Here is a 72,089-nt window from a genome sequence, read left to right as displayed (position 1 = left end):
AAAAGAGTGTGTGCGTTTTTCTTTTTAGAAATATTATATCTGTGTTGGATGAACCTGGTAAGCATTGTATTACCTGTTTCACCAACATATTGCATTCCGCACTGTTTATGTAACCAATAAGTGGATTTACCAGGGTTATGGTAGCAGTATACTACCTATCCAGTTTATTCACAACTATTAATTTCTGGACTGAAATGCATCAACTTCATCTTCACAACACTTCATCAACACACAACCACAACTGCATGACCTTAACTCTTTATCACTAGATTGAAATAAAAATAAAAACACAAAATATAGTTCCCTCTTTCTTTCTTTGTGGAAACAAATGATTGTTTACATTTCTGAACAATTCAACACCGGACGGTCTTCAACTCAAAATGAAAGGAATCATCAGTATTTTCATGATCCGCTTCCAAGATTGTAGGTAAGAACCCACAGGGAAGGAGCATGTCACGATGCAGGACCCGTTCTCTGCCCTCTCCATCCTCAGGCTTGACCACATAGACAGGGATACTCTCATCTGGCTGTTTGACAACAACATGAACAGTGGACTCCCACTTGTCTGAGATTTTGTGCTTCTTTCTGAGACTCAGGGTCCTTACAAGGACCCTGTCCCCCACTTCCAAAGGCAGAGCGGTCACTTTAGCATCCCAGTGCCATTTGTTCAACAGCTGCCTTTTCTCAGCATTTCTTGAAGCTAGCTCATATGCATGTCTCAGTCTTTTCTTCAGGTCACGCACATATTGTGAGTGCGTTTTGGGGTTGTGGCCTTGAGGGCTGATGCCCAAACATAGGTCAATGGGAAGACGCGGCTCTCTGCCGAACATGAGAAGAAAAGGAGCTTCCCCAGTCACATCATTTCTTGTACAATTATACGCGTGTACTAGGGGCCTAACATATTTCCTCCATTCCCCCTTCTTTTTCCCATCCAGAGTTCCAAAGAGATCAATCGTTCTGTTGAATCGTTCTACCGGATTCCCTCTTGGGTGGTAGGGTGTTGTGCGAGACTTGGAGATTCCAGCATGCCTACAAAGTTTTGCTACAACTTCTGACTCAAAACAGGCTCCTTGATCACTATGTAGTCTGCAGGGAAAACCATAGTGACTGATGAAGTTCTCCCATAACACTGTGGCAACAGTTTTGGATGTCTGGTCTCTTGTTGGATATGCCTGTGCATATTTTGTATAGTGATCAGTTATGACCAGTACATTTCTAGTGTCTCTTGAGTCAGGTTCTATTGACAGAAAATCTATACAAATCAACTCGAGGGGACCACTGACTTTGATGTTAACCAGTTTTGATGCCTTTTGCACTAGCTTTCCGTCTAACACATCTTTCACAGCTTTTACATTTTGTCTCAATGTACCTAGCCATTATCGGCCAATAGAATCTAGCTCTGGCTAGTTCCAAAGTTCTTTCAATGCCCATATGCCCCACTTCATCATGAACACCTTGTGACTGCTAGGTATGACAAGTTGATGAAAAGCTTCACCTCTTTGGTTGAGAACCCTGCGGCACAACACGCCATCCATCAAGGGTAGTTTTGATCGCTCTCGTAAGAGTAGGGCTACCTCCGGCCTCTCAGTTCTCATATCCATTGTCTCAGTGTCGATCCCACTTTCAAACATGTGAATAATTTGTGCTAAGGCAGCATCCTCTCTGCAAACAATGAGTGAGTGCAATCAAAGTAAGACACTAAGCATTTTTTACAGACAGCATACAGTACCTGTACCAAAGACAATGCCGGTGCCTACCTGAGACATGTAGCACACGCTGTTCAAGTTGCATACACCTCCACTTGAAATAAAATGGGGAGGGCTCCGGTTGTTAAGGGGAAGTATTTGATGAAAGCTTCCCATTGGTCCTTAGGTGGGACTTTCACAGATGGAGAACTGCAAGAAAAGAAAAGCACGTGTCGCCATCAGGTAGTTGTGATGTCGGACTGGCACCAATGAATGTCTTTAATATGGAACCATCCAAAGGATATGTGTCGAATCACAAACATGGCATTTTGGCTGAAGAGCTGCCTGATGTTGCATGCAAGGCCACTATTACTATTCCAGCTGATTTATATAACCCTACTGCAGCAGTCTTCATCCATCACAATATTTAAACATTCCACCAAAGAATCACGTATATAAATTCTTGATAGGAATGGCAGTGTTAGCTCTCTGAACAAGTTGGAAACTCTGTTGAAGGTGCCCAGCATAGTCATATCCATCAACGGGCAATACTGGATAATGGGTGACAGGACGCGCAAAGGCAAATTAGGGCTAGCAATGAAGGGAGTGTCAGGGTCAGCATGAAAGATATGTTTTGGCACTGTAGGACATGCAGAAGGAACAATATCAGGGTCAGTGTGACGGACGGTGTTGGGGTCACCATGTGGGACATCACTGGGGTCACCATAAGGGACATCACATGAGTCACCATGAAAGACATCACTGGAATCACCATGAGGGTCATTGTTGGGGTCAGAGTGATGGTCAGAGTCAGGGTTTGAATGGTGGTCAGAGTCAGGGATAGCATCAGAGCCAGTATTATAAAGAAGCACCCTCTGCTTCAAAGGTCCTTGATGTACCTCTAAGTGTTGCTGGTTGATGGCAGATGGCAAACTGAAAAGGTAGAGCAGAGAAAACTTGCTTCATGATAAGGTGTATGCCCACCATTGGCCCCGACCAATCCGCCTATCCCAGACTTTTGGCTCTTTATACTACAAAAATGGCTGAAAACATTTTGTGTTGACACACGAAAAATATAAATAATATAGGTGATGGAGCTTAGCCGCTAGCTAAAACATACAACATTATCCCAACAAACATCTTAATACACAGAATATTTAAACAGATAAGGTGGATGGCTTGGTTTAACAAAGATATTAATTGAACTTTAAAGGTCACAAATAGTGCTGCTTACCTGCAATAGTCACAGTAGAAGTGAGCACGGCATTCTCAAAGGCCCAAAATAACTCTCATGGGTGCCACCTAGTGGCTCAACTTTATACATCAATAAAATGTCAGAATGCAATTACTATTAAATACTTGGTTTCACTAATTTAGTTTACTAATGCACTGAAGCCCATGCCTTTTGCTTTACTTGCAGCTTTATTTGAGAGGTAAAATGATGATAATGCAACACTTTTCTCACTATATGAGCTATTATTACAGTATGAGCTGTTATTACATTATGAGCGGTATCAATAAGGCTCTTAATGTAATAAGTTATTACATTATTACATTATGCGCAAAGCCCTTATTACGTTATACGGGTTAGGGTTAGGGTTTCATTACATTATGAGCCGATTATTACATTATGAACTTTTATTACATTTAAATTATTACATTATGAGCCGTTATTACATTATGAGTTGCTACAGCACCGAAACTGGCAATGTTTACCTTTGGTCTCTGGAGGACGTCCCCGCGGCCTGGCATGTACCAGACGGCAGATTTCGGCCCGCTTACTCCCTGATTTTCTTACAGCTGTGTCGTAGAAGAGAGGGGGAAAAGGAAAACAGAGAGAGAGGGAGAGAAAAGGAAGTTTTAAGTCAGAGTTGTTCATGTTCAATGGTTGCAATATGCCTTGTCTGACGTGTAAGAACAAGTTAACTAACAATACTAGGACTAATAATTACCAGTTACAGGTTACATAAGCAACCTGCTAGTTCCGGTCACTTAATGAGTGAAATTGCCTCAACCCGGTTTAAGAAATGTACACTCACTGATTCCAGAGGTGGTCCAAGTTGGACCTGGCATTGGCCACGGGACCTCCCTTCTTACCAATGAAAAAGCAGCCCTTGTCACCCTGCGCTTGAGCTTGCCTCTTCAGGCAGAGTGGCCTGATGCCCGTGAAGTAGGCATCAAACCACTGTTGGTGGGAAAGGAAATGCCAAGCTGGTTTTTCAAGTCTGCCATCTTGTGGAAATGTTTTTTTGACTCTAATGTTAAAATAAAAACGCTCAACTCACCCTATCCTCTTCTGCACTGATTACCACTGTGTCTTTCCTTGAACTGGAGCAACACCCCGGCACCGACGCCCACCTGCCTGTCGTTCCAGTCAGTCACCTGTGATGGGGGATTATTTTTGTAGGCACACAAACAACTTTCAATGTACGGGAGTCAAAGGTGCAGGGAAACTGAGCCAACATTAGAATAAGCGCACGCTTACCTTGAAATCCACAACTGTGTGTTCCGATTTCCGGTGCGTAATCATCAGGGTCGCCATGCAAAAGTACCGGTAAATCGTCATGCGCTTCTCCGATAACTGCTCGCTACTTTGCAGCTTACGGCAAGCTTCCTCGATCCATTCTTTGGCCTCCTCCAGCAGACCCTGGTGCTCAGACCAGGACTCCTCCTTCCTCTGAGAGCTGACATGCATCACAGGTTCATATAGGAAATGTAGATTTAACACATCAAAAAAGAGTCAGCTTAAATGTCAAATAAATCATAAGCATAACCACCTCCCCTCTGCACCCTGCGGTGTCTCCTCTTCTTCACTGAGCACAAAGAGTCCTTTGCTCCTCATTCATTGCAATCAAGCCTATTCAACACACCTGACTTGGCAGAAACTCACTTGATAGCTACTTCACTTCAATGGTCTCACAACAACTAACACAAAAAGTATCTAGACAAGATTAAATATTTCAACTAACTTTCTTCACAGAATGCCTAAACACCAAGGCTGTGTCCAAATTCAGGGGCTGCATCCTTCAAGGACGCAGCCTTTGCGGCCCACGAAGGCCGGGTCCTTCGGAGAGACCTTGAAGGCCGCGTCCACCATTGTTAAATGGGACGGTCTAGCCTTCGGAGTATTTCCTGGTTGCATCACCAGGTGTTCATGCATTAAAGTCTGTTTTGGTTCAAATCTATCAAACGTGTACATTTATTTGTGTGTGTACAATGTGTCAAATCTAAATTGAATTATCAACATTACAAAATAAACATTAACCCATTGGTGAATAACAACTATATTTACCTTAGCATTACCAGTGTCACGTATTTTAACTGAAAGTTGAAATTTGGAGGTTTTATAGTCCCTTGAAGTTTAACATATCTGGCGTTGGATGTTCAAATGACTAAAAGCCGAGTATAAACCCATTACTTAAATTTGAATGTCATGTCTGCGCCACTTGATGTCGCCATTTTCTCTTGCTTCCTCTTCTGTTTCGGGACTGAGCAGCGGTGCACAAAGGATCTTGGGATATAGCAGGCCGCGAAGGATAGTAGCGGTGCGTCCTCCAAAAAGAGGGAAGGGCAGGCTGCATTTGTGGGCCGCATTTGAAGGAGCCTTCGAATTTGGACAGCCTTCACGCAGCGTTGTGACGTAATTGGCCTTCAAACAGGGCCGCCCCTGGCCAAATTGGGGCCCTAAGCAGAATTTTATTTTGAGTCCCCCCCCCCCATTACAAAATGACTGTATCATGAAAGGCCATTTAGGTTTACAACCTTTATTAGTAGGAACAAATCAAATGAACAGCCTCTTTCAACAATGGAACAAGCCTTTTACAGATGCAGGCTGCTTCAGTAGACATGGTGCTTGATGGCCCTTGTGACGTACTGGGGGATGGCTCCGTGTCACCCTTAGTAACAAACTTAAGCATTGACCCTGTTATGACAAGAAATCCATCATACAAGCAGATTATTAAGATTTGTTTTGGTCTTAATGGTAAATTACACAATGAAATTAATGTAAACACTAGCCTCACAAAGATTAAAATTAATGCAAATAATAATTATATTCATTATGATTTTATTTTATTATACTATTTTAATCCCACAAGGCGGCGCCCAATGAGCATTGTTAGGGGTCGGTGCCTTGCTCAAGGGTACCTCGGCAATGCCCAGGATGTGAACTAGTATTCTCCATTACTAGTTCACATCATACTTTTTTTTTTTTTTGTCTGAGCGGGACTTGAACCGGCCACATCTGAGCCCCCAAGCCAAGTCCCTACGGACTGAGCTATTGCCGCTATTTGATACCTCTATATTTAAATATTTTTATATACTTATTTTTACATTTTGTACTTAGGTTCTATATTCCTATACTGCTGTTTGCTGCTGCAACGCTTTAAATTTCTCCATTGTGGGTCAAATAAAGGATTATCTTAAATTCACCAAGAGATGGCGACATTTTACCTCCATAAAAATAGCCCAAAACTTCTATTGATAGCATAGATTGATAGGCTATAAACCTGAGCCAACATACGACCACCAACTGGTCAATTAACCACTCCTTTTTCAACAGAGGTGAATGTATATGCAGTTAACAAGACATTCAATAAATGATAATCAGGGCCGCTGGAAAATTTAATCTCCAGTCCAGAATTATCCTCTCTTCTGTCTCATGATTAGCAGGCTAGCAGCTGGGGTGTTCCTCCTCTTGTTTTGACTTTGTCTTTCTTTTGCTTTCTCCCGATTCATATTGCCGTTTGGAGGCCATCTCTCCACCTGCATCCAACTGCCTGTCGGCGCATCTGACCGCTGATTGGTCAGATGCTGCGTGCTGTCAATCATTGCGCCAACGTGTGCGGTGTCAGATTACTCGTTTTTTTTTTTTTCTCTCCTGCCTCGGGCTGACTTGGTGCTCTACGCGCGCCTCACGGCAGCGATGCGCATCCTTTGCGCATTTGCAGAGAATGTGTCCCCTTGCGCAAAATAGGGCCCCCCATGGATCGTGGGGCCCTACGCACAGCGCGTGTTCTGCGTGTAGGGAGGGGCGGCGCTGCACACAAAGAAATAATCAGCTGGGAACTGAGTGACAGAGCCGCGGGACGGCAGACAATTGTGGACTTACTGAAAGGGACAGGCAAGCGCATCCAGGAAGGGCTTCTGGCGGAGCGATGCGTCCCCCCACAGCCGATTGCGCTACAAATAGCGGAGATCGCGTCACCAAAGTGCCCGTGTTACGCACACATGAACAATGGAAGACTAGCAGAGAGCATTACCTGAATGAAGAGGATTGTACACCCGCAACGGCCACGCCGAACCACCGCGATAGACAAGCCACAGCCACCAGAGAGAAGCGGAGGAAAAGGATGAGACAGGTGTGTCTGCACCTCTATATGTAAGGGCGCATTGTGCCGCCCCTCGATCAGGATGCCCAATAAGTTGGCACAGTGCCATATAGTGGCAGGGAGGGAGACGACCTGTCACACGTCTCAGTTATAAAGACATATGCTTTTTTATATACATATATTTTTGTGTGTAAAGTGTATTTAATTTAAAGGGAAACTATAATTTCTTCATGTTTTTTATAAGACTGTTATATGTCAGCCAATTAAAATGACCATATCAGTATAAAAAGCATATACTTTTTATATATGAATATATACAATTATATATAGCTTTTTGTATGTTAATGTTATGTAAACTATGCTTTTTTTGTTTTTTTTAAATAAGATTCTTATATGTCAGCCAATGCAAATTACCATTACAGTTTAAAAAATATATGCTTTTTATGTATTAATTTATAACGTTTAACACAAGTTTCTATAGTCAAAAACATATGAATCACATATTAAAATGACATGACTTCATTTGTTCCTATACTGATACTGTCTTGGATCAAACAAGTTTAAAACTGTCAAGACATGGTTTGCCTGGTCATCGCCCAGAACAACTAATTTCACCATACAGTGATATAAATGCAGTCTGTATAGATCTGTTATGTTGAAAACATGGCTGCAAACTTTCAAGTCAGTAGTCTTTATTAACAGTGGAACATTGCTGGGATTACAGTGCCGACAGCAGTAAACAAACAGCAGTAAACTCTAATCTTAGAGAAGATCGTGTTTTCAAAGATATCCTTTGAATGAACTAGTGGCAAGATAGGAATATGTTTCACAATTTCTTTTGATATTTTCACACACGTGTCATGCCTGGATATAGACATGAAGAGCACATGCTTATTCTACTCCTTCTCTAATATGGGAACGGCGTCACCATCAACTAATTGTTGTCATTACAAACTGGTGTACACACCTAACTGATTTGCCTCTTCACATCCAAAGAAAGGAAATTAAAGGCTTAAAGGGAAATTTTGTTGATTTTCAAACTTTCCCTCTATCTATCCGAGTTAGGGATATAATGTGAAAAACATCTGCAGTTGTTGACGATGTTCTCCGTGTCTCTGGTGCGCAGCTGCAAAATCTGTTGTTCTTCCGCCTCCAGTGACGTCAAATGACGGCGCTGGCCCCAGAGACAGAGAACATTTGCAACAACTGCAGGCATTTTTCACACTATACCCCTAACTCAGATAGATAGAGGTAAGGTTGAAAATCGGCAAAGATCTCTGAGCAAATGCTAGTACTGCCTACTGTGTAGCATGCTTCACTGATGTAATCTACCAGCACATCTACAGTACGCATTACGAGTATGGTGATTTTTTTTTTCCTGCACACTGCATATCTCACAATAAACAGGCACTAAGCAGTGCATAGTATGGTTAAAATGCTGTACATACTTCCAGCAGACAGTAGTCAGTACAAGTATTTGCTCAGGGCCAAGGACTGTGTGATACACTTGTGTAAAACTTAGAGCAAACAAAACAGTTTAATGGAGGGCTGTGGACACAGTAACGTTTTTACTTTTTGACCAGAGCTCAGTAATCTTGGCGTTGATCGTGCTTCCAATGCTGGAGAGCTGGGTCCCTGGCCACCTCTCAAGAGTTGCACCTACATATGAACAAAAATAAACAAAAAACAAAACAGAAAAACAAAAAACAAGAATGCAAAACCTTAGTACAGTAGGCTGAAATCAGGAAATACACAAAAGCGGAGACTATTGAGGAAACACCTATTGAATCCGAGGTGTATACGTGTATATGTAGATATAGGCTATATAATTAACTGTATATATTGTTTTAATTTATTTTCATTCCAAATTCAATTATCTGTATATTTGTACTATGTATGAAGGGGCTACAACTCATTTTGTTTTGCAACCCTGTGTTGTAAAATGACAAATAAATGACCTTGAAAAGCTGAAAACGTACTGTAAATGGCATCCAATTTATTTTTGTCCAGTGGTAGACGAGCATCTGTCTTACAAATACTGTGGCCAAATTTGCATTGAGGGCATAGGCCCATGCAGTTTCTCAACCATGACTCCAGTCCCAGGATGGATCTCAACCTGTTTAGACAAGGACTCAAGGTGAACATTTAAAGTTAGAATATATATGATTTGTTCAGCCCAACAGATTTTAGACATTAAAGCACATTAGATCTGCCATACTCATTAAAAGGTCTATTTTATGTGCTGTATTAAAACATTACTTTAGAAGACTGGGAGACAGTCAGTGATGGAGTGACAGATGCAGACGCGGAACTGGTCAGCGTAGATCTTGGCATGGACAGCAGTGAAGCGGCAGATGGAGAACTGGACCTGGACTGCGGACAACCTGGGAGGGCCAGCGGTGGTGTGGTACGCTCCAACCTGGATCTCTTAGGAGATGCAGCCGAATCAATTAAATTCCTCATGCTCTGTAGGAGTCCTGGCACATCTAGACATAGTATATCAAAAACAAACAACAACAAACACAAAAATTAGTTATCATCACTCTTGTTACGCCCCAGTCTAGGGGTGCCTAGAGCGCAATATGAAAACGGGTCCCCAATCTTCCCCGAGTCCCAAACAGCCACTCACAAGTTTTTATATACAACAGAATAGTTTATTTACAATAACTTAATGGATCAACAACTATAAATATAACTAAGGAAGCAACTTCGGGGTGGACCAAGGCCAAAACAATAACCAAAACACCTCTATCTGGGAAAATAAATCTCTTAGCTCAAAAACCAAAATCACAATAAACTTACCTCCCTCACTAACGAAAAAACAGGAGAAAACACGTTCAAATGAAAGGGCAGTCCACCCTTATGTAGGAACATATCTGTCCATCGCCTCTGCATTACATTGAGGCCCTGTTGTTCTTGTTAACCCTTTTCATCTGGATGAAGATTATTTACATGAAGGAGGCACCTTTCAGGCTGACATCTTATCTCCTGGCAGAGAGGATAGTGTTCTCCTGGACCATAAAGACTTCAAATGAGGACAGTTTTAATTAATTTACAACCCAAAGCCTTTGGATGAACTTTCTCTCCCATTTCTGAACTCTCTTTCCCCTCAAAACAGATAAATCCTGCCCTCACAGGTCAGTCTGAGGAAACATGAAGTTACCTACTCTCTCCACATCAGGAGGGACCGAAGCCATCTGGTTATCAGAGACTGTGTTAATACAATGTCTTTACATTTGCAGATTAAGTAACACGCCTGATCTCTTTCTACCTATTTCTCTCCCTGTCTCTATGACTTCTGATCCACAAACACTCTCCAGAGTGGACACCAGACACCTTCTGCTGAGTTGTTCTATGCTGTTACTCTGTCTTCTGTTATTTACGACCCTTATCTGTGGTCGCATTCCAACCAAATGGTCTCTGTGTTCCTCCAGATTTCAGACCATTTCTAATTAACCATTAAGTTAGGATCTCATTCTCTTAATTCCAACAGATTAAGGATCAGTAAGAGAAGCTCATAAAACTGATCTTTCTCCCGTTTCTCTGTGATGAAATTTGACTGAAATCAAATTTAATGTTTAAATGTGTCTTGTGTTTGGTGGAACCACAGTGCCCTCCAGTGGTGAGTCCTGGTACAGTTGGACGAGAAATATTCTGTTTAATATGTTCATGGTTATAACCAGTAAATGACTCTGATATGTCTTTGTTTTAACAAGTATTAAGCTGAATATGTATAATTAATGTTTAATCACGTCATAATCCTTTTCATGATAGACAAAGTACATCTATTGAGCCATGGTGAGAAACTGTGAAAGGTGAAGCATGGTTTTGAAACGTTTAAAACTATAAGTTTAGTTTAGTGAGTTTCTGTGAATCTTCACACCTCCACTAAATCTTGGAGACAAAGCCGGTAAGCCCCGCCTAGACACGCCTCGATTTGCAAATAATAAAACGGAGAGATCACGTCTCTCGAGTTCAGTTTTTCAGTTTTTAAGGTTCAGTTTTTAGTTTGAATTTTTGTTTTAGTTTAAGTTTTGTTTTAAAGTTTCTTTTGTAACTTATTTTGAAGCTCTTTACTTTACTTTGAAACACGCTCCAAGACAGCGATCTCAACAGAAGTGCTCACACGTTGATTTTTCTCACTTTATATTTTTCGCAGTATTGATTAGCTTCTTTTATTAAGTTTGTACCAGAACGAAGTTCTGTTTTAATTTGTTTTATACAGTTAAGTATCGTAACCTGCTTTTGAAGAAGTGAACTTAATTTAGATTATCTTGCATTAACTAACAACGGAAGATCCGCCTGATCAACGTATCATCCTCAGTTATTTTATTCAAGAAGTTAAATTTAGTTTACAAAGTCAGAGCCTGAAAACCACTCGAAGAAACGAAGAAGAACATCTTTATCACAATCATCATCACGACACTACAGCAACTTGCTGTGTCCGAGACCGTGCAAGCGGTTTCCAACGAAAGACTCTAACAAGCCCCCAGCGCTCGCTAGCGGTACCATCCCGCTGGGCATTGAGCCAAGATCTGCACCGGATCGGTACGGGACCAGCTGCCCTCTTCCTAAGACAAAGGACCGAGGTGCCCAACCGACTGATACCGGACGAGCTGACCCTCGGCCATTGGACCGGGACTGCCAGCTAGAGCCGCAAATCACCCGAGGGAATCCGCTGCCGCGGACTCCGCAGCTCTGCTGAGAAAGTAGGCTCTCCATCACTCACAACAGCTGGATTCACACATGATACATGAGATGGTGTATATGGCTCTGATTAATATCTTTTAGCTTAAGAGAAATTCGTTTAGGGTCTCGTTAGTATTAAAATTACTCACGTAATCTTTAAATGCTTCAACCTAAATCGTAATCTCACCATCAGCCCATATTCCACTAATAACCCATTACTTAGTTATTTCACTTTTCCTGTTACCTGTTGTTATTCATTTAAATTGCCATTTCATTTATTTAACCTGAATTATTTATTATTTAACCGTATGTCGTTGTCTGTGCAGGTTTGTTTTTAATGTGGAGAACCGATGGATATGTGTAGAATTCACTACTTCATTTATGAGATTGAATAAATTGATCTGAAATTGATTAAAATTGATACAAGTTAAACTTGTCCAGTCGAATTTGATTAATTACCTCCGGTTTATTCAAATGGACAAAATAACGGAGGTGGTGCCCCATTAACGAGTGTTTTATTAATCGCCAGTGATTAATAAATTATATTTATTATTAGTGTATCTCCTACACTTACTATTTAAACAAACAAAAGAAAAGCTTGTTGATCTCCACCCAAGGCTTTTCCAAACGGACATGTGGTTGGTTAGAAGAGGAGGAGGATGAGGAAGTGCTGTCTCTTCTTGACAGCCGCCATCTTGGCTCCTTATATATTGGGTGTCATCAGCTGCAGCCAATCACGGGTTAGGATCGGATCTCTCTACACCAATCACCTCTTGGGGATGGCACACTCCTATTTGCATATAAAATCAAAACACACACACACAGCAAAACACACAGCAAACGACACAAACTATGACCACAGTCATAACACTCTTCTTTAGGCCAAAGTAGCCTACAACACAGTCAATTCAGCCTACAGTCATTTAGACAAAAAAGTGTAATAGTTGTCTAATGGTTCAATGATTGATATAATGATACCTTGAAGAACCATCTCCTTCAATATAGCATTCTCTGCTTACGTAACCATTCAAAAAGGTTTGTTCCACCTGGTGTCAACTGTCAAAGTGTTATTATGTCACTTTCAATGTCAAATTGACAGAGGCTATGTCAAGTGACATGGTTGTCAGTTGATATACTGATATGTTAGGACACTTTCAGCAGTACACTGGTTGTAACTAAGGGATTAAGCATGTATAAGTTGTGCTTATGCATTAACTTTTAGTCAAGTTAACTTGTGTAGATGGGTGCATGTTTCTGAAACAAGGTTTCACTGCCAACTAACAACTTTCTAGCATTTGTAGTGCGGTATACATGATGAAATGGTGACAAAACTGTTAAAACAAAAGTATGAGCTCTGTTTAAACAAGTTACACTTTAAAACTAGAGTTGACTTGTTTAAATGTTTAAAGTTTCTACTTTAACAGTTTTATTGCTGTGAACACATTCCACCAAGAACATTCCAAACTATTTTATCATTTATACAACACAACAAATGCGAGAAAGTCTTTTGTCAGTTGGCAATGAAAGTTAACACATAAGCTAAAACAGGCTGAATCTCACCCTATTCATAGTTGAACAACTAACAAATTATTTTGAAATGCTGTAAATTAAAGAGGACAATCTGCAATTAAAGCCATAGTAACTCTATCTTACTACTAACAAAGATGACAGTGCCTCTGTAGTGAGGCCACCCTCCTCGTTGTTTCTTCCCATGGCGCCATTCAATAACAGCTGAGTAGTTTTTATCTCGCTGAGCTTCCCAAAATCCTCCCCTTCACTCCACTGCACCACGGCAAACTTCCTCTTCATGTGTCCTGAAGAGATCAAATAAATCAAATCTTTGCTAAGCTTAGCAATCAATAAATAGAGTAGACAGAAAATATGACTAAGCTAAACATCCTTTTTTGGACAAAAACCACTTCAGGTATCTGCAGGTTTAGGCCAGTTAGATTTAGGATTTTTTTGATGCCGCTCAGAATGAAATTTAAGACAAATGTCACATATATCGTGATATACAATTCTGTTGTCTAAATTGATAACACCAAGCACATATTAACCCAAATTTCTTCCTAAATTTGATCCGAAATATTTGAAGGAATATAATTGAAAATTGCATTTTTGGTTTTATATCACACTTTACATTACCACGCAAGTCTTGATTACAAATAGATGAGCACATATTGTGATGTACAGTATATCGCTATTGAGAAAAAGTCCTGATGATTATTGTGATTTTTACTTACAACCAACCAGAGAGGGTCAGGTGGGTCTGGTGTTTGCTATAAACAGACAGTAGAGAGATGCAGGAAGCACATCACTGGCTACAAGATGTTTTTGATCATGGTTATTTTGGCCAAAGGCTGTGCAACCAAATATAGTACATATATAATATAAATAATTATTCTATTTACTGATTTAAAGGGATACATTTAAAGTTTAGAATCAAAAACAAATATTCTGTAATATTGCAGCAAATAGAATAATATTATGTATTATATGCTCAAAACGTTAAGCCTACCCATTGTAATCTATTCATTCCCCATGTTTCTGTCTTGTAAATTGATAATTCCATGGGAAAAATGGATCTAGTTAACAGCTGTGCAGTCCTGATCACCTGCTACCTTACCCATGTTTATAAACAAACACGTGGCTATGCTTTATACATCTCACAATGCTCTAGTGACAAAACTTAACTTGCATGCAGGCTATATGACTCACCTGTAGCTAGACGAGAGACCCCCTACCAGCCGCTCTATTTTGTTTCTCATCAGATCTGCATTGATCTAAGAAATTATCATTTTCGCTCTTCAATGACGGAATTCTTTAATCCCTGTAGTCTAACGTTAATTACTAGGCTACATGAGTTAACGTATCTGTCCCTGCAAACATAATATGAGGGTTGCGGGTTCCACTTGTGTTATTGGCCTATCATAGAAATCGTATTAAAGCTAATTTATGTTAATGTTACGTTACCTTCTAAAAATGCGCCACTTTGGGTAACGTTAGCTAAAAATGACTGTTAAGCTAGCTAGCTAAGTGAACGCTGAAAATGAATTAACTTTAGCCAGACAGAAAATCAATTGTTACATGAATAAATGTATGTCAAATTTAAGCTAAAACATTGAAATACATATGTTAATTCACTTACCTCTAAATTCACCCAACTGTATGATAGCAAAATCTGGTGGCCGCCATTCGTCTTCATTGAAATTCATTCATTGATTCACGTTAGATAGCGTTGCTTCCCCAGTCGAGTTGACTTACATTAGCTACCCTACAAGACAGTAACGGTAATAGCTATGTCGAAAAGAAAACACAACGTTACTCCCAACACGAAAGAAAAAGATTGGTTGAGAGAAAATGTTCCTAGATGTACTTTGACAAGATGGAAAAAAAGGTTTGTGCTACATCTGTTTCTTAATGCAGGTTATAATTACAGTGATTCTTTCCTAGTTACTTTCGACTGTTTCCTTAGGAAAATCAACAGAACTTTGACTGACACTGAAAAACACACTGACAGCTAGCGAAAGCTGTGTTTGTCTCCAACACAGTCTCCAAACTCTTGGACACTGTTCGCATAGTCTGTCTCCAGTCTGCACGTTTCCAGACTTTTCACTGTGACAACCAAGCTCCTTCGTAATATTATTAACATTAAACTCGCTCCAAACGCTGTTGCATAGCGGACCGAAGCGGAGCTAACTAGTTAGCCAATTTCAAACTGACTTCACATTACTCTTAAGCAACTGTAAATACTATCAAAACGTGGCGACACTTACCTGTGGCTCAGGTGCAGTTGCTGGGTCCCGTATGGTTGGGACTGATACTTTTACCAGGGTCAGTGTCGAGGCAAAGCCAGCTTTGTACTGACCCTCGTTACTGAAGCAGTCCGATGTGAAGTGGTTAGCACACACAGACAAACTTACAGGAACCGTAGCTGGCACGTTGTCTTTAAAAATGAAACGCAACCACTGTCTCTTCTGTTCTGTAACATATTGTGTTCGTAAGCACCAGTGATGATAACTGCGCCTGCAGTAGCTGTGTGACGTCATGACTCATGTATGCTCGCAGCACAGAAGTAAAACAACACAGTTCAGCTCTATGTTCGTGTGCGGTTCTTTCAGCAATACATTACATGGTGTCAGAAGTCTGAAGTGCAGAAAATAAACATTTGTGATGGCGTCCTCACAGTTTGAGCACCCGAGGATCGACTGGGATGCTGCCGACTTATACCAAGTTTACCGAGTTTGAAAGATTCCGAAGTCATGTCACGTTCGTCTTTGATGGTCCGCTCTCGGAGCTAGCAGCTAAACAACAAGCCGGCTGGCTAGGTACGTGGCTTGGGGAGCAGGGCAGGGAAGTGTACAAGACATTCACCTGGGCTGTGGGTGAAAAAGAGGATCCCTCTAAAGTGCTGGATAAGTTTGCAAGCTACATCAGACCAAGAAAGAATAAAAGGATTGCAAGACATCACTTCAAGCAGAGGAAAAAAGGTCAGACTGAAAGTTTTGACAACTTTTTGAAGGATTTGAGACTCATCAGAATCAGAATCAGAAATCAGAATCAGAAACAGATTTATTGCCAAGAAGAATTTTACACCAACAAGGAATTTGTCTAGGTGAATAAGGTGCATACATTGAAGACAATAAACAATAAACAAACAGTGACTATAATAAATATAAAAAAGAAAAAATATTTTTAAAAAATTATGAAAAATAAAAGATGTACAAATTCTGCATTAATGTAATGCAAAGATTTCAAGGGCGGTGATGGGTTTGAGTGCCAGAGTGCAAGAGTCAGTGTCAGTGTCAGTGGGGGTGGGGGTCCCGGGACTTGTTGAGGATCCCAACTGCAAAGGGGAAGAAACTGTTCATATGGCGGGAGGTTTTGGTCCTGATGGACCGCAGCCTCCTGCCAGAGGGGAGGGTGTCAAAAAGGAAAAAAAAATGGACTGTGAATATCCTGATCCGGATGATATATTAATTGATGCAATCATTGCAGGTGTGAGAGAAAAAAGAGTGCAAGAAAGGCTGCTGGATAGAGGTGAGGAGCTGACACTGCCGAAAGCTATTGAAATTTCCCAGCAGTTTGAAATGTCACAAATGAAAATTTTCAAAGAAGCAAAGGTGTCTGTAGTGACTGTGAGACCCAAACATGCAACACCTAATAAGTATATGCACAAAGGACAGACAAAACCCACGCACCAGAAACAAACACCAGATAACAGGCAGAGGAGCTGCACAAGCTGTGGGAAAGATCCAGAGCATAAATGGAGCAAAGGAAAATGCCCAGCAAAGGGATCAGTGTGTTCATACTGCCACAAACCAAATCACTGGGTAGCTGTATGTCGCAAGCGTGCTGTCAGCACAGTGAATATTGAACCAGACCAGGATTCTTCAGAGGAGCAGATACTGAACAACAACCTTACACAAGATGAGAGATCTGGGGATGATAAATGGACAGTAAACTTGGATATCCTGTCACAGGAAGTATTGTTTAGGATTGACACGGGCGCCAAGTGCAACACCCTAACTCTGGACAGGTACCAGTTGCTCATGCATGAAGGTGAGCTGAAACATTCCAATACTGTCCTACGCTCATACTCAAATCACAAGCTAAAGCCTGTTGCTGCAGTTGATCTTCTGCTAAAGTACAAAAAGTGTGAAGTGAGTGCAGAGTTTGAAATCATGGACATTGCTCAGGACAATGTGCTCAGTTGTGCTACAGTGGAGGCTCTGGGCCTGATTGCTCGTCTTCATTCAGTGCAAAAGACTGTTGAAAGAGACAAAATGTACAGCGTTAATGCCTTTACTCCAACACAGAGTGTATCTACAGGTCTGAATGAGTTTCCAGAGCTGACACGCACCACCGGAACCTTGCCAGGTACATACGCCATCAAGATCGATCTGGACGCCAGGGGTGTGGTCCATCCTGTCCGCCGCCAACCCGCCGCACTTAAAGCAAAGATTATAGAGAGGCTGCGTGAGATGGTGGAAGACGGCTACATTACAAAAGTTGGTCAACCTACTGAGTGGGTGAGTTCAATGGTAGCTGTAGTACGTAATGGCAAGATAAGAATCTGCATTGATCCAAGTGACTTAAAAAAGGTCATAAAGAGAGAGCACCACCCGATGCGCACCATAGAAGAGGTTGTGTCAACAATGCCTGGTGCTAAAGTGTTTTCAGTTCTGGATGCCAAATCAGGATTTCTCCAGATAAAACTGGATGAGGCTTCATCCCACCTCATGACCTTCAACACACCAATCGGGAGGTACCGATGGCTGAGGCTCCCATTTGGACTTAAATGCGCCCCTGAAATCTTTCAACGCATCATAGATGAGTCATAAGTGTCATGGATGACATCCTAGTGGCAGCCCCCTCAGTGGAGGAGCATGACACAATATTGCGCAAAGTAGTTGAGAGCCAACCAACGGTGCCATATGTGGGTCATCTGATAACTGCTGATGGGCTCAAGCCAGACCCAGCTAAAATCAAAGCAGTGCAGCACATGTCGCAACCAACTGACAAACAAGGTGCTCGCCGTTTTCTGGGCTTCGTCACCTACCTCTCAAAGTTCATACCGAACCTCAGTGAAGTGGACGCTCCACTACGTCAACTTCTAAAGAGTGATGTGGAGTTCGCGTGGCAACCACCGCAGCAGAAAGCCTTCGCCAGACTCAAGGAGTTGTGCATGGATCCACCAGTGCTACAGTTTTTCGACCCCGCAAAACCCGTGGAAATATTCTGTGATGCCAGCAGTAATGGATTAGGAGCTGTTCTCCTGCAGAATGGGCAGCCCATAGCCTTCTCGTCCAGGTCACTGACTGATGCAGAAACGCGCTATGCGCAAATTGAAAAAGAGATGCTCTCTATTGTCCATGCCTGTGCAAAGTTTCACAACTACATATTCAGCACGCATATCACAGTTTTCAACGACCACAAACCTCTCGAAGACATCTACAAAAAAATCACTTCTGTCCACTCCAATGCGCATCCAGAGGATGCGTCTTCGTCTGCAGTGGTACGACCTGACAGTTAAGTACAGGAGAGGAAAAGACATGGAGTTGCCCGACATGCTGTCCAGAGCACAGCTTTCAGAGTGCACGCCAGAGATCGATGGAGTAGAATGTGTCTCCATGCTCAGCTTTGTCTCAGTCAGCGACCAAAAATACACAGAACTGAAGGAGTGCACATAAGAGGAGCTAAGCCTTCTCCTACAGACAATTCAAAGTGGCTGGCCTGAATGCAGATGAGATGCACCCGTGCCTGTACAGCCGTACTGGGACTCAAGAAGTCAACTGGCTTCGTCTGATGGACTCATTTACAAAGGATTACGCATTGTGGTTCCCCCCACCATGCGGGAGCGTATGCTGAAACTCATTCACCAGTCTCATCTGGGATGGTGAAAAGCAAACAGTGAGCACGTGAAGTGCTTTACTGGCCAGGCATGAGTGCAGAAATTAAGGAGGTGGTCAGAAATTGCAGCAAGTGTGCTGACTTTCAAAACAAACTGCCCAGACATCCCCTGAAACCGACAGAGCTGCCATTTGAAGAGGTGGCATCAGATCTGTTTGAGTTTGATGGAAAACAGTACATTCTGCTTTTGGATTACTACTCAAAGTTCATTGAAGTGGATGAGCTAAAGGACATGAGAAGCCACACCGTCATAGAGACTCTTAAAGCTCAGTTTTCTAGACATGGTATCCCATCCTTGCTCCGGTCAGATAATGGCCGTCAGTACTCCTTAGAGGAGCTCAAAGACTTCTGTGAAAGCTATGGAATAGCACACAAAACATCTTCACCACACACGCCGCACTCAGATGGTGAAGCAGAGCGCACAGTGCAAACAGTGAAGAAACTTTGGAGTAAAGCAACAGACAAACACCTTGCGCTGATGGACTACAGAACTACTCCACATGAGTCAGTAGGTCTGTCACCTGCACAGCTGTTAATGGGCAAGAGACCTCACAATAAGCTACCAGCTGCCATACAGTGCTCCTCAGTCCTACGTGGTGGAGTGTGGAGGCAAGCAGTACTGCCACAACAGCCAACATCTGCGCAGAAGCACAGCGGCAGCTAACAGTTCCCACCACTACGTGTGCGATGAACAATGGACTGAACCCCCAAGTCTGCCTGAGAAGGAGACACATCCTTCCTGCCCCCCTGAACTGCCCCACTCACCCCCCAAAGTGCCTGTGGGCCCCACTCAAGCTCAGCCACAGCGCACCACTAGGCTGGGTAGAGTTGTGAAGCCCCTGGATAGACTGACCCTGTAGCTGACTAAAGCTTGACAAGTTATGTTCATACTGAGAAAGTAAGAGCAAGTGAACTTTCCTCCTGGTTATGTGAAAAAAAAAAAGATACAAGAAGTAATTGTATTTCTGTTCTGTTTATTTCTTCCTTGTTATTTTTCTTAAAAGCTGATATTACTGCATATACTGAACAATGCATGTTTAATGTCCGAGTTACAGAATTTCAGGTAACAAATGAGCAGTACTGAGTTGGTTTGAAGTTGAGTGAAATGCAGTAAAGTTTGTTTAATGTGTCTATTTTTTCTAAGGAGGGGAGATGTAACATATTGTGTTCATAAGCACCAGTGTTGATAACTGTGCCTGCAGTAGCCGTGTGACGTCATGACTTATGTATGCTCGCAGCACGGAAGTACAACACAGTTCAGCTCTATGCTCCTGTGTGGTTCTTTCAGCAATACATTACATGTTATTTTGTAGCTGGGACAGAATATAAGCACTTATGTTGATTTTCACAACCAACAACAGAACACTTCTCGTTGCGCTTCGATATGGTGCTTTCGATAGCATAATGGCAGATCTCCGAGACGGTAATGCTGTACCTGGTGGGTGGACACTGTGGGTGGGAATATTCAAATGATCAGTCAATGACGTCGGTGACCGATGCCGAATTTGACTCGGTCATCTGGAAACTGCAGGCAAGACACCGTCAGAAATCTGTATCTCACTCAAAAAAGCACAGATGTTTTTTATGCATGTGGCAGCACCATAGACCCAAAATAACACCCCAAATCCCAGAAAAAGTGAGTTTTTCATAATATGGGACAGATGGATTTTTACACATTAAGTTGTATGAAATGCATGCCAGTAGTATAGTGGATGCAAAGGTGTTACGTGTTCACGTTTTCTTACCAAAAAAATAGTACAGGAGATATGAGGGGGTCACAAAACCAACAATTTCATGCTCCCCTCATGATGGGGTCACCACAGGGCCGCCCCTGGCCAAATTGGGGCCCTAAGCAGAATTTTATTTTGAGTCCCCCCCCCCCCCACCCCATTACAAAATGACTGTATCATGAAAGGCCATTTAGGTTTACAACCTTTACTAGTAGGAACAAATCAAATGAACAGCCTCTTTCAACAATGGAACAAGCCTTTTACAGATGCAGGCTGCTTCAGTAGACATGGTGCTTGATGGCCCTTGTGACGTACTGGGCGCTGGCTCCGTGTCACCCTTAGTAACAAACTTAAGCATTGACCCTGTTATGACAAGAAATCCATCATACAAGCAGATTATTAAGATTTGTTTTGGTCTTAATGGTAAATTACACAATGAAATTAATGTAAACACTAGCCTCACAAAGATTAAAATTAATGCAAATAATAATTATATTCATTATGATTTTATTTTATTTTACTATTTTAATCCCACAAGGCGGCGCCCAATGAGCATTGTTAGGGGTCGGTGCCTTGCTCAAGGGTACCTCGGCAATGCCCAGGATGTGAACTAGTATTCTCCATTACTAGTTCACATCATACTTTTTTTTTTTTTTGTCCGAGCGGGACTTGAACCGGCCACATCTGAGCCCCCAAGCCAAGTCCCTACGGACTGAGCTATTGCCGCTATTTGATACCTCTATATTTAAATATTTTTATATACTTATTTTTACATTTTGTACTTAGGTTCTATATTCCTATACTGCTGTTTGCTGCTGCAACGCTTTAAATTTCTCCATTGTGGGTCAAATAAAGGATTATCTTAAATTCACCAAGAGATGGCGACATTTTACCTCCATAAAAATAGCCCAAAACTTCTATTGATAGCATAGATTGATAGGCTATAAACCTGAGCCAACATACGACCACCAACTGGTCAATTAACCACTCCTTTTTCAACAGAGGTGAATGTATATGCAGTTAACAAGACATTCAATAAATGATAATCAGGGCCGCTGGAAAATTTAATCTCCAGTCCAGAATTATCCTCTCTTCTGTCTCATGATTAGCAGGCTAGCAGCTGGGGTGTTCCTCCTCTTGTTTTGACTTTGTCTTTCTTTTGCTTTCTCCCGATTCATATTGCCGTTTGGAGGCCATCTCTCCACCTGCATCCAACTGCCTGTCGGCGCATCTGACCGCTGATTGGTCAGATGCTGCGTGCTGTCAATCATTGCGCCAACGTGTGCGGTGTCAGATTACTCGTTTTTTTTTTTTCTCTCCTGCCTCGGGCTGACTTGGTGCTCTACGCGCGCCTCACGGCAGCGATGCGCATCCTTTGCGCATTTGCAGAGAATGTGTCCCCTTGCGCAAAATGGGGCCCCCCATGGATCGTGGGGCCCTACGCACAGCGCGTGTTCTGCGTGTAGGGAGGGGCGGCGCTGGGTCACCATACCAACAAGTTTTGCTCTACAAAGTAACATGCGTGTGTTATGTTACACTATTTTATCAACAAACATCATCGCATATGTCAGACCCTTGGTTTCATGTCCCCCTCATGTCTCCTGTGCTATTTTTCTGGTAAGAAACGGGCGATAACTCGGAGCAGGAGATTAGTTAAACAATGTGACACCTTTGCATCCACTGTCTGTATTTCATACAACTTACTGTCCAAAAATCCAAACTATCCCTTTAACATTGTGCCCATTTCACATCTTTTACTTCCACCTTCCATTGGTGTTAAAAGAACAACACGGGCAGCAACATACAATGAATTAGAGCATGACACTCGATTCTGATTGTTCAATCACCAAAATTCTGCGGTGGTTATTTCTGGACAGATGACCGATGCAAATATTAATCACTGCTGCTCCATTGCTAGGGAAGCTATAGCATAGCAACCACAGCCCAAGACTGGGGAACAATCAGTTTACATTAGTATCATTAACATTAGTTATCAATATATTATCCCATACACATACATGTTCAAACATGTGATCTACAAACCTTACTGCACTTGTGAGTGGAGCATGTGTGATTCTTATCTTTTCGGATTTATCACGTTTCTGTATTTAATCTGTTTCCTTAATTTAGGTGAATTCAGACTTCATCATGAATGCTATGTCTCCCTCATTCAGTGAGGAAGGCACGACAAGAAGGCATCGGGAGATGAAAATAATAAACTTCCTGCAGGATTTCTTTCAAAAGCTGGAAGACAGAGGTAACAAGCTGGATAGAAACATTTTCTTTGATGATATTTGTCTGTCAATAAGTATTTTTATTGTTTTCCCACTAGTTCTAGGATTATACACTTAATAATAATAGTATAATTCAGTCAGACTTCTTAAGCAGTTTGCATACTTGAGAATTTCTCAGTTTGGTAAACCTTCCTTCTTTATGATGAAGGGCACTGTGCCAATGGCAATGTTTTAATTTATATCTTTGTATTTATATATATGAGAAGAGGAGGAGAGCAAAGAAAACGATGAAGAAGAGGGGATCTCCTGCCAGGAAAGCCACCTGTCAGCTGTGCCTGGAACAACAGGCAGGGGGGAGCTTTTAACTGTGAGGAGTTTCTTACAGTGGGTGACGGGACAAGAACATCTGCCACTGATAGAAACCAAAAGTGAGACGTTCAAAATTTCAATCAGCTTTACCCATGACTGTCAAACCCACTACGGGGAACACAGCCTTTGCTTCACCACAGAAAACGTTTGTGCAACAGGGCTTACATTTCCCACACAGCACATTGAAACCTTTGAGGATTTTGAGAAAAACCTCACAACAGCCATCCATTTTGGATTTGACTTCAGTAGGCACTAAAATAGCCTATCAGCCTCTTTTACTTGAGGTGTGTTTTACCTCAGAGGAGGACACGAGTTCTCACGAGTTTTCCATCATGGCTCATTTTTTGGATTTCTTCTTCATTGAATTTTTAATCCAGATCTGCTTTCAATGTTTCACAACTGTTTTTACTAAAACCCCAAAATTTGCTAATGTTTGGTTTGTTGGCTGCAACAGCGCTGAGGACAGGAGAAGGCACTTGACAGTTAAACACTCAAAACATTCTGATTAAGACCAAAAAGGCATTTAATTCAGTTTCATTGTATCTCATTAATATCCAAATGACAAACATTTTCAACAGATTTCCAAGGTGGAGGGGGTATGGAAAACACTGCTACAGCAGTAAGGGAGCAGCATCGTAACGTTAAGCTATGGCAGTCAGCGGTCAGTTTGCAGACAAAGCAGCAACCACATACTCTCGACACAGGCGGTAAAGATTTCGGCTGTCAGTGTCTCCATTTTCATGGAGCAGCATCTGCATCTCCTCTAGCTGCCGATCATTCAGTGGACAGTCAATTTCAGGGACCACTACCGCACCATCTACATCCTCTCCGAAGTCTGTGGCTACATCCCAGTCAATGGTCTGTCGTCCGTAGTCTGGTTCCTGAATATCCTGGAAATTGTAGAAGACAGAGTAACACACCATGTCTCATTCCATATCTACAGCAACACATGCAATGAGTTATCCTAAATGTTTTGGCTTTAGTGGCAGTTTTGTATAAAGTAACAAAAAAGCATACTTGAACAAATTGAGATATCAAGTTTCTGACAGTCACATAAGCAAAAATTACTTGAGTAAACGTTTTGTAATGTTGGCTATTAAAAGTACCTAGTGCAAAACTAATTTTCTGGGAATAAACGTTATAGTTTAAGGTAAAGTTAAATGATACAAAACACTTTTGTTACTAATCTGATGGCTGATGAATGAAATTATTTTAAAGATGTGCTAGGCTGGCTAATTGATATAGAAGGTTGATGAGACTTAAAATTATGAGAATTAATAGAAAAACATAGATTCACAATCATTATTATGATTTAAATGTAAAAAAAAATAGGTCAAAGTCATACTTATAAGATAATTAAGTCCATGTTATAACTTTATTTGAACATGTACAGTAACCCCAAATTATGAGAAAAGGTTACAAATTGGAAGCAAAAACTACATATACGTATCTCACACTTTTGTCTTTTTATCTTATAACTCAATACTCATTACTTTAACTCTCAGAAATGGGCTTTAATAGATACAGCTTGTAATATGCAAACAATTTTTTTTAAATGAAACTGCATATTTTATCCCCAAAGTTGTAGTGGACTTGAAGTCATGAGGCAGAAAATTGAAATACTCCATTATAACGATGAAAAGTGCCTTGAGATGATATATGTTGTGATTTGGTGCCATATAAATAAAGCAAATGAAAATGCTGTACCCAAGTGAAGTACTTAAAGCAAATTTCTGTAACTTTTCACCTGAAAATAACGGTTAAGTAATTTAAAATAATTTGAATGGTACACTGGAGAATTGCAGTCATTTAAAAAGGAAAAGGTAACCTCAGGATTCTCCGGCTGGTCAACTGGTCTGAGCATCCTTCCTGCATGCCAGAGCTGTTCAGGAGTTTTGTTCCCTTCACTTCTGAGAGGGTGGTTGTTCCAGGCCTCGACAAAAGCCTCCAGGTCTGCCTTCAGTTTTGGAAAGAAGGTCATGTGCACAGCAAGAAGATCTTCTGTTGAGGACAGGGTAGTAGTAAATCACTACGTTTATAGGTGCACATCAAACACAGCCTATACAATTTAACATTAAGTACAGGGTTGCCTTTTGAAATTATTAATTAATCCATGATGGTTTTTCTAGTGTTTTTGTAACATTTTGATAATTCAAAAGTTAGAGATCTGCAATGAACCGTGATTCCATTAATGTTCATTACAGTAGCCCTGACATTTGTCAACCAATCTAATCCTGTTGAAACTTACCAATTTTACAAGGACTAGCATCATCTGTTTTTTACTCCAAATGACCCTTACCTTTGGAGGACACATTAAGAAGATGATCAGTTTCAAGGTTATGGAGATCACGGTAATATTTTGATGTGACACATGTCCTGACATCACGGCACAAGCGTTCAATCCTTCAAAGACAGAAATTAACATTATTTCAACCTCTTAATTGAAGCTTAAATATTACAGTGATGGGTGCGCTGTTCAGATTTAGCAGTGTGTTTTTGTTTTTTCACACCTTTTATTTACTCAGAGCTGGGATTTCCATTTTTATTGGTGCCATGTGTAATAAATTATGGCATATTTCATGTCAGAAATGACTTGTTTTTGGCTTTAGTGCAAGCATGACATTATCATCTTATTTTGCTGTATCTTGCACTTCTGCTTATACCGGGGCTCAGTCAGGTCAGATGAGTGTTGATCATCAGGTCAATTCGGTCAGCACCAACTCGAGTTTGGACAGGTAACAGCCTGAGAATCTCAGACCAATCCCAACACCAGGACAGGCGTGCAGAATTTGAAAATACCTTTCATTGTGGACACTTTTTCCAGACAGGAAACTTCTTCGGCCAGTTCCACGGATGGTGAACATGTGTCGTGCAATTTCCACATTCTCCACGCCTTGATCACTTCTTAACCTGAGGTGCAAGCACAAAGATGATTAAAATGTGTAGCAATCTGTCAGTAAGGAATAATGCACAGAACTCTAGCGCACAAAACTTGCAAAGTGCGCCTGGATAAGCTTGCACCTGGTCTACAAAATTACAGCCCAAGAAGTGACAGAGTATAAGAAATTACATTACTAAACCTTTAACACTACAATCCCAGATTCCATGTTGAAATTCTGTCTAGTAATAGCCCACAACAAACATCCTGGTTTATCTGGAAACAGGAATCAAAGGCAGTGTGGACTGGGGCAACAAAATGAATGAAATCATGTTGACTCATCTGATATCTCCCCTCATTCACTCTCTACTTTGCTATCATCGTATGTGAACATGTTCTTCATGTCTTCAGTATGAGCAACATGGAAAACACCCTTGCATTTGATTGAAATGAATTTAATTTTAATTATTCATGCTTGGTACCAGTATTTAATGCTGAAGTTGTATTACAAACTGACTTATTTTAAATAGTCAAATATTAATATGGGGAAGCAAGCATTTTCTGACATGAGCAACAATGTGTTGCAGATATTATAGGAACTGGAAAGAATCCCAAGTGAGTCTCCTCGGTGCATTGATGCAGCAACTCTCCTCCACTGCACATGTATTCCAAGTGACTTCAGCCTCCCTTTCACCATGTGGTAGCCTGCTGCTGGCATTTCAGCTTTTATTTGTTGGACTGTCTCATCCAGCTCCTGGTCTGTAAAGTCTTGACCATACTGGCTGAAACACCCAGTAATTCTGCAATGCCTGAGCAATTCCTGTAAGGGCAGTACAAGTTCTGGGGAGATATTTACATGCCTTGACAGTGCTTCAAATAGATAGAGCTATTGTCGACATGTGAACAGCAGGAAGTCCAAGTCAAGAGGTGCTCTTGAGAGAGCTGACTCTAACTTTTTTTTGAGCCTCGAAATCATCTCATGTCTTAGGATGCCCTGTTGACATGGAAAGCAGAACTTTAAAGATCGCATTAAAAATTATGATCCTTATTCACATAAAACATTTCATACATATAAAAAAGACAGAAGTTCATATCAGACAACACATGCCCTGTAAACACACATATGTAATGGGGTTTCAGGGAGTTGTTTTTCGGCCAATTCACTATATATTATCTCGCTTAGAACATGGCTTACTAGTAAATAACAATAAATAATATTAGTATTTCCGACCGCTATGTTGGTTTTATTTAATGTTACATCATTAATTGTGATGGTTAGTTACCGTATTTCCTCAATAAATGACGGAAATGAAGACGACCACCATCCTCTGCTTCAGAGAGACAGACTGCACCACCGGACTGCAGGTCTCTGCTCCGTGTCGCGGCAAACCCATGGATCTAACGCTGACTTTTAACTACTGTATGATCATTTGTATGATGTTCATTGTAAAAGACATATAAAACAGTGCATGTTTTTATTTACAATTAATTATATATTCTAATCCATATTATTATTAGTAGTAGTAGTAGTAGTATCATTATTCTATTTTGTTGTTTCGAATCTTTATCATATAACTTTGTTGTCATAACTACAGATATAATGGGAGAAAGTTAACTGTCATAGAGAGTACACGAAAAGGAAGCAAGGAGTGTGCTTTGCTACATATATTTCAATATCTTGTGAGCTCCCCGCCAAAATGGCAACAAGGTATCGTTTGTTGTGTCTTCTGATGTTTTAGTGATAGTGACTGTAAAGTTATTGTATTGTTATTGTTATTGTATTGTTATGAATTTGTATATAGCTACATTTATTGATTTGTATATATTTTGTGTTCACGTAACAGCTCTTACGGTGTTGATGTTGGCAAGGACGATGGAACGATATATTAAAAGAGCTGAAAACTAACGGCGCCTCATCAATACTTGTAAAGCAAAAAAACATGAATTGACTGGGGATTGATACATAGTTAAAAGCCAGCGTTAGATCCATGGGTTTGCCACCACTATGACAGCTACTGAAACCATCGAAACGTAAACATACAGTTCCACCTGATGATAAAAAACGGCTTCCATTGTGTGAAGTTGGGAGAAAGGTGGATAGAGAAATACCAAGAGAGAACGAATGGAACCCTTCTGACTCAACATCACTAATAAGCAAGGTTGTTACTTACCGGTAAATCTTCAGGTGTCGCCATTACTGCTCTTCTTCTTCTTCTTCTTCTTCTTCTCCTTCTTCTTCTTCCAATTTGCCTCTGCTACCACTGAGCTTCCTGTCTGTGACGGAAGCTGTCATCAGCAGAAAACTGAAAAGGCACCCACGTGGGGGGCTGGAAAATGACCAATTATAAGAGGGCCGGGGTCAGCCTTGGTCTCAACCCCCAAAGTGTCAAAAGTCCTTGCTTCCAGTGAGCAGAGCTCCACAGCAGAGCACAGGGGAGAGAGAGAGCGAGCCAGCGCACGCAAAGCAGCTGCACAGTGTTGTTGTGCATGTCGCTGTCGTTTTTTACTCGCTCGCACCTGCCTCTGCTTCACTCTGTTGCTGAATATGCGCGCAAAGATCAAACAAGTGCGCGTGGCAGTTGAAATCTGCGCGTGTGCAGATGTGTTATCGCTCGCGCGACTTTTGACTCAAATATAACGCCATAAGCCCGGTTCTTGTCCTCTGTCTTACGAGCTTAAGGTATACTGTTTAACAGTTATGTATAAGATACTATATTACTTATAGACTGCCATACCCAATATCATTCAAGTCCTGACATTTGTGGACATACTGCAACAGTTATGAATCTGAAAGGATAGCTTCACCAAAATGTGCACAGCTGGCACGGGTGTTTTTCGTGTTGTTTATTCATAACGTACCTGGTGTTTAAAGACCTTAAGGCTGATGTAACATCATGTTGAAACGATCGGTAACATTACAGCATTTACAGCAACTACTGTTAATTAGCTAACTATTCACCTTGTGAAGTGAATTCAGTTCAATTCAAAAGGCTTTACTGGCATGAACGTTTCAACAACAATGTTGCCAAAGCATCAAAATACAAGTTGTCCAAATATTTGGACAGTACACAATAACAGTAATATGAACATTAATACAACATTAAGATTGATATGTATTGTATACAGTATCCTATGCATGTATGTATATTTGAGTTGAACTTGTTAAGCTAAATGTTCTCTCCCTTTCTCTCACTAACTTTACAATATTATTGTAACAACTACTATCTCTCTGTCTCTGTCCCTACCCCATCTCTCCCCCTCTTTATCTTATGTTTTTGATGAATAATGGACTTGTGTTATTCTCAAGAAAGTAATGAAGATGCCAGCCAAAGAGAAGAGCAGAGAGCAGAACCTTTCACCTTGCCACAGGTTAGACAAAACTACAGTATACACATTTATGAAGTTAATTACATAATTTGGTACACAGTAAAATTGGTTGAGTAAATTTTACTCAAATTGAATAAAATTTTACTCTAAAAAAGACAACATTTGGTCCCAGTCTGAATGGAGTAAAATTTACTCTCATGGCAGAGTTAAACTTTCAGAGTTAAATTTACTCTATTTAGTGCAAATACTTTACATAATAATTCACTCCATTTAGTATAAAATAAAAACTCCTCTACCCTAGTATAGAACTGAATTTTACTCTTTACAGAAGTGAATTTTACTCAAAATAGAATTAAATTTTATTATAAATAGAACTGAATTTTATTCAAAATAGAATTAAATTTCTCCCACTGGTGGGTCAGGAAATTTTTATTTTTTAATTTTTTCTTGCTTACTTTATCTTTGTAGGTCGACTTATCTCCTGTCCCTTACTTCCCCTCTTTCTGTTTACTTATGTGTACAATATATATGTATATATTTTTTTTCTTTTTCTTTTCCTTTAAAGAATCTTTAATGACAGGGCGATGGCACTATGTTTGTAATATAATGTTCAAAAAAAAGTTTGTCACAAAAAAAATAGAATTAAATTTTATCATAAATAGAATTGAATTTTATTCAAAATAGAGTTAAATTTTACTATAAATAGAACTGAATTTTACTCCAAATAAAATTTATGATGAATTGAATTTGACTCTAAATAGAATTTAACTTTATTATAAATATAACTGAATTTCACTCACTATATAACTTCTTACACTCAGTCATTATACACTGCAAGGTTTTTAAAGGTAAAATAAATAGATCAGAAACCAGAGCAAAGACCGTGGATCACTTTCAAGTGCTTTGTCAGGGAATTAGCATTTGCCTGAGAGCTCTTACAAATAAAACAGAACATTTCAGATCACCTTAATTCTGTAGTGAAGCCCTCACAGAAAAAAAAGACAATCTACTCAACGCAGCATCCGAGCCCTCAACTCTGCAACTCTAGGATTCACCTTGGTTGTATCAATATCGATTTCATAAATGGTTGTCTGCAGGAAGTTGTACACATTGACCAGATCGTGGTTGAAGTACCAAAGACAAAGTGAGCTTTGAAAAGCTCATCAAAACAGGCAAGAGAGCCGGATGATTTACAAGGTATTGCATGTTTGTCAATGACAATAAAGTACTTGTGAATCACACTCCTCTGAGTTCCCACTGCAAGCAGGTATGGTTGAAGGCTTTCTGTGATGCCATCGAGATGCCCCTGGATGCTGGTCCCCGTCTGTGACACAAAGAGTTTCATTAGTCTGCTGTTAAAATGAACCATCTGAAAATAGTTGGAAAAAACATCTAAAAAAAAAAAAAAACATACAGATAACATGACATGATTAGACTTGTTAGGATTAGGGACAAAACTACTAGCTAGTTGCATTTCTAGTTGCAATAAAATGAACGTTTGGAATGACTTTTGTATCTTTTATTCACTATAATAGTTCATGATTCACAATTCATATGGAAGTGTTTAAAAATAAAGTTAATGTATTACACAAGTTTTCATTTGTAATGTTGCACATTCAGACCACAAGGTGGCATTAGTGTTGTGTCAACTTAAGTGAGAAAAGGTCAAAGTTTAGAACTGAAGAAAAAATAAGTGTTGGCTATAGGAAGAGAGAGAAATGTTGATATATGCAAATTATGACTGTTCATCCAGTAAAAAACTACAAAAATACAACATGTAGCGTGATATAGCTAGTGATGTTTCCTGTATTGCAGCCTTACCTTGATGAACTTCACAAGATTCTCACATGCTTGTCTGGCGGAGAGCTTTCCTGGTCTCTTGCGGCCATGAGGTGACGGTGGCAGCAGGTGTACAAGGATCAGGTCCCATCCTGAAAGAACAAGTAATAAAGAAAAAAACAAAAAAACACTTCCATAATAAAGTTTAATACAAAAAACAAATCACTACTTGCTGTACCGAAAATGGTAAGCAGGTGGCAGTGTTGCACTTCTTATGCTCCCATTTATACAAAATACAATGAAATTAACTACATCAAGTGCTCTTTCCTAAAACATTAAATCTTATCACAACCAAACCAGAACAACAACAATATAATGCATTTATTTTTGACTCACCACTTTCCACTTCTGCTGTGGATTCCGCATTCTGAATGAGGTACTGAAGGTCATCTGACTGTGTGAGACCACAGCTTTGCTCGAGGACTTTTTTCTTGTATGTAGTGGGCCACTTCTCCAGGAACTTTGCAGAGATGGCATCATCAAACAGCAAAGTAAAATCTTGCTCAATCTGTAGAATAGATGAGGTCAAGTTGTTAAATCTCCTTAACTCATACAATTTTAATAGTCACTTTTTTCCAACATGCAAGTCAATTTTTACAAGTTACAATGAAGGTAGTTTAAGATCAACGTACTAATACTTCTATGTCCAGGAATCTCGGGAAGGCCAGAAAGATGTCAGAGGACTTCACTGGATCATGAATGATATTTTGGCGATAGTTGAAGGTCTGCCTCATCTTAGTCATAACAATTCCTTCATCAGCTGTATGCTTCGTCAGTGCAAAGGCCTCAGAGCACAAGATGTCTGTCATTAGGTGACTGTCCTCTCTCAAGTCTCGATCAGCTGTTGGGCACCCTGTAACAGTGGATATGGACATGACAGTGTCCTAGGATTTAATAAATAAGGCTTGGGAACTCTGCCAGGTTTTTCATGTGTACAGTTTGGTTCCAGGTAACAATAACACATACCTGTTTGTGTTTTTGACAGTCTCATGGCCTTCTTTTGTCCACCAGAAGCTTCCTTTTGGACAAACTTCAGTCTCCAAGCCAGATACTCCCATCTTCTGCATTGTAATAATGCTCCTAAAAGGTGTTATTCAAAATGAAATATTTTGAATATGTTTAAATCAGCAGGAGAAAATATCTTCACACTTTTAATCTTAAAACTTCAGCAGCTGAGCTGAATTTGCTCAGGACTGGAGTACTAAACTAAAAAAGGGTTTTAAACTCAAAGTCAGGAAAGGGTTTTAAAGTAAGAGTTAGGGAAAGATGGCAGAGATGGTGGACATGCATAAATGTTAGTATCTTTAGTTTTACTCAAACCATAGCCAAGCAAAAAAATCTAGATATACATCATGCCTGAAAAATGTCTTGAGTTTAGAAGTGAAGAGTAAATGCTGAATTTATTGTTTTCTGTACTTACATAACCCAACTTGCTCCTTGGATCAGCCAGGTATGGAAACAAGCTGATGATCCCCTTTGCGTAATCCTCTTTGACACGCCTTGAAGGACTTGTCCTACACAGATAGACACTATGAGCACCGTTGGAAGTATTGGAGTTAGGGCTGGGCGATAAAACGATAATGATAATTATCAATGAAAACTTTTCCTCGATAGAGATATGAAACATGGTCGATATAATTTTCGATAGATTACATTCGTCCATATTTTGACAGACAATACGAATAGCCAATGACAACGAGAGTTGCGCCGCACTGAACCAATCACGTGGCTGGAATAGAGCCATGCCAGCAGCTAGTCGCGGCGTGTTTGTTTGTGCTGCTGCAGCAGTTTAAAAAAAAGAAAATGAGTGCTCCGACGAAGGAAATGACGGAAGCCCAAGACGTAAGGGATGACATCGTTGACAAGAAGGGCCCGAAAAGTTCGGTGGTGTGGAGGCATTTTGGTTTTTTAAAGTCCGACACGAAACAGAGCAGTGTGCACTGCAAATTATGTCAAGCACATGTTCCGACAAAGACGGGGAATACCACTAATCTTTTCCATCACCTGAAGCAGCGCCACCCGCTTGAGCACGGAGAACTTTTACAAACACAGCCCGGAACAAGTACTAGTCTTCCCCCCAAAACAACGCCTGTGCAGCAGCAACAGAAGACCATAGAGTCTCCTTTATCCAGTGTCATACCTTATGACAAAAAATCGAAGAGACACCGTGATATAACAAATGCAGTAGCTTATTGTATTGCAAAAGACATGCTACCAATAAGCACAGTGGAAAATAAGGGGTTCAAGTGGATGCTAAAAGTTGTGGACCCTCGTTACAAACTACCTGGGCGTAAACATTTCTCCCACACCACACTCCCACAGATGTATAATGAGTGTAGAGAGAGAGTCGAGAAAGAACTGCAAAATGTAGCACACTTTGCTACCACGTCAGATATGTGGTCCAGTCGCACATCTGAGCCATACATGAGCCTCACTGCCCACTTCATAGACAAAGACTGGAATCTGATAAGCAAATGCCTTCAAACGGTGTACTTTCCGGAAGACCACACAGGTGAAATAATTGCTGCAGGACTGTCAGAAGCACTTGCATCCTGGGGCTTGAGTGAAGACAAACAAGTCTGCATCACAACAGACAGTGGGACGAATATAGTCAAGGCCACATCCCTCAACAACTGGACTCGGCTGCAATGCTTTGGGCATCGACTTCACTCAGCTGTTGGTAAGCCCCCCTCTGCTGTATATATCCCTGCCTCTGCTGAAATAATTTGTAATTTCATCAATATCATATATAAAAAATAAATGTATGTACAGTGTTGCAATATGCAAACAATAACAAAATCTGGACAGGGTGATTAAATTCTGGCATGTTAACTTAGCATTTAACTTATTGTACTGTTGGATGTTTTCACATTACTGTAAGTAATCTTTTTTTTTTGATTAATTGAATATTTATGTAAATTTCAATTCCTAAATTGTTTTATTTAAGTTCCTAATTACTTTAGAAACTAGGAACTGTTAAGGAAATGTTTAGAAATGTCCAGCTCAAATAAATAAGGAGGAATGAGCTTGAAATCCCACATTAGCATACAGCAACAAAGTGATAGCAAAAATAGAGAGAATAAGGAAATAACAAATAGTAAACAAGAAGTATAAAAAAACAAGGATATGTAAAATATCAATTTAAACAAGAGACACAAAAACAGGAACAATATATACTGTAAAATAACAACAGTTTAATTTATGCTGTTTATCTTTTTTCCTCAGAGAGAGCAGGAAAAGACAAGAGGGTGGAGCGAGCTGTGGGTGTTTGTAAGAAAGTGGTGGCTTCCTTCTCTTTCTCGTGGAAGAAGAAGAGAGACTTGGCTGCTGCTCAGGAAGAGTTTCACCTACCCCAACACAAGCTGGTGACAGAGTCACCCACCAGGTGGGGCTCACGTCAGAAAATGATTGAGAGGGTGTTGGAACAACAGAAAGCCATCTCTCAGGTACTGGGTGCAGATAAGAAGACCAGGCACTTGGTTCCCTCCTGGCAAGACCTAGAAGTGCTGGAGGCTATGCATGAGGCCCTGAATTCTCTACTGGAGTTCACTGATTCACTCTCTGGTGAATGTTATGTGAGTGTGTCATACCTGAAGCCAATGCTGCATCTCTTCAAAACACAGATTCTGAAAACTTCTGACGATGAATCACAACTCACAAAGGACATGAAGATGACAGTCATGGCATACCTGGACGAAAAGTATGCTGACCAGAAAACAGATGACCTGCTTGATGTTGCAACCTTGGTGGATCCACGTTTTAAGGTACAATACACCAAGCCAGAAAAGATTGATGCCATCAAAATGAGAGCAGTGTCTGAGATGTTGGAGGGAAACCAGGACCCGTCCACTTCAGCCAGAACAGAGGGACCAGGAGAAGAAGGGGCAGAAGCTGCTGCAGTGCTACCCACCCAGAAGAAACAGCGAAAATCATTGGGCAGTTTCTTTAAGAAATCATGTCCCACCACCAGCACAGGACTTACTGACAAAGAGACAGTGGAAAGTGAGCTTGACAAGTACTTGCTGGCACCAGATGCGGACAGTGAAATGGACCCACTGCAGTGGTGGAAAATCCATGAAAAAAACTTCCCAAGAGTGAGCTGCCTGGCAAAGCGCTACTTGTGCATCCCGGCGACCAGCACCCCCTCTGAGAGGGTATTTAGCACAGGGGGTAATATTGTGACCTGCAACAGGGCAGCTTTAAAACTGGAAGCAGTGGATAGACTTGTCTTCCTCACCCGCAATCTAGTGTAGGCTTATGTCTGTCTGACCCAAAACATTGACAGCACTGAGAGACAGTACTGCACTCATTGGGATTTCTTGTGCCTTTTTTCTGAGCATCTGATAACAGTTGAGCCAATGTCTATTTTATTTATGTTGTCTTTGAAAGCTGCTTGAAATTGCACTGAGAGTATAAGACATTTTTTTGGCTATTTATTGTTCTATTTTATTGTTTGTTCTTAAAAAAACAATATTTAAAACAATGTATACAAAGGAGAGTTTCTGAAAATTTAATTATATTTTGATACTATTTTATTCATTTGACATTGACAAAATAATGTCTGTTTTGTTTATGTTCTCCTTTAAACTTGAAAGATTTAAGATGTGTGTTACATGTCATGTTCACCTTTGACAGAAAATAAATATTTAATTAAAAATTAACCTTCTGATATCTTCATATCTCAATTAAGAGTAGCAGGGAACATTTAAAATTCACAAAATAGTGAATTGTTTTATATCGTGATATATATCGATATCGTCTGATATAAAAAAAAATATTGTGATATGACTTTTTCCCATATCGCCCAGCTCTAATTGGAGTGTAAATGACACCTTCAGCAAACTAGGCGTGGATGGTGCATAAAAAAACATTTTAGTTGTGAATGAAATAAATATTTCAACATACCCATGTTCACTTGTCATATGTGCAACCAATATCTTGACCATGTCACGCCGTCTGCTATCTGTTAGGCTTTTTGTCCGAGCATACTCATTGATGATCCTCTCTCCTCCAGGTTTGTTCTTTAGAACATTTTCAATCATCTAAGTGACAGTAAAAAATACAATAATATAAAATCAATGTTAACACTTGTCTGCAAGCACACTACACTTGTATGTTGGAGATACTGTCAACAATATGCAGAGCTGTGTCTAAGGTAAGACAGCACAACCTTGTGCTTCAATGGATAATACATTAAAATTTGTGTAAATTTTCTGAAAGGATGTATAGCAATCAGCATAGCTTACTTGGGCAAGAGAGGTGTTGTCAGCTCTCCGTCTTGTGGCAGGACTGTGCTGCAATATTATTGTGTTATCAGAGTCCTCTGCAACCACAATCCCCACTGGAATGCTCCAGTGGGGATTGTGGGGAACATTTAGTTGGTGTGATTAACACCAGAGGTGTCAAAAGTATTCACATTCATTACTCAGGTAGAAGTATAGATACTAGGGTTTAAAAATACTTCTGTAGAAGTTGAAGTATCAACTCAAGCTTTTTACTCAAGTAAAAGTGTAAAAGTACTGGTTTCAAAACTACTTAAAGTATAAAAGTAAAAGTAATGTAAGGGGAACAAATGCCATTAAGGACAAAAGCTTAGGCTGCGCCACAGGGGCCTATAGTGCACTACCCCACCTCCCCAAAAAAACATTTTTCTAAAGGCCATAATGACTATAATGTTATGGGGCGATGGATCGCGTACAAACCAATAGGGTGTCGGACAGGGTTGGAATTTCGTCATTTTAGGGGCACCAAGGCCACATGACAGGGCACAAAGGCCATTGAGTAAAATTCCATGGTTTTACCTTTCAGATTGATACCATAACAACCTAATTTATAATAAGACATGGATTATGTATTAAAACATTTTTTAATGTCTATATCAAGTTAATGTTACATTAGAAAACAGTTTTTTTTAAAGTACATACAAAAAAGAGTGTAAAAGAGTGTAATTCACACAGAAAGTCGGCGCCGCAGCTCCAAAAGAGGCGTGACGGTACACGTCATGATGATGACGTGTGTGTTTTTTTCAATGTTTTTTCCCCGGTGTCCTCCTGTTAATCTAAACATGTATCCGCTGACTGTTTATAATCATATGGATGCTGTTATAATGTGCTGTGATTGGGATCCTGACCCACCAAACATCCTGGAAAATGACAAAGTTACGTTTTTCTCTTAATTACATAATCGCCATCAGTAAACGGGATGCTGTCTGACTCTATCACTTGCGGGGAGGGAGGCTGTTTATGGGGGAAAGTTCATTGAAGTCTTCACCGCAACAAACATTTGGCGAGTTAAAGTTTTTTGCCGGGGACGCTGTTTTTCGGGCAGAAATGTGACGAAGAGTCGGTCGGACTTCTCCACGAATAACTGCGGTATTTTTTTACTCATATAAGTTGCCAAAGACACAACCAGTTACTACGTTACTGTTGTATGGTCATGTAACGTTGCTTTGTATCTATATTTTGTTGAGTGAAGGATCTGTACAGTTATCAGACAGTGAACACCAGACCGACACGCCCCCGCTCCGCCGGCTTATCCGTTCACACTGATTCGGTTCGCCAATACTGTGCCTCTCCAAAGGCGCATCAGAGGTGCAGCAAAATTTCACGAGTAACTAGGCTATTTTTAAAATGTAAGGAGTAGAAAGTACAGATAATTTTGTGAAAATGTAAGGAGTAGAAGTAAAAAGTTGGCTGAAAAATAATTACTCCAGTAAAGTATAGATACCCAAAATTTCTACTTAAGTAAGGTAACAAAGTATTTGTACTTCGTTACTTGACACCTCTGGTTGTACTGTATGTCTAACCCTAACCCTAACCCTATCTTCCCTTGTTATAATTGCCTTTTTCCAGGGCTCAGGAAATTCATTACTTCTGATAGAGCAGTTGACTACATGAGTCACTGGCACTTGAACAACAGAACCGTGTTTTTTAATAAATAAAGTATCTAATCTAAAATAATCCTTAGCTTTAGATTGCCTTAACTGCATTATAACTTTACCAATTTCACTGATTAACCTTGATTAACCTCTTTAATATGAAAAGAAGTCGAGAGATCTCTCTGTATGTCTTCGAACTCAATTGGTCAGAAATTAGTCGCCAGTTCCTCAACTGATTTAATGAAAAAAGTATTAAATTCGTTTGAAATTTCCAAAACATCATTACCAACTCTTCCATTTATATTCAGTTCCACGTTAGATCTTTTCATATTTGATGCCCGATTAGTCAAAATATTTAGATGTTTCCAGAGTGCTGTGCTTTTCCCTTTTGAGTCAGCAATTAGTTGCATAAAGTAACAGCTTTTTGCCATACGCAACTCCTTTGTTACCTTATTTCTTAAGCCTTTGAAAATAAGTGTGTCTGAATTATTTCTTGTTACCAATGACTGTTTGCGAGATCTCTTTTCTTCATTATCTGGTGAATATCCTTATTTAAGCATGGTGAAGCCCTGGAACGTCATGGCTGTTTCAATTTCTGAATGTATTTCTGCATCAGATCAGTAAATGTTTTCATCATTGTATCACAAGAGGTGTTTACATTGTAAGATTGTATAACATCGTCCCAATTAATATATCGTAACTCATTTTCAAATTGTGTTGTTTTGTTCTTTGGAATACCTGCAAACTCTGGTTTACCATTGCACCAGGATTTTAGACGTTTTTTGGTAAGTTTTCTAACTATTAAAACCATATTGTGGTCAGACAGGCCTGTGATTAAATTGTATGTCTTTGTCACTCTCTCAGTTCTATTAGTGAAGACCAAGTCAATAAGGGTTTTGCTGACTTTAGTAAGTCTCGTTGGTCCTTTAATTATTTGCTGAAAATTATGGTTTGAATAAATTGTTTTTAATTTTTGCTTGCTGCCTTTGTCCAACCAGTTTATATTATAGTCTCCCAAGAATATAGTTTCACAGCTACAATTTAGTTGTTTAAGTAGTTCGTCTAGATCTTGGTAAAATGAGACACCATGTGAGGGAGGATTATATAGGGTTACAATATTAAATTTCGTTTTTGTTGACAACACTACATTAATAGCATTACACTCTAAAGGTGTGTCCAGATTAATTTCAACACATTTAAAACTCTCTCTTATATAAATCATTGCTCCACAACCGCCACCCCCCCACCTCCCCACCCCCCGCCCATCAATCTAACTTTCCTAAAGCATACATAACCTGATACTTCAGTCATATGTGTTGGGATATTACAGTTAAGCCATGTTTCAATCAAACATAAATAATCTACATTGGAGTCTGTTAGTAGGTGTTGAACCTGATCTTGTTTTGAAATAATACTTTGAATGTTTAAGTGTCCTCCTACAATACCCTTTGGTTTGGTCTTTGACTCCCATATGACCTTTGCATGATTTACAGTCTGGAAGAATCTAAATCATCTTTGTTTACCTTCAGCACTACCACTGTGTTTGCAGGATTCACTGATTGCCCATTTCACTGCATATTTTCTTCCTGTTGTTGTGTGTTGTTATGAGCAAGAAGGTTCTGACACTGTTGGCAAACTAAAGTCGACAGCATGAGGAGTGGAATCCCAAGTGTGTTGTTGTGGGTCAGGCAGCAGTTTCAAATGGAGCAGGTCTGTGGGTTCCCTCTCTCCTGTGGAAACATGCTGCACCTGCATGGCCTCAGCTGTATCTAATGTTCTGTGATTGCTCAATTCATTATGGATTTATCACTGTAATATTAAAAAAGTCCCCATTCCATGTGCGTGTGTGTGTGAATGGTAATATCTCCAAAATATTTACTGTCTGTGAGCCAACTTCCTTAAAAGACTGAGCTCTTCTTTGTTTTTCACCTTCTCTGTGACTTTGAGATGCTGCATTATATCCACGTAAGTCCACAAATAGGACACTGATGCCCAGCTGTTTTATTGCTGGGCCTTCTTCTGGGGTGAGGAGACTTTGCTGGCACAGGATTTTTCTGCGCTTCGGCCTTCTCTGGTCTCTGTGTTCAAATGGAAGAGATGGAAAAAATAACATGATGATTTACAGAAATACAATCTTAATCATGTCAAATTTTGCACTAAAATTAGGCGAATTGCTACTTTTTTTGTCCAAGAAAAATGTTTTCAAAAGTGGCATCATCTCACCTGATTGACAGTTGTTAAAATGTTTTGCTTGTCATTGTTGTTATGTTTATTACTATGCACAGAACTGAATTGCTGAGGTTTGCACAATAACTGCCCTTGTTTGGAGATAATAGTAACTCAGACCTCTATATATTCACAAGTTGTCACACCCTCTTCTCTCCCTCACTATTTTCACTAATTCTATCATTATCATATTAACTTCAAGGTTATGTTAATTCATGTGTTTCAGCTCAAGTTAATTCATTTGATTTATAAAATGTTGTATTTTACATGTATATCTACAACTGCCTATTTTCATACTAGTGTTTTACATTTAGCATTAACATGTTACATATTTCCAGAAGCATCTTTAAAACAGCTATAATAATGTGTTGAAATTGGTTCACATTGGACTCTGAGTGGATAGTGTAGTCACATGAGAGCTGATAAACAGGAAACTTAACATGTGAAGCCGCACAGTGACAGAAATACTGTCCTATAAAGTGGATCTGTCTCCCCCTGGTGTTTCTTTTTATCAAGAGTAATTGACTACTGTCTATTGAACCCTCATGTTATATTAATGCAATATAATTACAAAGCAACTATTATTTTTTTGTTATTATTATCATTAGGCTTGCTCAATAAATCCAGTTATAATCAGATAATGTCAGACCACTGCATGAAGACACGTTGTTACACATGCACCCTCTTCTCTCCCTGCAGGTTTCAGCAATGGAAATATTTTATATTTAATATTATTTCATATGTGCTGGCTTTATGGGCTAAATATCAAGTAGCAAAAGTTCATAGTAAAATAGATGTTCTTTGTCAGAATTACTATAGAAGATATAACAACAATTAAGGACAATGTAGTGGAAATAGGACTCTTTAATGTTTTAAAGTTTTAAAATTTTCATTCTGCAGTTTGAAATAATTCATGCAGAACAAACACTATCTGACACGTTCATTTTAATGGAACGACAAAGTCAGGTGAGCTATCTTACCTCTACATATGCCATTATTTTCCCTAGCTGTAGCAGAGCGCAGTGACTCAGACTTCTCCAATTTCGGAACAAATTAACCACTTAGCGCCCGCCACGGGTTTAAGTTGCTATAAACAAGCGACACTGTGCATGAAAGCATATGCAAGGAGACTGTGGGCGGCACATCCGGTTACGAGATGTAGGGTGCTTACCTGAGAGGTAGGTCCCTCCAGTTGACCAATCACCGCGAATTTGACGTTGTTCCGACGTCATTGACCCTTTTTACTTTTTTTTCGCAACTTTGACTTGCTCCCGCAACTTCATTGCAACTTTTCAGAAATATTTGCCGCAAAATCAGGTATTTTTGAATTTTAGCGCAAGGTTTTTGCCCGCTTTTTTGTTTCTTTTTTCCAAAGTTATATTTTGTGTGAAATCAAAGGTGTGTTTTCTGAATTTGATATGGTAAATCGACACCCATTTAGTCTTTAAAATCTCCTCTACTGTAAAAACACAGACGGAGTTGATTGTGCTGTTTTATATAACACAGCACTGGTATGATAATTCTGAGGGCATCATGTACTATACTATATAGTGGTGTCTTTGTATTTAGCAAGGACAAAATAAAATGTAATTTTTTAAAGAGGGGAGCATTATTTATGAACATGAAAGTAAGAGCGTGAGAGTAAGAGTGTGGTGGTAATTTGTGCCACAAGTTCAATTACTCATTATTAAATTAATTTTTCATGTTAGGAGTTTGTGCAAAGGTTGGGTCCTTTGTCAGACTTATACTGAGGGGACAAAGCAGAGAACTACGGGAAGGGAAGATATTGGAATAGCAACAGGCATCAGTGGGACATGCATGTGTACAGATGAAGAGGGAATGAAAGAAATAGAAGCTCAGTGCATCATGGGACATCCCCCAGCAGTCTAGGCCTATAGCAGCATAGCTAAGGGATGGTTCAGGGTTCAGCTGAGCCAACCCTAACTGTAAGCTTTGTCAAAAAGTCTACTCTTAAACAGAGAGAGGGTGTCTGCCTCATGGACCAAGACTGGAAGTTGGTTACACAGTAGAGGAGCCTGATAGCTGAAGGCTCTGCCTCCCATTCTACTTTTAAAGACTGTGGGAACCACAAGTAAGCCTGCATCCTGAGAGTGTAGTGCTCTGGCAGGGTAATAGCAAACAATTAAAATACAATACTTCTTGTGAAGGCTGACTCCAAGACAGGTGTACCTTACAGACATCAAGGACATTGAGGTATAGACACCTGTGAGCACACAATACTGTGCTTCCACACACACACACACACACAAAATGACTGGATAATCATTAATGCTATCAAGACATGTTTTTAATTATGCTCCTTTGTTTGTATTAACCAGCCACCTGTGTGGACCGGAAGAAAAATTTACAACGCTGTATGTGACAGGCCAAAAATGTTTCTAACGTGTGGAATTTCAGGGATTGGTTTGACGTAAACAGTTTTGTTTTTATTTAGAGTCTACACCACCATGCAACCAACCTGCGTGGAACAAATCCTCATTCCGGTGGACCACAATGATAATGGCTACCATTAGTCACCCTGTGAAAAATAGGTCTTTACTTTCTTGTGTTCATGTAGATGTGTGCTGTCTTCATTTAATGTTGAACTTGTACACTTCATACTCTACTCTTGCCAATTCATGAGCAAAACCACCGAGACTGTAATTACCCTGTATAACATACATCCTTACATGTTTCCTGGTACTCTTGTAAAAGTGAGCTATGATATAAAGTAACATAATACAATATCTAACTTATAAACTCCCTTTTCTATTCTAGCCCATTCATAATGAACACTCACCCCCCTATGAGGCTGGGCAAACATCTGATGGGACAAGTGCAAGCACCTATTATTGTGTTGAAGACAGGGGTAAGTGGCTGCACTAGAAAATGGTCATGACTACAGAATCTGAATTACAGTGGCCAGAGTGACTGACAGATTACCTTTGCCTCCTTTATAGTGCTGCTGTGGAAAGAACTCCATTACTATTTTCCTCGTGGTCTTTTTTGTCGTGGTGTTAAGTCTACTGCTCGTCTACATTGTCTACCTCACATTATTTATTTGGAAGTAAGAAGTTTGGGTGGAACCCACGTTACCTGTTTTATCATTAAAAAGTATTACACTTTGTGTTCAAAAGCAGTAATTGTGTGTCTTTCTGTTTATTACATCTTTATTTACATTTTCAGATCTTCCATCACACAGATTAAGAATTCCAATGTTTCAATTCAATTTTATTTATATAGCGTCAAAACAAAATACAGGTTAGAGAGAGGGAGGGGGAGAGAGTGGCAAAGCACATTTCCACTAGATGCAAGATGGAGGAAATAAACAATGACAATGTCAATGATACTAATGAAACAACAACAATAATGACAATATTACAGATGGTGTTGAGCAGAATCATGGGGCAGAGGGTGGTTTGTACAGGTCCAGGCCCTACAGCTCCAAATACCTACAGAGAGTAAGAGGGGAAGAGAAAGTATAAAATGGTGGGAAAGGGAAGATGTTGGGTTAGTAACAGGCATTAAGAATTTCTCAATGAACACAAAGATGGTTTCTCCAGATAATATTGCTGTATTTACACTGCAATACAAACATGCAGACAAAGGCAGATGATGTGGCTTCTCCAGCATCATTTAAATTAATATTTATGTAAGTTTTAGTTTGAATGTATGTAAAACAATGGCAGTCAGAGCCCGTCATTTTTCATCAATATCGCTGAGGTTCTTCTGCAACACAGGAATATATCTGTTATAGGGACTTCCTAACTCTGTTGTAGGCTACAATAAAATAAGTAGTAACTGGTAGAAAGAATAGAAACAAAAGTGCTACATAAATATATACATACATAGGCCAAATATTACTAAAGCAATAATTCTGATTTCATTGAATTTCACTGTATTGAGTGTGGTGTCAGAATTTTCAGAAGAGAATCTCAATCTCTCGTGCACACACTGCCTGTCACAATGCAGCACCATGAAATAAATTAATACAACCTTGGAAGAGGGCACAGTAACTAAGTTTGAAACCCAACATTTAACCCACAATGTCAGTACATTATGTCTACATGATCCCACTTCTCCTTCCAAGACACTGTTTGGTAGAGCTGCACAATATATCGTTTGAGCATCGTCATCGCGATGTACGTGTGCGCAATAGTCACATCGCAGGGCCTGCGATGTAGGAAGCAAATGAACTCATCTAATTCCAAGGGTACCTGACACACGCTGTGCATGCGGACTCTCCATGTGCAGCGATCCACCAATCACATTAGTTCTTATTCAGTGTGCCTCAGCAGACCACGCCCCTGCACATGGAGTGAGTCGCTTGTAACAACATTAAAAAATGAGCAACGAACAAGAGAAAATCACCAAAAACGAAGACTTGGTGCCAAAAAGAAAAGCGACGTCAGTTATCTGGAATTATTTCGGCTACAAGAAGGATGATATTGACCAAACACGTGTTCTGTGTCGACAGTGCCTTGCATCTGTTGCCACAACGAGAGGTAACACAACTAATTTGTTTACTTATTTTCTACTATTTACAAAACAAGGGGTTGTGGACCACTCAAGAATCTGATGTAGAGCTGCTCTTATTATTTTATATCATTTTTGATAAAAAGAAAGATGTTTAGTTTTGCTGTAAAAGATTTCAGTTGTTGAATAAAAGGTTGAATAACCCGTTTATCACTCATTGTTAGTTACTTAATGTAAGTATGAAGCTAGAATGTTCCATTTTAAGATGAAGAGCTCAAAAGGTTCAAAGGTTTGTTTATTGTCATTCAATTCACGTTTGCACATGATAGAACGAAACAAGTACTCAGGTCCCAGCACAATAAAAGCAAGCAATAAAAGATAACAATAAGAATAACCCATTGTTTCGACCCTGTCTGGGTTTTCTTCAGGCTTGCAAACAAATGCTAATTGTCTGACTGACTTGTGCAGAGATGCTTCCCTTTCAGTGGTCTGAGCAAAGGTGAGATCCTTCTCCTGAGCGTATCATTTTATACCCCTCTACTCTTGTGTTTCAATGGTCCCTCCCCTTTTCGACGTTACGGAGCAATACTATAGTTCCCCTACAGATTTAAACTTTTTGTACATGAAATAATCTGAATGTAGGTTTTTAAAGTAAGTATGAATTTATGTATTTATGAAATGATCTAATTTAAGACTAACTTTTTAAGGTAAGTATAAATTGTTGTTTTAATTGTTTAACCCTTGTTCAATCCTCCCAATTGCCATACACCTTTTGTCCTCTGGGGTCAAAAATGACCCTGTCTGGTTTGACTGTTATTAAAAGCATATAGTATAAATGTCAATCAATTCTGTGTTACACCTTTCGTCTAACTTCAGTCCAACCCATTACCACAAATTTTTCCCTTTGTTTTGGAATTTAGGGCCAATATAACTTGTTTACATAAAAGTATACCCTGTTTTTGAGTGAAATTAAAATGAAACAATTAATTATTTTGACTTTATATCATTTTGACTATTTGACTTATCACAGAGTGGTATTTGTCAAAGTTTAGTGAGAATGCCGTTTTTGAATCATTTGAATTGTTTTAATGGCAGCACATAATCACACCTGCTGTCCTATGGGGTCAAAATTGACCCCGTCTGGTTTGACTGTTATTTAAAGTATATAAAGTGGATACTTTACCCAATACTGTGTTACACCTTTAATTACAACTTCATTCAAACACATTAACACCATTTCTTTATTCCATTTGAAATTCAAGGCCTGTAAGACCTCATTTAAATGAACTTTTACCTTGTTTTTGAGTAAAAATAAATAAAATCATCAATTATTCTGACTATAGTTAACGCGTCACGTGTATTGATAGATCATCAGACTGGTATATGTCAAAGTAGAGTTAGGACGCTGTTTTTAAACCACTTCAATTTTTTTTAATGGCAGCAAATAATCACACCTGTTGTCCTCCCAGGTCAAAAATGACCGCGTCTGGTTTGACTGTTTATGAAACAAAGTATAAATTATCACCCACCTCTGTGTTTCAACTTTTTAGTCAACTTTATTCCAACTCATTACCTGACATATAAAACATGTCAACATTCATTTCCAAAATATTTAACTTTTCAAAACTAACTTTTCAGAATAGGGAGAAGGAAGAGCAACGGAAATGTAGCTTAATGCTGACCTTGCGTCGCTTGATGTGAGGTATCACCAGTTGTCGCCCGAGCTCATATTCAGGAAAGGAAGTTTTTTTTCCTACACACAAATTCAATGCATTACTCCTTTCCATATATATTATAAATATTATGAATAATAAATGTGCATTTCCTTGTCAAGGTTATCGACACCCCCTTTGTTGTGATTGTAATCTTCGATGATTTTTGGCCTTTTAACCTGGCCTTTTAACCCTCTAGGCGCCAGAGTTTATTTAGGAAAATATTCCGTTTGGATTGTAAGATTTCAAAAGGCTGTAGCTTGGAAGTGGTGAGAGATAAATTCATAGTGTAAATGAGAAAAATATTCATAATGACCTAAAGTTTGTGATGGGAGTAAATTTAATCATCTAATTTGCATATTGTGACGTCACCAGGTGACTGAAAGTAACTTTCAGTAAAACTGATTTTTGAACATATTTACACAGAAAAAAAATATTTATATTGTCATCTCATCCTCAAAATAAAGGAACAGGAGTTTGATTGGAGTAAATTTACTAATCTAATTTGTATGTCACCAGGTAAAATTCAGTAAAACGGAATTCTGAACATATTTACACAGTAGATTTTTTTTTTTTCATCCTCTCATCCTCAGAGTAAATGAACAGGAATCTGATAGGAGTAAATGTCCTAATCTAACTTGTAAAAAGAAAAGAAAACTCTCGCCGTGATCAGCGTGTGTTGCTTGTGTGACAGTGTGCGCAGCTGCAGCACCGTCAGTCACTCGTCTCTGACGAGCGATTGTCATCAGAGGGCAAATCATCCCCTTCTGAATCGCGATCTGCAAAGATCTGTGCAAGCACCTCATCCACACTGTAAAGTCTTTTGGGCATTTTGTTTTTTATTACAAAAATCGCTGTCTGTCTCTCGATCTGTCCAGCACACTTCCGCCACCGCTCCGCGGCTCTCTCCTCTCCCACTCTGCCCGCTTAGCCGCTGCCGCTCCGACAGCCGGTGTCGGGTTTCAAACTTTTTTTTCTCAGGTATTTTGCATAGAAACACACCCCCAAATGACGTCAGGATTGAAGCTGTATCTATTGGCTATCTAGTGGTAGCAAGCAGTAACAGCACAAGGCAGTAGATTTAAAGATATGGGCTGTTTTAATGAGCAATGTTGCCTGTCGCAATAATGCGACTTTGGCACCTAGAGGGTTAACCTAACCCTAACCTGGCACGGCCTGCTGCCCATATTTTTATCCCATATTTCCCTGGTTTACTCGGGATGTACTGTTTGAATGGACAGCGACATCTGAAGGGGACCAGGCGCTCATCCAGTCACATCAGTGCATGGATCGTACATCAACGGCAAGAGAGACACCCACTTGGTCCCATACGTCTCGAACGGGAGCAAGTTTGTCTCGTGCACGGCGATCTTCTCTTGTGTCTTTATCATCAAATCGAATCGCTCTTGAGATTTGATGAAAATGGTAGCACGGAAAATTTCCATGCCAGACTGGGCTTGCAATATACTAGCTGTAGCTTCTTAACTGGATCTGTACATACCAGCGAGAATCAACATACCCACATATGCCTGCAGGACCATTCGATCCATCTTTCTCCACTTGTTGCCATACACACGTTGCCCCTCCTCGTTTCTCATGTTCAATAGGCTTGGGCAGAAACATGTCAAAAGTGGACTTTATGTCATCAATACGAAACCTTGCATATGCGGTTGGACCATGGTGGTTTGTCTCTCTCTCTGCTGTCAACATGCGTCATTCGTCACTGGGAGGGATGGAAGACCAGATCAATGTTTCATCCTTTGACTGGAAATATTCTTCTATCTCAGCTTGGTCCTTTTCCTCAGATTCTTCCTCATCAGTTGATTTTCATCTTCTCTTCATCATCGTAAGTGCATTCCCCCACTTCTGACACTTCTTCCATTTCAGCTTCAGATTCTACCTCATCATCATGTTCATCATTTTCCTTCACTTCATACCCTTCTTCCATTTCTGCAGCAGGCGATGTGGGGGCTTCTTCAGAGGAAGAAGTAGCATGTGGTCCGTATGTTGGATCAATCACCTCATCATTATTTCAAGTTCAAGTTACTTTATTTGTACCCAGAGGTAGATTTTGTTTGCAGTAGAGTCCTCGTACACACATATGGAAAAAACATAGAGGCACATATCACGCATCATCCAACTTAGGACAGTGGAAATTAAAAAAATGGCAAATTAAAAAGTTCTTACAGGTCCAGATCATACTAAGATATTGAAGTGAACTACAATACTAATAGTAAAAAGAAAATAAGTAAGTAAATGAAATAAATACAGCAATGAGTAAATAAATAAAAGCAGCAATAAATAATCACCTGTGCAAAATATAGCTATGACTTATTCCTCAGTGTAATGGCTGCAGGGACAAAACTGTTTTTGCGTGTTTTTGTTCTACACCTAGGGATTGTAAACCTGCGCTCAAAGGGGAGAAGCTGAAACTCAGTGTGCAATGGATGGGAACTGTCATTTAAAATTGAACCACATATGCGCTGTAGCTGTTTTGTATGCAAGGTCTCCACGTTGAGTTGTGGCTCACCAATCAGCCTGCTAGACCACTTTACTATTTGGTTGAGTGAGCTTTTATTTTTCAAAGAGAGGTTCCCAAACCAGGCTGCTAGTGCAAATAATAAAACGGATTCAATAAAAGCATGGTAAAAGAGAGTCATGATGGATTTGTCAATGTGGAAGCGACTCAGTTTCCTCCAACAGAACAGGCACTGATGCCCTTTTTATACACACAGCTTCACAGTTAGTTTCAAATGTGAGTTTTGAGCCTATAATCGTTCCAAGGTTTCCCTCCTCCCCTCTTCTGACCCTGAATCCTTCTCATCAGTTGATTCTTCCTCCTCATTATGTTCAGCATTGTCCTCCTGGTCATTCTTTTCCACAACATGGTTAAAAATGAGCTCACAAGCCTCCTGTGCAGTATAGCGCGTGGGTCAATGACTTGACGCAATTTTTTTGTGTTCTTATGGTTCAGTTGAATTTATAAAAGGTTAAAATTAGAAAATAAACTTACATACATTCTCTTTTTGAAGACCTCATCTAAAATTTCTGGATTTAAATCAATTTTCAGAGAATATTCAGGGGATAATGGCAAAAATGTCAATGTGGTGTAACCATAAAAACTTTGTATCAAATAGTTAAACTTGTTCAAAAAAGGTGAAATTCTCAATAAAACACCCTATCAACTAGTTTGGCATAATCTTACATTTGTGTTGTTTAATAATGAATAAAATACATGGAACACCATTGTTCTGAATATTATAATTAATTTGGGGAATTGTGTCTCTAAAGTCAACTTCCTAAAGTGTCAAGGTGGTGTAACCAACATTTAAGGAGCCATTTTGTTAATTTGTGCAAGAAGACCATGTGACAGGAAATTATATCACAGAGAAGGACCCCTGATTAGCCTAACTGCTGCATGACGAGGTTAGTAACTCTCTTGGAAATCTTGATAATTTGACATTTTTAGGGTATGGTCAGGTGTGCTTAGGGTTACATGTCAAATGGTATGACCCCAGGAAAACATTTATCATTCATAATAATTGTAAAAATAAGTATTTATTTTAAAAAATGTGTTTGAAATCTTCACACCAAGGCCATGTGCTTACATAGGTGTCCATCATAATGCCTGTTAAATTTGAATTTAAATTGAAATGTCAAATGGTGTAACCGGTTTCACCATCTGACTTTTATTACATTCCTTTTGGTTAGAGGCCGATTTTGTCAAATATCAGTAGTTTATGATGCTGATTAAAGATGTAATATGAACTAACTTACTATGTGGAACTATGTTTAAGTGTTGCGTGTTATATTTCTCTTGACGAAGTGGTGATTTATCCACAACTTTATTATCAAAGCTCTGGAAGGTTAGGATAAAATCATTATTTTGCATGGCTTTGATATTTTTTTAAATGTTTAGCTTTAATATATATTTGTATTCCATTCACTTACAATTTTAAGCAATATATAGTGCAATATATGTAATTTCATAATATAGCAGAATGAAGTGGGTGAACAGTGACAATGTTGAACATGAACAGCAGCTTTAAAAAGACTTAAAACTCCAATATGAGAAATGTTAGTCAAAGATTAAAATGTAGATCTGTAAAATTACATTTATTAACTTTCTATTGTTTCATAATTATTGCAATATAATAGAGCCTCTTTTCCCCCAATAGATGCCATTAACAAGCAAAGAAAAAGTGGCTCGTCACAGAGCACGAGTCAGTGCATATCCTGCTGCAAGGGCCAATTACCTTGCCAAAAGGCGCGAAAGGTGGTTTTACACACACACACACACACACACACACACACACACACACACACACACACACACACACACACTTTAAATACTGTGAAAGAATATCAGGTTAAAGTCAGAGTAATATAGTGATTTAGGCTAATTGCTTTTATTTTTCTATTTTACCATTTAGTTATCAAAGGAGAAAAAGAGAGGGAAAGACTAAAAGTACTCCAGCAGCTGAGCTTTCCAAAACAAAGCAGGAGAAGTTGAGGGAAGAGTGGAGAAATTACCAGCGAGACTACAGAGAACAGAAAAGGGTGCTTGCTGATGTTCTCAACTTAACCCCACAATCTATGGACACGTCAGATGAGCAAATTCAGCATCTCGACAATCCAGAGCCTACGCATAATCATCTGGACGATCATGACTATGAGCAGCCAGTTGTAGAGAGACCGCAAGCATACTCAACCCCTGCAAGGAAAGGAAAGGAAAGGAAAGAAAGAACAAATATTATAGCTCAGTGCTGAAAGAGAGGGAAAAGCTGAGGTCTGAACGTCGCAAAGTTAAAAGGGAACAGAAAAAAAAGAAAATGGTCAGTGAAAAGAACAAAATGAAAAACAAAAAGAAAGCCTCACAAATGAAAAGAGAGGAAGTGGCCAGCTTTCTCTGTAAGGATGAGAATAGTCGCATGTCATCACGCAAAAAGGATACAATAACTAAAAATAAAATCAAGCAGCAAAGGAGGGTACTGCTGCACTCTCTCAAGGACCTCCATGCACTGTACAATTCAACAGCCATGAGACACCTCAGAAGTCTGCATTCATGTAGGCTCACATGGAGCCTGTATTGAAGGATGCCATAGGCAAGTGATGGACCAGTGACCCAATACAGGAACAAGAAAAACTTTTTTTTTCTCAGCACAGTGCCTTTTCTGAGTGAGTTTCAAAGGGTCACTTGGAATTTCAGTGAGAAATCGCATGGGAAAGGAGCTCCTGATGGAGTGGAAGGGGCTGTCAAGCGTACTGCAGACACAGCAGTCCAAAGAGGCACTGACTTGCAGACAGCTGAGGAACTTTACAACTTCCTGAAGGATCAGCCCTCAAGCATCAAGTACTTTTGGATATCCGAGGAAGCCATTGCCAAGTACGACGAATCAGTCCCAACAAATGTCCCAGCCGTAAAAAGGTACACTGAAAATTCACCAAGTGACCTCTGAAGAGCCAGCTGCGATTCAGTGGAGGGAAATTTCATGTTTCTGTGCAAGACCTGATATCTGCAAGCACTATGATCCAACTGCAGTAGATCTCCGCAACCTGCAATCAGAAGACCTCCCCTCAACATCTACCAACTTACAGCAGGATCTTAAAGGCAAGTTCATTCTGGACAGATATGAAAGTAAGCCTTTCGTGGGACAGGTCATCCAGGTGGTGGGTGAAGAAGTGGAAGTGAGCTGCATGCAACCCTCTGGGTGGGAAGAATGTCTTCACCTGGCCTCATCCACCTGACATCCTATTCTATTATGAGTCTAATGTGCTGCACATAATCTCTGAGCCAGAACATTTGAACTCACGTCATTCAAAACTCATGACAGAGGACTGGAAACATTTCCCAGCACACACACAGCCCTAAACACACAATTCTCCCTCTCTCTCTATCCCTTCCAGCACCACCTCACACACACAACTTTTGACATGTTTTTACACTTATTCATTGCAGTCAAAACATGAGTTCACATGATTTTTTGAAGTTTGTTTTTTAAATTAATTCATAAAATAACACAAGTTCACATGATTTTTTGATGTTTGTTTTTTAAATTAATTCATAAAATAACACAAGTTCACATGATTTTTTGATGTTTGTTTTTTAAATTAATTCATAAAATAACAAGTCCACATGATTTTTGGATGTTTAATTTGTAAAAATGAATTAATCTTGATGTTTTTTCTTCATTGAAAATAATAAACTGGTTTGTTTCAATTGGTGTAACCAGTATTTTTCATAAAAATATTATAATATTCAGGAAAATTCATGTGGAATAAGATGTAATCCTCTATTGCAATGTATTAACATGTTTTTTAACAGTTTATACATAATTTGTCAAATATTATTTAGAAAACAAAGTGTTTTCAGCATTTGTCCTGCTCTATATTACAAGTAGTACACTTGCATACACTCTAGGTGGAAATAAATATTTAATATTTCTCCTTTGTTGTGGTTACACCACTTGACATTTTCAGGAGCAATCAGTCTTACCTTTCGTAAAAAATAATTCAAATGCTATTTCAAATTGCATGAAACCAACATAAATACAAAATATATATTTTAGCAAATCTGATGCAAGCTTTTAAAACATTTTTGAATTGCTCATAATGCAAACCCTTATTTGTCACTGACCCGCCTCTGCCTCCTCATTGTGCTGCCTGTCTCTCTCAGACTAAAATGTGAAATGCTCCAACACCTGTGAGAGAAGACCTTTTTTGTTGTTGTCATAACCGTTGCTTGACCCCACACATCAAACATCCAAGATCAAAGATGTTTTGGAAAGCAGTATGGTGTGACAATTTGCTCCATCGCACCACTTTGTGCTGCAGGGTCTTATTGACCCCAGAGGACAATTGTTAAGGACAAGTAATTTTATTGAACAATAATTCAATCAAATTATTTCAAATTTATTTAAATCATGAAGAGCATAGTATCGGACAACATCCATTATTTTCAGACCATTTGATGAATAAAAAACAAATTTTGACGGGAAAAGATTTAACTTGGGGTCAGAACCCCAAGTCTACACGAGGGTTAAGGTAAGTATGAATTGTTGTTCTAAGTTTTTAAGGCAAGTATGAATTGTTGATTTTCACTTTTATGGTAAGTATGAATTGTGGTTTTAACTTTTTAAGGTAAGTGTGAATTGCTGTTTTCAACTTTTATGGTAAGTATGAATTGTTGTTCTAACTTTGTAAGGTGTTCTGTTTAAGCCGCACGTGAGTGGTCAACTACATGATGTGTGGTGGCGTCTATGTGTCCGCACTGAGCGGGGGGGAGGGGCGGGGGTTACAGACACAGCACACACAGACAGAGAGAAACAGGAGGGAGGGAGACGCGTGCGTGAGAGAGAGAACAGCCCCTACAGAGATAACACGCTGGAAAGGTGAGAAAATGAGTGACGGCAGGAGACGCAGTAAAATTGAGTGTAGAGTATGCAAGGCTAAAATCTCATATCGAGCAGGCTCTACAAATAACCTGCACAGGCACATTAGAACTGTACATTCATCGGTGCAGTTGGAAGAGAACCTTCTACTAATGAAAGTGCCAGTGTGTCTGCTGCATCTGTTGCTGCTGCTGCTGCTGCAGTTGTAACCCAGCTTTCATTTTGAATTGAAGACCGTCCGGTATTGAATTGTTCTCAGGGGTTGAGAAAGGGACTCCCAATTCAAACAGACAAGGAGCATCTTGTCCGGTGCCTTTGTAAAGAGTAAAAATAATAATTTCATTGTTTATAGAGAATGTAAACAATCATTTGTTTTCACAAAGAAAGAAAGAGGGAAATACATTTGTGTTTTATTTTTATTTTAATCTATTGATGCAGAGTTAAGGTCATACAGTTGTGGTTGTATGTTGATGGTTATGTATATTTCTATGGTTTCCACTTCCAGCATTTGTAGCATTTCAGTTCAGAAATTGAAAATTGTGAATAAAACTGGATAGGTAGTAAACTGCTACCATAACCCTGGATAAATTCCACTTATTGGTTACCCAGTGTCTACACTACACCACCACAACCCAGAGCTCTATAAAGACAGTTTGTGTAAAAGGCTATGTACTTAAAAATTAATTTTTTGTAGCACTCTGTTGAGTATAATAAGCCATATAAATAATGAATATTTGTACATTAGTAATTAAATTTACACATAATTTTACATTATTTTTTGTAATCAATTAATTGAAGCAACAAAAAATCGGAGGAGCCACTTGGGAGCTGAAAGACCCGGCTCTTTTTAGTGAGCCGAGCCATAAGAACAGGCTCTTTTAAAACAGCCGGAAGTCCCATCACTAACGGGAGGTGCACGGTCCTTCCCACTTGAAGCCTCAATCACTCTGTCCCAACTGGGTTGATGGTCGCGCTGGCGCCTCCTGCCGTAGCGTACCTCTGTCCAACCCCCATCCATTGTTTTGTTTTGGAGCTGTGTATTTATGTAATTATAGTTATTGAAATATTATTATTATTATTATTATCGTCTACGAAATGAAAATACATTTATGTATTTTTTAACTAACTAAAATGATCTATGAATTGAAAAAAATAAATTTGTGTGTAAAATGAAAAGAAATTAAATTGTTTTTAAGTATATAAATGAAAAAAGTGTGTGCCAAGGGTGACGTTTTGACCTGTAGCACTTCCTCAAGCCAAGGCGCACTAAAAAGAAAACAAGTTGGCTGTTCTTGACTGGCTGACTGAGGTGCTTCTCTTCCTGTGGTCAGAGCAGAAGTGAGCTCTCTCTCCTACAAGCCTCCTTTTATTACCTCCCGATTTTGTGTCCCTTAAGCTTTAGTGGTTTCTTCTTAGATTGTCCTTTTCACTTCATTTGTCCCTCCCCCTTTCCTCCAATGTTATAATCTCCATATGAATTTAGATAAATTTAGAGTTTTTAAGGTAATTATGAATTGTTAACTTTTTAAGGTAAGTAAGTAGAGGTGTGTAGCACTAGTGTCCGCCAGACACACTATTAAAGCACCGATTCTTGAAACTTGGCAAAAACATGCCCCACTAAGAAAAGTGCTAATTCTGTTGGAAATTAATAACATTTTCATGAATAAAAAGAATCAAGGTTATAATCAGGGGGTCCTTTGCACATATGTAAGGTTCTTTTATAGGTTTATTTTTATATGCTGGCCCATTGCCTACAAAATCAGTTGTCCTCGGATAGGAGAATCATTTCAACTTGATTAAAAAAGAATAATATCTTTACCACATGACAGAGTACATTGTAATATGTACGAACAGTGAGTTTTGAACAATATTTACTATTATTTTGTGGTTGCTCAAAATGTGTCCCACATATTCGTCACCACCGTCAGATATTTATAAAAAGCAATAAAATCAGGCAACTACAAGGTCAACTACATTCCTGAGGACCCCATTTTCAAACCTTCAGCTCTACTGCATGCTTCAAGATCAATCAAGCTCCCGTAAGTTTGCTATTTTCTCTTAAACTTGTTCATATTTTTGGACACTGCTACTGTCACAACCATAACATGTCAACACCATCTCTTTTGTATAAAAAATATTAGATTAGATTATGACATAAATGTTTACTTTTTACGAAGAGGTCTGAAGTAGCTAGCAACAGAGGGTAAACAAGATGGCTAATGTGAACAACTCATGCATATCATGTGAAAGAGTAGGTTTTTGTCACCACCGTCAGGTTTTCTGTCTGACGGTGGTGGTGACAAAAACCTCCAAATGGTCCTCAACAGAGGCTAGAATATAATTGTTGATCTGTAATGTTTCATTAACCTCTTTTATATTTTTATTTATGTAATTCCCCCTATATTTCTTCCATATCGTCCAACCCTAGGGGATGAGGTGCGCCTTCCTTCTCTCTCAATTCACTATTATGCCATATTCATTTGGCTTACGTCATTTGGGATGCACATAGTGCACCTATTACCTACGTACATAGCACATAGTATACAATATCCCTTGTAGGCTATGCATCTCCAATGACTAAAGCCAAATGAAAATGGCATGACAACATTTAACCAAATCTAACATTCACTGTAATTGTTATGTGCTTTATTTCTCACTGCGCATGTGCAAGTTACAGGTTTGTTCTGGGGGAGGAATGCGGAAGTCTGTCATTGTTATTGGTGTGCTGAGGTTGCAGTAAAGTCATGAAAACCTACAGTTGTCATCGTAGTTATTGAGCCAACATTGGTAGTAGAGGATGGCCGCTGGTAACTATAAAGTTCCGCCAGCGTTTGATGAGAAGAAATCTTATGAAAGCTGGAAAAATGAGGTTGAAATCTGGAGACTGGTTAGTGACTTGGATAAGAAGAAGCAGGCCCTGACGGTTGCCTTGTCGCTAATGGGAAGAGCGAGGGACAGCGCGCTGGAAGTAGCCGCAGAGGATTTGAACATAATGGATAATGGAATGACTACACTTCTGAAAAAACTGGACTCTGTGTTTTTGAAAGAGGAAAAGGACCGCCAATACGAGGCGTACACGGAGTTTGACCGGATAACGAAAGACAATGGCGTTTCGATAGTGGATTACATTGTTGAGTTTGAACGGAGGTACAACAGAATTCACCAGTTCAAAATGGAGCTCCCGGATGCAGTGTTAGCATTCAAGCTGCTAGACACTGCGGGACTGAATGTTAAAGATAAACAGTTGGCGCTTACCGCTTGTCCACGCCTCACGTTTGACAACATGAAGGCCACATTGAAGAGGATTTTTGGCGATACTACGCCACAGAGGGGCGCTGATGCACTGCAGGTGAGCGGAGATGCAACTGACGCTGCCTATTACACAAAGATTACCGGCAGAAGAGAAAGTAGGTCAAATATGCAACGTCAAACAGCTGTTCAAGGTACCAATCCGCTTGACAGATACGGCAGGAGAACGAGATGTGCAGTCTGCCAAAGCATATATCACTGGGCAAAGGACTGCGCCCACAAAAATGAACATGCTAAACTGACAGAAGATGAAAGACAAACAGAGTTTGAAGAATGCAACATTACTTTATTGTCTAAAGACACATTGTCTAACACAGAGATTTTCATGTTGGAGTCTTTGGGATCTGCTGTGATTGACACGAAAAATGGCTTGATCATTATGTCAGTCAACTAACACAGGATGAGTTACTTAAAATGAAGGACATAAAAAGTGCAAGACCATTCAAGTTTGGTGATGGGAGAATTGTCCATTCCACAAAGAAAGTGAAAATCCCAGCTGTGATAGCACAGACTAGATGTCAAATTGAGACAGAAGTTGTCCCAGCCGATATCCCTTTGCTTTTAAGCAAAACGTCACTGAAAAGAGCAGGTGCAGTTTTGGACATTGAGAATGACAAAGCCATTATTTTCAAGCAACCTGTGAAACTTGAACTGATATCGTCAGGACATTATTGTGTGAACTTGAGGGATGAGAGTTCCCCAGGTGGAAGTGACATCCAAAATGAAGATGACATCCTAATTGTGACAGAAAACATGACAAAACAGGAAAAACAAAAAATTCTATTGAAACTGCACAAGCAGTTTGGACATGCCTCAGTTGACAGACTGAAAAAACTACTGACCTGCTCAGGTAATACTGATGAGGAGTGCACCACAATCCTGAAGGATATTGTAAAGAACTGTGAGACATGCATTAGATACAGTAAACCAAAGCCAAAGCCAGCAGTAGGTTTACCCATGGCCTCAACCTACAATGAAACTGTAGCTATGGACTTACATGAGCTAGAGCCAGGAGTGTGGTATCTGCATGCCATTGACCACTTCACACAATTCAGTGCAGGGAGCATTATAACCACCAAGAAACCCAAAGAGATAGTGAAGCACTTTATTCACTGCTGGATAAGTGTTCATGGTCCTCCACGCAGACTGTTCACTGACAATGGGGGTGAATTTAATAATGAGGAAATGAGGGACATGGCTGAAAACTTTGAAGTGAAAACGACTGCAGCTTATAGTCCATGGAGCAACGGTCTATTAGAAAGGCATAATCAAACTCTCACTGAAATCCTGTTGAAAGTAAAGAGAGACAACGGATGTGATTGGAAGACAGCCCTAGACTGGGCCCTGATGGCAAAAAAACTATGCACAATGTACATGGCTACAGTCCCTACCAGCTAGTGTTCGGGCAGAACCCAAATTTGCCGTCAGTTCTCACTGATAAGCTCCCAGATCAGAAGGGACTAGCATGGCTACTTGGATGGCCCAACACATCTCAGCACTACATGCTACAAGGAGAGCATTCACAGAAACAGAATGCTCTGAGAGGATACGAAGAGCCCTTCGTAAACAAGTGCGACCCACTGATGACCGATATGAAATGGAGGATAAGGTTTACTACAAACGGGTGGATTCTACAGAGTGGAAAGGTCCAGGTGTGGTCATCGGCCAAGATGGTGTGGTGATGTTTGTTCGCCATGGAGGCACTTATGTTCGTGTACATCAATCCAGACTTCGAAAGGTTGATGGCTCGCAAGATATGCTGAGAGAAAGAGATAATCAGTTGATGGGAACTGAAAATGCCACATTACCAGAAACTGGACTCTATAAAAATAAGACTGACAATAAAAGTGAGGAAGAGGCACCCTCAAATGATGAAGATGCTGAGGATAACAATGAGCCCCCTCACACATCAACACACTCAAATACTACTTGTGAAAGGACTTAAGCTGAAAACTGGACAAGTAGTTACATACACAGACAGTGGAAGTGACCAAGTACACACTGGAAAAATCCTCAGCCGGGCAGGAAAGGCCACTGGAACGCACAAAAACTGGTACAATTTACAGTACACAGAGCCTGAGGAAATTGCTGGTACAACTGGATCAGTGGACTTAGGACAAGTAGACAATCTTCAACTGGGTCCATCTGAACATGTTGAGTTATGTGCAGACTGCCATAAAGAGGACGTACTGATTGTGAATGATGAAGCCTTCATACCTGCCAAACACGCTGAACTCAGCAACTGGAAACAGAACAATGTGTTTGAAGAGGTGAAAGATGAAAGTCAGAAATGCATCTTTACAAGGTGGGTGTGCACACTCAAGGAGACACCAGATGGTGTTGTCCCTAAAGCCAGACTAGTTGCAAGAGGCTTTGAGGAAATGAACACTGAGGAGCTACCAAAAGATTCACCTACGTGTGCTTCAGAGTCCCTAAAAATGATCATGGCTGTTATATGTCAAAAGAAATGGCAGCTGAACTCCATAGACATTGAAGCAGCCTTTTTGCAAGGTAAAGAGTTAACCCGAGATGTCTACATTCGGCCTCCCCGAGAAGCTCAGAGCAAAGGAACTGTGTGGAAGTTGAAGAAGTGTGTTTATGGCCTGACAGATGCTTCTCTGTACTGGTACAACAGGGTAAAGGACATTATGCAGCAGTCGGGAGGTACTGTTTCAAAAGTTGACCCAGCAGTGTTCTACTGGTTGGATGACTCCTACCATGTGATGGGAGTCCTTGCTTGTCATGTGGATGACTTTATCTGGGGAGGTTCGGAAACGTTCTCCATGACAGTCATTTCTCACTTGAAAGCTACTTTTCAAATTGGACGTGAAGAACACAACAGCTTCAGCTACATTGGGATGGAGGTACTCTCTGTAGAGGATGAAATACAGGTGCAACAATGGATGTACATAAAAAATCTCCAACCCATTCATGTGGACCCCACGAGAGCCCCCCCCTAACAGACACTGAATATGATATGCTTAAGTCAAAGATTGGCCAAATATTGCGGGTGGCGAGGCAGAGCAGACCCGACATAATGTGTGACATATCCATCCTGGCGTCAAGTACAAAGCATGCCACTGTTCAGACTCTGCACTGTGCAAATAAACTGATCAGAAAACTAAAGTCAGAGGAGGTGACTTTGAGGTTTCAGTACTTGGGAAAAGACAGCTCCCTAAAGCTGGTGGTGTTCAGTGATTCATCCATGGGAAATCTTCCAGATGGAGGCACTCAAGGTGGGCACCTGATCATGCTTATGGGAGAGGTTGGAAGATTCTCGCCTATATGCTGGCAGTCAAAAAGGATCAGGAGAGTTGTTCGGAGCACTTTAGCTGGAGAGACTTTGGCACTTGTAGATGGCATCGACAGTGCAGTCTTCCTAGCTACACTGTACTCAGAGATCACCACAGGTGACTGTACAAGCAACAATTTGCCTATAGTGTGTGTAACTGACAACCACTCTCTTTTGGATGCTGTCAAATCCACCAAATCAGTCACAGAGAAAAGACTCCGACTAGAGATCAGCAGTGTCAAGGAACTCATCCACTCTGGGACTATTCAGCAGATCATGTGGTCAGCAACTAAGGAGCAGCTCGCTGACTGTTTGACCAAGAAGGGGGCGTCTGCACTCGTTTTGCTGAGGGCTCTCAGCGAAGGTGTATGGCAGCGTAAAAGCTAAATGGACTAAACAACAAAGTTTTTTTTACTGTTCTACTTTAGTTATTAAAGCTGAAACTTTAAACCTGGCTATCTGTTAAGGACACTAAAAAGGAGAAAAATAAATATTTTCTTTGCACTGTTTTTCTTTAAAGAGAAAAGGGGAGTTTGTTATGTGCTTTATTTCTCACTGCGCATGTGCAAGTTACAGGTTTGTTCTGGGGGAGGAATGCGCAAGTCTGTCGTTGTTATTGGTGTGCTGAGGTTGCAGTAAAGTCATGAAAACCTACAGTTGTCATCGTAGTTATTGGGCCAACAGTAATTCCCCCCAATTTCATAGTCATTACACTCAACTTTGACTTTATGTATTTTAGGAAGTTATGGCTAGGCAGCAGCTATCTGTGGAGGAGAGAAGGAGAAGAAACAGGGAATATCAAAAGAAGCGTAGAGAGAAAACACACAGTGATGCAGAGTTAAAGGAGGAATACCTCAGAACGGAAAGGCAAAGATGGAAGAAGAGGGTGGAGGAAAGGAAGATAAAAAATATCAATGACTTGAATGAAAGGGAAAAGAGAAGTCAGAGAAAGGCTTGGAAACATAGTCAACAAGTATCAAGAGAACGTAAGAGTAAGGGCTCAGATCACCCAGAAACTCCCCCAGACAGTCCAGTGGATCAGGCCATACACAAGCCAGCTTGGAGTAGGCAGGCTATAGCAGGAGAAAGGGAAAGAAAGAAAACAGGAGCGAGATTCTCTAGAGAGATGAAAGCTATGAGAAATAAACTTCAAGAGGTAACAAAGGATAGGAACAGAATGAAAAAGCGTTGGGTATGAGAACAAGCTTGGAATAAAAAAACACAAGAATCCCCAAAAAATACAGAGCAGCTGCTGCGGGGAAGCCAACTCAAAAACCCCTCCATTAAGAAAACTCTGCTGTTCAACAACACACTCATTCATGAATTGAAACAAAACAAGTCTGCCCACAAGAACAAGAACTTGACTCTGTCAGGCAAGGTTCTCATATAACACACTGCGGAAGAGGAGGCCTACTGACAAAAAACACATTCAAGCAATTACTCAGAAGGTTCAGGATTTCTACCATAATGCAGCAGGAATGACAACTGACAAACAGGACACAATCACACGCAAGAAAATAAAGCATCAGAGAATGATTCTGACTGATACAGTATTGAACCTCCACAAGGAGTTCACCAAGAAGGAACCGAGAGTGAAGCTCAGTTATTCATCCTTCTGTGCCTTACATCCATTCTATGTCACAGCACCAAGACCGTCGGATCATAAGACACGCCAATGTCAGTACCATGAGAATGCTAAGCTGATGCTTGAAGTCCTAAGAGAAAATGGTGTCGTCAAGTCTAGCAAACCGGAGGATAGTTTTGAACTTGTCTGCTGTTCACAGACAAGCGAGGCATGTCTTCTGCGCTCCTGCACCCGGTGTCTCCACAAACATACACTTCCCACACCACAGCAAGACCAGACCAATGTTGAATGGCAGCAATGGGAACGAGTTCAGGATCAAACAGCAGATGGGCTCCACTTCAACACAAGACTTGCGATGCACAGTGGCACGCTGGGAGAGCTTCTCCAACGATATGAAGACAAACTGAAGACAGAAACAACAACACACGTGTGCTCAGTTCAGAACCAGACCCATGGATTAAAGCAAAAAAAAATCTTTTGACTGAAATGTTTTTTCGAGCTGTAGCCAAGTCATATTCCCAATTTGTAATTTCTGAAACATGTTACAGGGCATTTTACTTGACACGTGCTAAAAAAATAAGATAAGATTTACAGCCTCACCCCACACCATGTTCTCTAATGCAGACATCAAGCTTAAATATTTGACCAACAGTGTTTTACAGGAGGATGATCTGAACAGCTGTTCTATTCACACTTAAAATGTTTTTTGTCTTTTCAATGTAATTTTCAATCTATGAAATCAATCTGTGCCTTTTTTTTGCCAAGCTTCTCTCAAGTTTTACTCTTTCAAATAATCAACCACCTACAGAACTTTTCGGTACGCTATTTTTCTACTTCTTCTCATCATCATTATCATTAATTATTATCATTAATAATATTGTTTAAAGTGAGCCTCTTATCGTTTAACAGAAAAATACATCATACATACAGCAACTTTTGCAGCCTTGTCAGTCTGATGGCGAGTTATCACCTGTCATCACTAACATACTGTTAATAATCAAAGAAGCTCTGAGGCTTTGTTCTATATGTTATAATACAAGATTTAAGCATTGAGCTACAATCAGGCAACATTCATGATTTTGTACAGTTAAACTAACCAAAAGCTTCTTATTGATCATCATTATAAAGTTTCAGGGCGTTCCTGTAACCATGGTAACTCACGGTGCCAGAGGGGAGGGAGAGACGCTGAATGAAGCCGTTTACACAGATACACTCCAGAAAAAGTCCAGACTATAGCTGTTATTTCACACATGTAGCACACAACAGGGGACTCTCCGTGTCAGACGAGTTCTCACATGCCGACTAAACTCAATTGTTAACGTAGCAGCGCGATGAGTCCGTGTTGAGATCCCGCCCTGTGTGGGTCACAAGAACAAGAAGAACTTTTCTCTCCTCTGCAGTGTCCCTCCAACTCTAGGTTTCAAGAGAACAACCAGGAACTTCTTCCCCACCTCACATGGGAAGGGAGCCCCAGACGGCATTGGAGGAACTGTGAAAAGGACTGCAGACAGCCTTATACTGCGGGGAATGACATTGTAAATGGGAATATCTTCCATGAGATGGTTGGCAGAACCTCTGCAGCACTAAGCTCCATCATTACTGAAGCTGACATGCAGCCATACGATGCACTCCTTTCTCAATCACTAAAACCTGTACCTGCAGCAAGGAAACTCCATCAGGTCACACCAACACACCGAAACGACTCTGAGATCCATTGCAGATCACTGTCCTGTTTCTGCAGTGAGCCACAAATGTGCAAGTGTTTCAGCCCAACAATATTCCAGGTGACTGCCAACACACCAAGGGTACAGGTTGAGGATGATGGTCCTATACCAATGCAAAAGAGGAAAGGCCCTTTGGCAATGTTGAAGGAGGAAACGGAACGGGAGGAAAGTGAGCAAGAACCACTGACCAAGAGTGGTCCTGACGGGACTGCGACAGATCTATCTGCTGATGTAGTTCATTGCAGAGATTGGCTTGCGGTCATTTATGACCAGAACTGGTGGTTAGCAAAGGCTGTCACTGTGGACTCATCATCAAGATGTGGAAGTGGAGTTTTTCCACCCTCATGGGCCCAACACACAATTCTATCCAAAAGGAGGTGGAAAGGATATGTGCTTCATACCATTTGACCATATTCTGGTCAAACTTGTGGAACCGTCATCACCAGGTTGTGTAAGCAGGACGAGGGAGATATACAACCTGTCTGCTGAAGTCATGGATTTCATAGAGGAGAAACATATACACCATATACTTCCTGATGAAGCTAAATGAGTGGTGGAGTGATGTAAAACAGTCAGGGAATACTCACAGGGGTTCACAAATTATTATTATTATTTTTGTGCCAGATGTGTTTTGTGGTATTTACACAGAATGCTTTCTGTAATTTGAAACATTTCAGTTTACAGGGTCTGTACACATTTTTCAACGTCAAATTCAAGCACTTTTAAGGGTCATTTTCAAAATTTTCCAGCACCTTATCGCTGGGGTAAAATACATATCTACAGGAATATATATACTCATTTTTTTTTTTTTCACTTTATCACAATTATGTACATTGTATTACGCTGTAAACATCTAAAATTATGTTTCATAATAGCACAAAGTTTAAAAATTAAAGGAGAATACAAAGTTTTATCCAAAAAAAGAGAAGCCACTTGACGTTCTTCAGGCACACTCTCACCGAGACAAAGAGAGACCTGAGAGGACCCTGTAATTTTCTTTTTTGACATAGATTTTTATGTTTCAAAATGTGTCACCTATCTGTAAGAAGTCTTGGCTTGCCATCTAATCTGGCAGAGTCAATATATAAAATAAATAAATAACTTTATTAGAAACTTTATTAGAAGTAAGTTATGAAAAGTGGAGAAAAGTGAACATTCCCTTTTCACACTTAAAGCTCTTACAGATGTCAGTGCCTGGTGTGACGTTACAGAGACAAACTGAACAGTCCCGTTTCTGACTCTGGAACTTTCAGCTCTGGTGTTAACCAGTGTGAGTGACTCATCTGCTGACAGCCTGTCAGCAGCAGGAGAGATGCTCTGTGCTGCACAGAGCGCTGTTCGCTTATTCATCAAAGTTTATTAATATTGAACGTGTCATCAGTCCAAATTGCATCAAATTCGACCTTCTCCTCAGCCATCCTTCTCTATTGCTACCAGGCTGCATGTGTGACGATACACACACAGGCCATAGACTGCATACACAGACAGTCAGGCGCTAACTTAGCTAGGTCATGTAACGTGATTAATGGTGCGTTGATTATTCTTTAGCGTGTTATGGTTTCCATATTAATCACATGCGTTAACGCGTACTTTTTTCTACAGTCTATGGTTAACACGTTAACTTTGACAACCCCACATTTTATATAATTTAGTCTGTAAAACCGCTAATTTAGCTAACGTTAGCGGTTAGCATAAACAAAGTGTTAAGGTGCAGCGTTGGTCTAAGTTACTCAATAAGTCTTAACTTCCTTTCATGTGACTGGAGAGCACAGGCTCTCCCATTGCACAAATGCCTCCTGGCATTTTGTCATCTCTTGCTCTCTCTCTTTGAAGGGGGCAGGGCGGGGTTACACACAGACTGGCAGGTCGCAGAGAGGCTCAGCGGAGCCCAGGCAAAAAAATCTCCACATAAGGTTCTCTTACTGATTTTATTTCTCCTTGTAATAAGCAAACTATCCAGTCTGATCCCAATTTTGTGAAAAAGACAGAGTTATAATGTCAAGCATTTTCAAGCACTTAAACTAAAATCCAAGCACTTTTCAGACCTTGAAAACACAACATTGACATTCAAGCACTTTCAAGGATTTCAAGCACCCGTACGAACCCTGAGTTTATGGAAAAGAGACTGTAAGACGTAGTTATTCATTTATCTGTTCTTCACGTCCAATATACAGTTTAGTTTACAGAAGAATATGATCTATATTATTTTATTAGTGAGGGGCACTACATGACAGTTAAATATGAGGTCAGTGAGGAATTCTATCTTCTTGCTACTGGAAATGATTTCTTTTTTACTTATGATGATTATTAAGGGGCACTTTTATTAATGATAGCCTATTGCTAATTCAACATGTTTCTTATTGACTGTTTGCCACAGTGCTCACTAGGGCTGAACGATTTATCGTTTTCTGATCGAAATTGCGATTTCAGACAACGCGATCATGTGATCGCCAAAGCTGCGGTTTTTGCAGCGCTCCTGACTGACCCAGGATCTGTTGTGTCAACTATTTTACACATACATGCCGTCTCTCTACCATCCTGCCAAGCTCACCAATCAGAAGCGGCATGCTACTCGTGGACAGGTCACGCTAACCAATCAGTATTAACCTGTTCCTTAACGTGTTCTGAAATGGCTCCAGCTGGACCAGAAGCGGAGTTAGGGGATTTAATCCCGAAGAAAAACAGCACGTTAGTCATTTGGAAGTATTTCGGGTTTGAGACGTGCACCAGAAACAGGTACTGTGCAAAACCTGTCGTGCTAAAGTTGCAACATCCAGCGGAAACACAACCAATTTATACCGGCACTTGAAAAATCAACACAGGCATTTGCATGACGAGTGCATGACGAAAAAGTCTGGTGAAAATGATACTCAGGCCCACTGTAGCAAACAGACTACAATTACAGCATCTTCTGCCAGAGTAACTCCGCATGATAAGAGCAGCCACCGGGAATTGTTTTGTATTTTATTTAAAGGAACTTGGGGCAGGATCAAGAAATAAGACTCAATAGTGACACGACGGCCTTTGTGGCTGTTAGGGTAACTGCAGCCATCAGCCATGCATGTTTCTTGTTAATAAATACATTTGGAAGCAATTTTTAACTTTAGTTTTCATCCTTGCATTAGAGTAATAGCATTTAATGTTTTAATGTTACTGTACATTGTGAATATTGCACTGAAGCTTGATTTGAAGGAAATCGTGAATCAAATCGAAATCGCAATACCTGCCAGAAAAATCGCAATTAGATCTTTTCCTAAAATCGTTCAGCCCTAGTGCTCACAATTGTTATTTGTTATCTGTTCTTCACGTCTAATATACAGTTTACAGAAGAATATAATGTATTATTTTATGAGTAGGGGACACTAGATGACAGTTTAAGATGATGTCAGTGATGCATTGTACATTATTCCTACTGGTAATGACTTTATTTTTTACTATGATGATTTATATATTTGATGACATGTAAGTAAACGTATGATGTTAGATCTTTTACACGTGAAACAGTATAAAAAATGAACAAAATTGAATATTCAACATTTAACAGCATGTGTACTAAGAATGCCAGATAATGATTTAAAAGCTCTAAATACATATTAGACCAAATAAATAAAAATTAATTTGCTTTTTATTGTGTCTGACAGCGTTGACAATAACTGGAAAAACGCCTATTTTATGAAAAAATTACAAAATGAGGAGGTTGCATCGGTACATTGCTGAACAGCCAAGACCTTGGTCTATAATGATATACCTTCAGATTTTGTAATTTAACTAACTTTTTATTTTCAAAATTAAAACCTGTTTTATCCAAATTCCCAAGAATCATTGAAAGCCACTGGACCAGTTCTAGGTTCTGATGGAGTGGGGCGACAGGTTCAAATTAAACCAGAGACCAGGTTCTTTAAAATTAAAGCCGGTACTTTAAAGTCAACAAGAACAATAAACATAACAGTGTTCAGACAGTGTCTAAGGTATCCTGCAGGTACGGGTTAGGGTTGGTATTCACTTTCCCTTTTTCAGGTTTATTTTCCTAAATAAGAAATATTCTTCCTTAATAATTCATCCAGGTAGGATGATTTAAATTAGAGATTTTGTTATGTTAGACCGGTCTGTGACTAACTATCTCAATTTATGGTAATAGGTTGCACCTATTTTGGTTTCCTTATTGTTCTATTAATTCCATAAGTAGAAAAACCTTTTCACCATTTAAAGGCATCTAAATCCAAATAAAGTGAAACAATATTACACCTTAAATTACAATATTGACAATTATGAAACAGAATGTAAACATGTAACACTTCAGTTCAAGTTCAATAAGTTTAAGTTCAGTTCAGTTATTGTTCCAACTCAGTTCAGTTCAAAAGAAATATCTACAACACTCCTACCTCTCTGGCAGCGAGTTTACCAGTAATCCATCCGGCAAATCCTCATTGAAGCGATGAATATGAAGGTGAAGATGAAGATGTCTTTAAGGAACGTAGTCTGTGGGTTTGTTCGCCATCTTGTGTCCCACGGTCGCGTGCGTACGTGCTGTCTCCCGCACCGAGGGAGAGTGTCTCTCTGGTCAAACTTCATTCAGGAGCAAGCAAAAAAACCTGACCTGTACAGCAGGCCATAAACAAAATAAATTACTCTGTCCATGCAAATGAAATAGCCTTTTACAGCGAGTTTAAATCATAATGTAATGTACATAATGATGTAATCTTTTTACGTGAAATAAAACTCTTTGGTCGATAAACCGCAGACTATTAGCCGCTAAACAGTTTAGCTAAGGCTAGCTCTCTTTGCTAGACCAGTCACTCATTCAAGTGCAAACAGTACAACGAAGCATCAATAAAACGAGCTGAAACTCACCAAAACCGCTGTGGCTTATTCAAACATGGTCCTCATGAAACACCAAGTAGATGGGTATTATTTTCCAGGCGTTAAACCAACTGTCTTTGTAACTATTTCACTCCTTAATTTCTCTGCTTCTCTCCCCTCCCCCCTTCGATCTCAGCTCTGCTCAGCTCTGGCCGGAGCATGCGTAAACACGGGCAACGGGTGCCTTAAAGGGGAAGCGTCATCACATTTCTTAAAGGCATTTTTAAATCATTGCCATTAAATTATTGCCGAATCTGTGTTAAAGCAACACTAGGTAGTTTTTCGACCTTAAAATAATGTTTCTAAACTCAGTCAAGTGGTAGAAAAACGGTTAATAGGATGAACGATGACGTCTCTGCAGCCTGAGGGGGGTCGCGCCGGCAGAAACCGCACTGTGTAACTTCCCAGAGCGGGTTTATTCGTCAGTGGATTTAGCCAGCAGCTACTTGGATTTTTTCGTAAACCAACGCCATAGCCGAGCCAGCTAAAAAGGCCAAGAAGGTATTGTCTGAGGAGGCGAAGAAAAGAAAAAGAGAAAGTGATAGAACAGAGCCCGGACACGGATAAATACTGGACTAGCTTACACTCGGTGGAGCTGAAAGAAGAAATGGGTTTCAAGACTGATGGCGACTTAGCCTAGCCTTGATGCTACTGGATTTGTAAGTCATATATTACATATATACATATTTATTATCTTACCGACTTTTACTTTGAGTTGATTTGTTGTTATGTGGTGTTCATTGGGGCACTATTTGTCCACAGTTTATAACCGTAATAAAGCCTGGAGATAATCTAAAGCTGTCCGTTTTGATAGCTTGCACGTTTTCATGTAGCAACTGTAAACGATGACTAACTTACTAAAACACTATGAACATCTTGTCTCGAAAAGTTGCAGATTCCTTAGTTCATGCAGATAATCAACATAATTGTTGAACAGTGTGGTCGGGAGGTAACGTTAGGCTATTGTTGTTATCGGTAACGTTAGCAGGCTACTTACTGTTGTCGTACCGAGTTGGTTGTAGTTATTACACCAAACACAATGTGAACTTGCGATTGTATTCGGTAACTCCCAAAAACATAGTTATATTTTCAGATGTTACTGAACACATTCATTTCATTCATTCATTTTTTCAGACGATTTCGTGATTCGCCCGCTCCGTCAACAAATTCACATGTATTCATTTTCCCCAGGGATGCTCATACAGCAACAGTATTTACGACACTGGTAACAGATAATTGCGCTTCTCAACCAGCTGGGGGTAGTAATGAGTCCAAACTACCTAGTGTTACTTTAAGTGGCTCTTAATGAAATGAATGCATTTAATCCAAAAACATATTGATGCTTCTTAACAAAATAACCATATTTATGCCTTTAAAGTAAATATTTATATTGTATCTATTTTCCTTCTCTGGGCTGTGGACCATCTTGGATTACACTGTAATACTGTTGTGGTAAGTGAAGACCAGTCGTGTTCTACAAAGTGTTTTACCAAAAGAGTGTTTGCGTTTTTCTAGGTTTTTCTCTTATCATGTGCTTCGTCGAGAGCGGATTAAGATGAAAATCAATGAACTCAGCTGTATAGTAGGTTTCACTGCTGCAATCAGACACAATGGGCTTGGCTCCCTGGAGGGATTTCCCTTGGTTTGCTCCACTTAGAAGGGTCCTTGTGGATTTTAGGCAGCATATTAAAAAAATCTGCGTCTAGGCTCTAGGCCCAGAATATGTTTTTTGTTTGTTATTGATACATTTTTTACTATATAATGATTGAATAATCTTATCAATAAGTGGTATAGTATCTCTATAAATTGGCTTTTTCAATTTAGAATAATACGTTTTTTATCATGCAATTGTCTATATCCTTTCCACAGGTATTGTTCCCTATCCATAATAACCACTGCACTACCTTTATCAGTTGGTTTGATAATATTTTTGTTATTGCTCAATGAAAAGAGTGCTTCAAATTCCCCATTGGTAAGGTTCTGTTTAACCCAGCCAATTTAGTCAATTAAAGCAGTGATTTCAGGAGGCAGGGTTAGGTTTGGGGAAATTGATGCCCCCTCCCGAAGGAGAAGGCGGTGCACTCTCCATCCACCCTTGAGACTACCCGTAATCCTGGTCACCCACCTTAATTGGAATATAGCCTATAATGAACTGATTTGTTATTAATAAAACTACATAATTACGTTATATTTATGTATATTATTTTCCCCACTTTGAGCATCACATGTGCTAAGGCATCGCATATGCTGCAGCCTGTGTCCTCAGATCTTGAGCATCACATGTGCTGCAGGCCATAGTGTTTTTCCACAGCCAAATCCTAAGTGTGGCGCTCTGTGCAGTGTCCCTGGGTGGCCACAGGAGGGGGCAAAGACAGACATGCAGACAGAGACAGACAGACTTGCAGACAGCCAGACAGGCTGTGTCCAAATTCAGGGGCTGCATCCTTCAAGGACGCGGCCTTTGCGGCCCACGAAGGCCTGGTCCTTCGGAGAGATCTTGAAGGTCATGTCTGCGCCACTTGATGTCGCCATTTTCTCTTGCTTCCTCTTCTGTTTTGGGACTAAGCAGCGGTGCGAAAAAGGATCTTGGGATATAGCAGGCCGTGAAGGATAGTAGCGGTGCGTCCTCCAAAAAGAGGGAAGGGCAGGCTGCATTTGTGGGCTGCATTTGAAGGAGCTTTTGAATTTTGACAGCCTTCGCGCAGCATTGTGATGTAATTGGCCTTCAAATGCGCCCTTCGAGGGCTGCAGCCCCTGAATTTGGACACAGCCACAGACAGACACGCAGGCAGGGTCAAAGGTCAAAGCTCTAGGTGTTCAAGGAGTATCATTTTTCTTTAGGAGTGGGTCCTAGACTTTAACACAGAAACTGTTGTGATCTGTGGTCACTTATCTCCATCTAGTGGACAAAACAAGCCATTGAACCCACCTTAAGTAACCACCATTGGACCTACACTCACAATTAAAAAGCAGTGATTTTGACCTCAAGTCAAATGGAAATGCAACCAATGGAACCCAAAGACTATTGTTAGCAGAAGTAAAGTGTTTGTGTTTCATCTTGGACATTTCCTTTGTTTTTTGTTTTGTAGGCATGTCCAAACTATTCCACAAAGGGCCGAGTGGCTGAAGGTTTTCTTTCCAAC

The 72,089-nt window shown here is 40.0% G+C and overlaps 3 long non-coding RNA genes across 3 annotated transcripts in view; all 3 read right to left on the bottom strand.

The window, feature by feature from the left end:
- Positions 1-4,023, bottom strand: part of LOC140992325 (uncharacterized) — a 4,808-nt gene extending 785 nt beyond the window's left edge. The window contains exons 1-3 of the long non-coding RNA XR_012178019.1: positions 3,971-4,023; positions 1,758-3,870; positions 1,496-1,662 (exon numbers count right to left, since the gene is read on the bottom strand). This is a non-coding gene — a long non-coding RNA (uncharacterized lncRNA). The remainder of the gene's footprint in view (positions 1-1,495; positions 1,663-1,757; positions 3,871-3,970) is intronic.
- A 26,869-nt stretch (positions 4,024-30,892) lies between these two features.
- On the bottom strand, positions 30,893-32,195 carry LOC141020429 (uncharacterized). Its single transcript, XR_012180843.1, has 4 exons — positions 32,127-32,195; positions 31,831-32,002; positions 31,477-31,586; positions 30,893-30,979 (listed from the first exon to the last, which is right to left on the bottom strand). It is a non-coding gene; the product is annotated as an uncharacterized lncRNA (long non-coding RNA).
- An 11,612-nt stretch (positions 32,196-43,807) lies between these two features.
- LOC140992196 (uncharacterized) lies at positions 43,808-69,035 on the bottom strand. The gene is made up of 3 exons (XR_012178008.1): positions 68,938-69,035; positions 68,469-68,683; positions 43,808-44,049 (listed from the first exon to the last, which is right to left on the bottom strand). It is a non-coding gene; the product is annotated as an uncharacterized lncRNA (long non-coding RNA).
- Positions 69,036-72,089: the final 3,054 nt, after the last annotated feature.

The sequence above is a fragment of the Pagrus major genome, chromosome 24 (genome assembly GCF_040436345.1).
Source record: "Pagrus major chromosome 24, Pma_NU_1.0".
Classification (NCBI taxonomy): Eukaryota; Metazoa; Chordata; class Actinopteri; order Spariformes; family Sparidae; genus Pagrus; species Pagrus major.
This window is presented reverse-complemented; position numbering and strand designations above follow the sequence as displayed.